The following is a 58,909-nucleotide window of genomic DNA, read 5'->3' as shown; positions in this document are numbered from 1 at the left end:
CAAAACTTCATTAAGAGGTTTGTAATTAATGACTAACCTAGGAGTTCCTCTTTCTAATTCCGCGTTCTTTTGGACATAGAAAGCAGCACAAGAGCATGGTGATTTGCTTTTCCTAATGATTCCTTTATTGAGAAGTTCTTGGATTTCCGTTTTGCAGAATTCCATAACTTCTTGACTCATTTGAATTGGTCTGGCTTTTGTTGGAATTTTCTTTTCATTAAATTTCTTATTGTAAGGAAGTTTAACAATGTGCTGTTTTCTGTGCCAAAAAGCATTGGGAATGTCAGAACAAATTTCATTAACAAATTTCTTTTGAAAGTTGTCAATGGTTTATAACAAAGATTTGTTTGTTAATTGTTCTTCAATTCTTTTGTAATTAATTTCTTCTTTTAATAAATTAATTTGTTGTGATTTTTTGGTGACCATATTGATGGTTTTAAAGATACTATCTTTTTGTAATTGTCTTAATTTTTTGAGATATGTTTTCGTGCAGAACTCAAATGTGATTTTTTGACCTATTTTTGTGGTTATGCGATTGTGGTGTACTTTGAAAGGATATAAAAGAGTTATGAAAGGGAGGCCTAAAATGACTGGGTTTAATCAAAACAAATGGAGTTTTAAAACAAACATTGTTTTGACAAACATGGGTTTTTGAGATTTCATTTTTTAACTGCATTGGTAACTGATTTGCTGCACTAAGAATTTTTGTTGATTTATGAAAATACTTAGTGGGAATTAAACCTTGTTGAATACAATTCAAGTCTGCACCTGAGTCAATTAAGGCAATTGTTTCTAACTTGAAGTCTTCAATTATTATTTTTATTTTAGAATACCATTTTTGGATCCTAATTTTTTGAAGTAATCATAAAAGTAGGCTTTTTGTTGGATTTTTCATGGACTTGGATTCTGATTCTTGGTCGGAGCAAGAACTACTGTGTTTTTCATCATTATTGCTAAGAAAAACTTGTGTTTGAATGCTACTGAGTTGTGAGTGGATTTCTATGTTTTCTGATTTTAAGGACTTAATTTCTTCCTTAATTTTATTGACTTTACTTTGTAGATCTTTGACCATAATTTCTTTCTTAGCCTTATTAAACATTTCTAAGGTTGTGCTAACACAGATTTTTGGGGCCACTTGGGGTTGACTAGTACTGACTTCTTCAAGGGAGACTACCTTCTTAAGTTTCTTTTCTTTAAATAAAATGACTTTAATTCAGGGTCATCTACTTTGTTGATTAACTCGATAAGAAGATCTTCTTGTTCTTCTTGTTTATTGAGGACTAAAATCTTTTTACAAAAAGTATATGTGCATCATATCTTAATGTTGAGGGATGAAAGACAACTTGAGAAATTACTGGAAGAAGATGAATTAGAACCTAAATCATCTTCGGACTGACTATGGTCTGTGTCTTTTAATTCTAAGACTTGGATTAATTGGGTTTTCTCTTCATCAGAGATTTTCAACTGATTGATTGTTTTCTTGACTCTACATTTGTTTTCATAATGATCAAATTTGCCACAGTTGTAGCAGTTTCCTTTTTGTTCTTGGTTTTTGGAGTGGAATTTTCCTGAGGGTTTCCTCTTCCCCTTGCTGGACTTGGGTTTCTCGTAAAATTTATTTGTTTCAAAATTCTTATTTTTGAATTTGTTATATTTGGGGTGTCTTCTACTGGAGTACCTATTTGAATACCTATTGTAGGATTCTGATTTTTTCTTTTTGTTGGATGGAACAATATGAGGTAATCCGTATTATTCACAAAATGTTCCTAATTCGTATTTGGCTATTGAATTGTCTTTGTTGACTTGTTTTGTAATTTTCATATCAATACATATTTTCAATCATTCTTTTTGGATAATATTAATAATATTTCTATAAGTAATGGTATGATATGGTATGATACATTCTTCATTAAGTAAAACGTTTCTAACTTTATGGGCAAATCGATTTGGTAATCCGTTAATGAATTTTTCTTTCCAAAATGGTTGATTACTATCTTCTCTAAGCATAACTTTGGACATGCAAACATCTTTGTACCACCTAAAATCACTTAGGGTTGGACATCTTAAGTTACTAAGTTGATCATGAATTCTGGAGGTGACATTACTGAGTGTCCTGATGAAATGTTCTATAATGGTGAAAAGTAATGTGTTGATTGCATCTGGGACTCCTCGTCCTATATGCACATCAAAGATGAGTGTTCCATCTTCGTCTCTTTTTGCATTTCTAATTTCATTTCTTGATTGTTCAATGAGATGTTTTTCCCACCAAGAATGAAGTATTCCTGTAAATCCAGTGACTAAAAGATCGACAACTTGTGTTTGACTGAGGTTATGATTGGTAATATAACTATTAGCAACCATGGAGATGTTTTGTAATTTGTTCGAAAGTTCTTGTTATGATAATTCATCTATATATATATATATATATATATATTGGCCCCTGTGGTCGGGATGAACTTCAGTTTGGTCTCATAGTTTCAATTGTCGCAATTAAAATTCTAGAATTTTGTGATCGTCACCAATTTAAAAATAATGACTTAAGTCTTGAGTTGATCTTCTCTTTTTCGCGAAATTAGGAATTGAGAAATATATACAGAGATCGATGGAGATTTAGCTCCATCCCTGTATTGGTGGATTTATCTTTGTAATGCATTAGAGATAAGAAATTGTTATATTAACAATTAAATATACCCTTTAAACTTTTTTGACATGTTTGACAAGAATGGAGATGGTAGGATAAATATTGAGGAACTTATGGAGGTGATGGAAGAGCTTGGTGCCCCAGGGGAAGATGCACGTGAGATGATGCAGCGTCTTGATGCAAATAGATGGTTCACTTGGCTCAGATGAGTTTGATTTGTTGCAGACCATCAGGTACAAACCTTTTCTTTTTCAACGTGTGGACCTTCAGTTTCTTGTTTCGCAAGAAACCACAGACAGGTTTCGGTGAATTTGATTGTTGTAGATGGTGCAATTTCCATACTTGAATGCATGTAATGACACACCATTTACTCTTTCTATAAATCCTAATGCTCCGCTTGGTTTCTCGAAAAATTTTGGAAATTGAAACTAAGAATTTGGAGAGGAGAGAAAGAGAGGCTTACGTACGTGATTGGCAACGAGTGATTGAGCCGGTTTATTGAAGAGAATTCGGAGGAGAATTTTGAAAGCCGACAACGTCGTTAAGGTAAAGCTGAGGAAGGTGAACCGCCGTGCAATTTTGTTTTTTCCTTTCTGGGTCATGCCTGCCAACAACGATGTTTTGGTGTCCCACAATGTGAGGGTTAACGTGTCAAAGTGCAAGAAAAATGCATGTCATGGCTTGTCTTGACACAGTAACCCTCGCATCGTGGCACGTCAAAACATCAATGTTGGCCACAACATGAGAAGCATTCAAATTGTCGGCACAATGCATGTCATGACACTCGCATGCATTTTGTTGACAATTTGCGAGGCTTGTTACGGCACACCACGGTGAAGGGTTAACGTGTCAAGACAAGTCATTACACGCCATGCATTTTTCTATCACTTTACCTACCATTTCATAAATCTAGGATATATACGAAGCGTTCTTACTGGTAAGAACCTTCGCAAATATTCAGCTTCAATTATGAATGTGTTCTTATGGGTAAGAAGCAGTATAAATATTCAGCTCAGATATTGAACTTGTTCTTATTGGTAAGAAGCTGTGTAAATATTCAGCTTAGATCCAATGAGGAATCTCGATTACCTTCTGCGGCCTCAAAAGAAATTGGTCTATAGGGAAGCCATGAAGATTTACGCGCCCTTAGTTCATGCTGTCGGGACCAAATTGTTGTCATTGTAGCTGGAGGATCTCTCGTTTCAACAATTGTCTCCACATTTCCCATGCACATTACTTGTTAAAGACATCAATTTTATGATCCAAATCTTTATTATTTTTTCTCAACAGATTGAATTTATGCGTAATTCGAAGAACAGAGACGAGCGGTACAAGACCGTGTGAATGAGAAGCTTCAAACTGCAGACAACAGCAGACAAATGCAGCAGCTTGATCCAGGTACACGTTGAAGATCTTGGCAGCAGCCTTGCAAGTTAGATTTTCTTGCATCTGGCTGAAGACTTGTAGTAACCCTATCATTCACCACAGAAATAGATTATTTCAACAGTACGTAGAGTTATCTTTTTATACCCAGGTTAAAGGGCTTGGAGCATATGAAACGAAGCTGCAAGTGCTAGAGTTAAGGGTGGCGAGTGACTAGTGAATTTCACACTCCCGTTTTCTCCTTCTGAACTCCTCCCCTTGTTTATGTCGCTTGATGTTCTTGATTCTTCAATCCAAATCATAGAAGAAGAAAGAATAAAAAAACTAGTGCGTGGGGTAAAAAAAAGGAGTGCGGAAATCACTTTGTGAGGCTTAAACTACATAGCTGGACAAGGATGTTTTGCTTGCAATCTGAATCATATTTCACGTTAATTTACTTGAGTCTTACAAAGTAACACTAAACATTACTTCTAAAAATGAAAATCTACATGAAAATGTAATATATGGATTCTATATCTACATATATACTAATATATATACACACACACATTTCTAATCACTCAGCTAGTCAGCAACTCTTGGCTTGGGGGAACACCTAAATCATTTGAAAGCTTTTTACACAACTGCACATACCCAAAAAACTGGATTTAATGCCTGAGATACAAGAGATCGAAGGGGCGTAATGTAAATTTATGCGAGAGAGAGAGAGAGAGAGAGAGAGTACATACCTGTCTATACGCAGAAGAATCACCACATGATTTTCTCAACTCTACTACAAACAAAGATGGGCTTATCTCAAACACCTGATACAATTATGGAGACAATTATCAGTTAATTTTCACGTAAAAATGTAAATTTTTGCGATTAGATATTAATTAAGAATTTCAAATGCATGCCGGGTAAAAATATTGTTTGAGGAAGAAGTTCCTCCAAAAGTTTGGAAATGAAATTTACCTCTACTGCAACTGATAGACTGCCCAGACTTCTCTCCCCTTTGTGTTCTTGCATCATTTTCAACTGAAATATCAGACAAAACATATAACGATATTTCAGTAGATATTTCACAATGAAACCAACAAAATTTGTAGCGGTTTATATAATTGAAACAAAAGTAGTTTCAGACTTGTGTAGAACATGAGGGTATACACAATACTAACCATTCCATTTTTCTTCTGGACACAATATCCCATCTCCAATACAATTTCTTCGATTTTCTCAAGCAAATCTTTAGCAGAGTGGTTCGACGTAAATCTAATCTTCCTCTCAGACGCATCCTAAATTAACTCATGCAGAATGCAGATATCGCAATCAGATATAATCTAGAACTTTCATCTTCAGTAGAAAATCGATACATTCAGTGCCAAACAAGAAGATAAAATCATTTTCTCCTCACCTCTTTCTCAAAGAAGCCGGAGAGGTCTAGACATGAGGACATTCCGATCAACTGAAAGGCATTGATATGCGTGCACGGGTGCTGGGCGTCTGGACTCGTCTCCCCCTCAGATGGCTATACCAAAAGAAATAACTCTCAGTTATAGCACAGAGAAAAACAGATAGTTGTACCAAGAAGAGTAGACAACGGACATGTATTGCGAATTCATACCACTTCATGTATTGAGAAAGCTTCATCGTCGATGTTTTTATCTTCTTCTTCTTCATCAGGATTTACAGGAGAGTAGTCCTGCTTGAACCATTCGTCTGACTTGATGCCGGTCATTGTTATTCTGGTGCCGGGGTTGGGATCGAGAATCCTCTTAATCAAGTTTTTTGCACCGGGTGATAACCATTTCGGTATCAAAGTTTCCCCCTTCAAGATCTGTAATCCCTCTAAAAATCTTAGGAACCAAGCGAAGGAGTGCGAATAATAAAAGCTCCTCACTCAACAGAAGAAAGATTCGAAGAGAGTTTGTCGATACCTTCTGATAGAGAACTGCAAGATTTCTATCATCGAAAGGGAGAAATCCGGTGAGAATGACGTATAAGATGACACCACATGACCATACATCGGAGGTGGCACCATCATAACCTTTGTTCGCAAGAATCTCGGGAGCAACATAGTTGGGGCTTCCACAGGTTGTATGAAGCAAACCATCTTCCTGATATTTCAGAAACAATCAAAGGGTTAAATTACTCATACTCGACTCGGAATTTAACAGTTCAAAGTTCGGTTTGGAAGAGTAATGTACCCGAAAATCCTGGGGCAAAGCGCTAAGGCCAAAGTCCGATATCTTTATGTTCCCCTTAGCATCGACAAGAACATTCTCCAGCTGCAACCAGAACATACAATGTTTGAAACGTGCGCGCAAACTGGAACACACAATGCAGTTTGTTCGAGCACCTTATCATAAAAATTAATGTTTGGAAAATGCAGGATGTACCTTAAGATCCCGATGGGAGACGCCTTTGTTGTGACAGTAACTCACACCGTCGATTAATTGTTGGAAAAGCTTCCGACCTTCGGTCTCTGTAAGTTTTCCGTTGTGTGCCTGCAGCACAGAGTGACATATTAGTATAATCACAACATACAGAGTAACTCATATGTTTTCCGTTAAGTGCACGTTTGATAACCATTTTGTCTTTGTTAAAGGCTGCTTAAAGTAAGAGATCCGTACAATTTTGTCAAACAATTCGCCGCCGATAACACATATTCGAGGACCATGTAAATCTTGGTTTTGCTTGCTACAACCTGCATGATAAACATGATTTCATGTGAGGAGTCATTCCTTTTTGCAGACAAATCACAGTGCGATATATGTGGACAAAAAAAATTATTTTAGTGATTTTAATGGGTTACTTTTGCATACATGACTGCATTTCCTCTTTTCCAAAAGGCAGAGCGAGTGGTTGTGTAATTGTATAAGAACCAATACTACATATAAACTATTAGTCTAGCGGCAGTGTTGTAAGAGGTTCAAGAGTTCGAATTATTCCTTCCCAATCATAAAGGAAAACGGAACAATTCTACTTTGTCAAATTACTCCTTTCATTTATGGTCGTGTGTGAGACACCTACGTTTTCTCCGAAGGCCAATTCTGCCCTCATACAGTCATCACCATCACGCTAAAAATTCTCACCTTCCATTCTTTTTCTTATTAAAAATCATTTATTTATTCTAATTTACTATATCATTTCCGTCTTGATTAGTCTTAAGCTAAACATGAAGACAGTTTTCCTAAACAATTGCATAAGATGATTATTACACATCCTAAGATTAATTTACAAAAACCCTAGCGGATACTGAAAATTATTTTTAAGGTACCTAATGAATATACCCAAGTTACTTGATCCAATCATTTTCGTTTGAGTTTTAAGAGAAAACTAATAAAAAGTCTTCCACAAAACATTTTTTCATCGAAAAACACTTTGTATTAAGTATACTTTTCGTGTTATAATGACAAAAAACAAGAAGTGACAGAAAATTTTGTAAAAATATCTTTCATAATAAAAAATGATAATAAAAAAAATTATACTGAATGATGAACAAAATTGTCTACTTTTGAATAAAAAATGTTTTGCGAGAAGTTTTTATTAATTTTGTATAATTAGAAGGGTGACAAATAATAAAAAGGTGTGGCGTACCATCGAGTGGGTTTACGGATGGACCTTATCCACCAAAATGCTTTCATGTGGGACCGCAATCTAAAACTCTGACAAAGGATTTGGACCCTAGCCGGATCCTCTATCTAGAGATCTTAAGGATCAACGAATACGAACTATTGATAAAAAATCGTACGATCATAACTTTTTTTTTTTTTATATCTTTCACGCAAAACGATTGTACTTTATTTTTAAAAATATAAAAAACATTTAATTAGAACTGCACAATTTTTTATCAAATGTCGTTGTTTATTGATCCTTACGATTCTCAAGAAAGGGATCTGGTGAGGATCCAAATCCCTCAGACAAGCTAACAATATAGACACGTGGCTTGAATGGAGGGGTTGGGGGTTTCAGGTCGGATTTGGATATCATCCAGATCATCGTGAAAATTTTTGAGATCTTTACATCTTAACAGTTTATTGTACTTTCATAAATTATTTTAAATTTATTTATTTAAAATTAAATACAAATAATATCTAACGAAAACTGACTATATGATATAAAATAAATAATCATAATATGAGAATCTCTAAAATGTCTACAATCACAATCCAAAGATGATCCTCATCCTTCCAGGTCAGTCCATGCAAAAACTGCCGCAGCGAAGTGGGGATGATATTTTGAAAAGAAAACAAAAAAGTGGGGATGATATCAGTGGACACGTGGCTTAAATGGACTGGTTGATGAAGACTTGTATGTGAGAAATATCCCAGCCGTCCAACTTTTCATTTCAGCCAAGAAAATGTTTCACGGCTGATGTGCACTCAGGTTTCAATACTCTCCTAATTAACATTAATTAATGTTTCTTACTACTACGATCTTGTGATATTTCTCTTCATTTATAAGTAAGAAGTCTTAAGTTTGATTTTCGCCAAAGACGAATTTGAACTATATTATTGCTAATCTATTGTGAGGCTAAATCCATCCCTCTTTCTTAATATAGATAATATCGTTTGTTCAAAAAACTAATTACTATTTGAATTCTAATAATTAACAAATTCTTTGATGACAATTATTGCAATTAGAACAAACAAAATACTAACACGATCATTCTGATATATGTTAGCAGAACATATAAACATGTACAATGTGTGATTTAAATTGTCAGTCCAAAAAAATAGCATACTAAAAACGATAATCTTAAAATGAATGATACATGTTATTTGGAATGCAGTCCATTCGGTTAGCTACTAATACTATTTTAAACGCGTATTAGCAGGGTCAGCTAAAGTAAAACCAATAATCCTACAGTACACATGGACTCATGATTTGGTGCGACTATTAAAGCATTAGTGCGCTGTAAATCCCAAATTATGGAGGATTAGAGATTATGTTAATAATGATTAAGGATCAATCATTGATCAGACAGTAATAATTCCAACAAGATGTGAGGATTCTAAGAATCTGTAAATCGTGTTCATTCATCGTATATCATGCGGTCAATTTTTATAAAGTACTATTTATGTTTAATTTGAAATAAAAATATTTAAAATAATTTCTGACCGTACGATGTAACGATGAACGGATAGAACTGACAGATCTTCAAGATCCTCACATAAAAAATCCTGCGAGCATCCGGATTCGTAATAATTGACATAGAACAGAAGAACATTGTCATACCTCATGTAATCTGACAACGTTTGGATGCTTCAGTAGTTTCAATGTTCCAATCTCATTCTTTATCTGCAAATTTTCAGTTGTGTTAAATTGTTAATGTGTTGTTCAAATTTGAAACAAACCAACCGCGGAAATAAAACGCAGTTCGATCTTTTCTATGTAGATCAGAGTAGTTTGAAATTTATGAGCACAACCCAGAAATCCCATAAACGAAAAGATTGAAACTTGGAACAAAAATTAAGATTAAAAGGAAAAAACAAGAACCTGGTCGGTGAATTTAAGGTCAATAATTTTGGTCTTCTCCAGAATCTTAACAGCAAAGGACTGACCGGACTCGACGTTCTTAGCAAATTTGACTTTCCCGAAATTACCCTCGCCAAGTGTCCTTCCAAGCTCGTATTTCCCCAGTCGCATTCCCTTGTTACCGTAATTTCCACTGTTGCTCGTGTTCTTGTCCTCCTCTCCTTTTCTCACGATCACCATGTAATCACACGCCTCCTCTGTTTTTTTTCTGCGCAGAGGAGTTGCAGAAAAATCTCCTCAGAAAACAAAAAACGAGTTTCCGAAAACTGTTTCGAGAAACGATCGATTCAAAAACGCAAGGCGGAGAGCAAAAGTCCGAAATCCCAGAAACAGACGCGTTTTTGGAAACGATCTCTCTCTGCGTTGGAGTTGTATGCTTGCTTTATATAAAATGGGGGATGAATTATGAGAAGGGAACTGGAGTTTCTAAATAATTGGAGGAGTCTTGTATTTATGCAGATTGGCAGTTTATACAACGCTTTATGTGTGGGATAAAAAGCCAGAGGGGTAGGGGAGTTGAACCGTAATTTTGGTGGAGCCCGTGGTAAAACTATGTAAAACTAGTTGTAATGTCCCATATAAAACACATTTTGACATTGAGAAATCTTCCAATTGTTCGGTAGCCAAGCGAGTATTTCGCGTGTTAAAAAATAAATTGAGGGACATGAAAAAAATATCATTTTTTCTACTTATATTATAACATGATATGGAATACCGCTTAAATATCCGTTACTTGAAAAAATCTCTCATTCACAAGAGAAAATATTATTTAAGAGTGACACATCAACAATATGCAGAAAACAAAGGTGGACAAGAGAGTTTTTTTACTCTAATATTTTTATCATTTATTTTATTGTATGAATCTAACACCAAAATCTTTATAGTAGTAGTATCATTTGGTGATATCTTTTTTATTTAAGTGTGGCGTTTTAAGTTTGAAACTTATAAATGACGACATTGATACCAAATTATTTATGTTAATCATCTTTCTCATAATTGCACGTTCCATCCATGAAAAATACTTTCATAGCATAAATACATCGTCAAAGTAATATCACGTGTCATTATTACAATCACATGTAATCATATTCACCCATACTGGGAAATGTATTTCTCTAGCCAAATCTAGAAATTGCCAATGTAAGTAAGCAATATAAAGCCATCAATTAATGCTTCATTTTAAGACTAAAATAATTTTGAGGTTGACGATTCAGTTTCGTGTCATAATCTTCACTTTATTAAAAAATATGCTCTATTCAAACTAACAAATCGTGAACGAGAGTTTGATATGTTACTGAATAACACAAAAATTAATTTCAATAATGTTTTCGTCCTTTCTACAAAGCGAATCGAAATTAAAATAAAAAAATCGTATACCTTTCATTTATGAGAACACAATGAAGAAATTATAAGATTCAGAAGTATATGATGAACATTTTGCAATTTCAATAACAATTTTTACTCTCTATCTTTTAATGATCTTTTATATGAAACTTTACCTAATCCTAGAACAGATAATCAAAATTATAAGATGTTTAATTGGTTTGGATTGCCACCAATAGGATCTGGAGATTCCTAAATCGTGTTCGTTTATCATACATCGTGCGGTCAGTTTTTGTCAGGTAATATTTATGTTTAATTTTAAATAAAAATATTTAAAATAATTTTCGATCGTACGATATACGATGAACAGACACAGTTCATAAATTATCGAGATCTTCGTAAAGAGGATCCAATGAAGATCCAAATTTGGATTACCACGGATAAAATATAAAGCGTGTTGTTGGTTGGATGACGGGGTTCACGGCAGCCTTGCGGGACTTGGACAACAACACGAAGACCAAGATTGTATTAAAGTATTAGCCACGTTTTTCTTCTGTTTTTTACTTGCCAATCACCATCTTCTCCTCACCCACAAAACCCCCCCAATGCACTCTCAACCCTACACCCCTCCAAATGCTTTAATTTTCGACCACAACTGTATATTATAATTATATTCCAACTTATCATGAGATAAAATGGTGTTAGCATACTTATTATTTCATTAAAGTAATTTTTTTGAAGAGTCTTAATAAAAATGGTGTTAGCATACTTATTATTTCATTAAAGTAATTTTTTTGAAGAGTCTTAATAAAAATGGTGTTAGCATACTTATTAGCTCTGCTTCTCTTTCTCTATCTTCTTTTACCTTATAATACATATTTGTTGTTTCTCCTTTGAAAATTTGAGGCTTCCAGTATGGCTGATGACTGAGTTTTATCTTACTGTAAATATGCATTTCTTCTTCTTCTACTACTACTAGTATCATATCATACCTAAAATCTTCAAACTCATCTAAGGCTAGCATTTGGATCCCTTGAAATCTTAGAATAGTTTTGTATGAAGGAGTCCACTTATGTTGGGAGATAGAGGATATTCTAAATGACTCTTCATTAATCATGGCTATATGCCTAGCTTTCTCCTTATACATAAGTTCATACCAATATGGAGGACTGTTAGTAAAACTTAAGCAAATTTGTTTTCGCTGTTCTATAATAATTTTCTACTACTTTTATAAGTTTTCCAGGAAATGATTCTAATTGGGAAATATGATTAATGAATATTTTATCAAGATAGCCAAAATCTAATAGTAAGGTTGGGGTAACTTCTACTACATTATGATTTTTCTGATACTCATAACTAAAATATCATAGTTTAAAATCTCTCATATTAATCCTGACCACAGTTATGCTAACCTCTGGTTTACAAATACAACTCTTTGTACTATTACAAAGACATGGTAGATACATCTTTGTAATAATATCCATCTCTGGTTTTGAATCAAAGATGGGCTGATACAAAGCACATTGTAACTCTTTCCTGGACTGTGATGCTCTGCTCAATATCTCATTTTGCATATCTAGTGGCATTATCCTTAATTTTGCTTTTGAAATTTCTTTTAATAGGATATCATTTATTATTAAGTCTAAATATATATTTCTAAAAAACTTTCATATCTTTCTTGTTTTTCTTTGTCACTCAGATGCTGATGCTACTCATTATTTTGATGTTGCTCCATTTCAATGTTTTCTTCTAAGAGCTCAATCTTAATCTCTTCTATGGGCTCATTAACCTTTTGTTCTATGGGTTCAATAACCTCTTTTTCTTTATTCTTATGTTGATCAGTTTCCAAACCTATTTTTAATTCTCTTTTTAAGGTGTCACTTGCCTTGTGTTGCATTCTAAGAGATTGGAGTTCTTGGCTCATTTTGGTAAACTTACTAAGTAATAACTTATGTTCTCTAGAAATGACTTGGAAGTTGTGCTCAAGAGAATGAATATGATATTGGCTTTGATGGAAATTAAAATTAAAACTATCAAACTCTTGTTCTAAGGCTCTAATTAGTTTTTCATGACCTAACCTCATGCTTGGCTATTTGATTTGGATATTCCAAAAATTATCTAAGAAAACCTGTTGCTTATTAGAGAGTTTTGATACCCTTGGTCTATACCTCAGAGTTGGATTTCTGATTCCTTCAACAAGAGTGCCATTAAAGGTGAAAGTGGGTATTGATGGTGGTGTTGGTCTGCTATGCTATTTTGGATTCCATTGAATGATGGAGGTTTGTGGTGCATCATTATGCTATTGAAAGGTGCTCTTGAATGATGGAGGTCCGTGATGCATCATTATGCTATTGAAATGTGCTCTTCTGCCTTGTGGTCTTGTGTTATTTGAGGATGATGGTCCACGATAATCCATTCTTATTCAACGAATTAATCTTAATAAGATATCAGTTAATGTATTATCGCTACATTTTATATGTTCAAAAATTAGTTTAAAACCATTTCCTATAATTGAATCAATAAAATTAACCCATCTTTGAGCTGCCTGTTTATTAGCATGCATCTTGTTATAATGAGAAACTATATTTTGACAATCTGTTCTAATCGTAAATACTTCATTATGTAAAAATAAAGAAAATGATTCAAATGAGTTAATTATTCCTAAAATTTCTAAATTTGTTGATGGTAATCTTAACTGTATATCATTAAATTTTCATGATGAATATCTACAAACTTGTTCGTCAGACTTTGGTGACTCCTTATGCTTTTTCTGGTATAATATATATGCCCATCCTAATGATGAAGCATCTGTTTCAACTATTTTGTAAGTATCATGTAATGGTAATGTTAATGGCTTAAATTAAGTAATTTTTTCCTTTATATTTTGAACTAATTTAATATCTTCACTATTAAAATATTTTTGTCCTGTTTTGCTAATTTTACTATGTAATACTGCTATTTTTCTTTCTAAATCAGGGATAAAATTTCTTGCATAATTTAACAATCCTAAAAATGCTTGTAATTATTTTTGGTCTTTTAATTTATCTGGAAATTCTAAGACTTTTTCAGCTATAAGATATTGTAATTGTATTGTACCTGATTTGATATACATTCCTAAAAATAAAAGAAAAATTAACAAAAATGTGCAAACTATAATATTCATGTTCTTTGAAAAGGTGCTAGGAATGTACTTAATGTTCTTAATATGTTGCCAAATCTTCAGGTCAAAAGATAAATTTCTACAAATCCTCGCTTAATTTTTTAGAAAATACTAATGCTCAAACTAGAAATGATATTGTGAATGTTTTACATATTCAACATAAAACTAACATCCGCAAATATTTGGGTATTCATAATATTTTGTTTTGGAAAGATCCAGTGAATGAATGTGAATTAATCAAAAGAGTTAAGCAAAAGCTAGCTTGGTGGAAGGCTAATACTCTCTCTAAGGCAGGAAGACTAACCCTTATTAAGTTCAACTTATCTAGTATGTTGAACCATATCATGTCTTGCTTTAAATGTCGTACTCGAGTAACTAAGAACTTAAACAATGAGTGTGGGGACTTCTTTTGGGGGAGAGATAGGAAGTTAAAACCTATGGCTTGGAAAAAAGTGTGTACTTCTAAGGATCAAGGGGGTTGAGTGTAAGAAGAGTGGATCATTTTAATAATGCATGTTTGGCTAAGTTTGGATGGAAAGTTTAAAGGATGAAAAGAATTGGTGGGTGCAAATTGTTAAAAGAAAGTATTTAAAGAAGGATGATTTTTTTTAGTTGCAAAATCAAGCATAACCACTCTTTGGCCTAGAAAGGGATTTTTAATAGTAGACATATTATTCACAGGGGAATTAGATGGGTTATGGGTAATGGTGAGTATATCCTTTTTTGAACCCATCATTGGATTTTTCCTTATCCATTGTTCCAACTAATTCCTAAAAATCAATGATAAAACATAAATTGGGACACTAAAGTGAGTGAGTTTATTGATAATAAAAGTTGGGATAGAGTTCATCTGTTCCAAGTGTTGGACCTGGATGTTGTGAGGAAAATTTGTATGGTGCCTATTTCCCTTCAAAATAAAAGTGACAATTTCGTGTGGGAACACTCCTCTACTGGTAAGTTCTCAATCAAGTCAGCGACTTGGATTCAAAGTAATAATAATCAAGAAGTTAAAAGGCAGAAGCTCCTTAAGAAGATATGGAAATTAATGATACCTCCGAAGGTAAAAAATTTCGCATGGCTTTTTACTTATGAAAAACTTCATAATAGGATGAGATTGAGCAAATTTATTTAAAATATTGACAAATTGTGCCCCATGTGTGGCAATGAGAATGAGACTCAAAATCACATTTTTCTTATTGTGAGTATGCTAAAGAAATGTGGAACCTTTATCCGGTAAGTCCTTGGAAGAATAGTTTGACTCAATTTAATAATGTGTTAGATTGGATGGAACTAATTGGCAATGTTAAATGCAAGGATTTGAGTGATCTTAGTAAAGCTATTTTGAATTGTTGGCAAATGTGGAATGATAGAAATAATAAAAATTTTAGAAGTATTATTCCTAATCCAGCTAAGAGTATCTCCATTGTCGCAAGTGTAGGCTTATCTTTTTTCAAGGTTAATTATAAGAAGATCTCTAGGGGTAATCCTTGCCACCAACACATCATTTGCTGGCGTCCTCCTCCCCATGGTTATGTGAAATTAAACTTTGATGGGTCGGATAGTTTGAATCGTTCTGCAATTGCTTTTGTTCTTAGAAATGAGGAGGGGCAACCTGTTGGTGCTAGGGCATTGAACCTTGATAGCGCCACCATTTAAATTGCGGAGGTCGTTGCTTTGAAGGAAGGGCTTTTGTTCGCTAGGCACAAAGGTGTGAAGCAGCTGATGGTGGAAGAGGTTGTCATCCAGGTGCTGCAAGATGTTTGGATGCCCCCCTGCCATCTTAAACCTATTATAAATGACATCAAATGGTTGGCTTCTGAATTTCAGCATATCAGTTGGAAACATATTTATAGGGAGACTAATTTCATGGCGAATGCATTAGCTCATGTGGGTCGCAATGTTGCCAACCCTCATTTTTGGAATTTTTGTCTTCCGATTTCGGCTATGGAGGCTTTTATTTTTGATTGGATGAGAAACGGTTGTATTAGAGGTTTTAAGCTTTAATAAATTTCTTCTTCATAAAAAAAATATATATATATATATATATATATTATTTCCCTGCAAAATCAATTATAATTCGTATTTAAACAATTATAATCAACGATTTAAAATTTAAACTTAAAGATATTTGAACCTTTTTGTTTTTTGTTAATTTTTCTTTTATCTAAATCTAAACCACGTATTAATAGAACTATTTTTATCAACAAAAATAGGGTGAAAAATTATTTAACAAAACAAAAGTTTAGTATTTTTTGTTTAAGTCTCACTTATAGGTAATTTTAACATCTAAATTTTTTTAAAAAAAATTTAAAATATACACTAAATATATATTTTAACATCTCTATATTGTTCACTTATTTTTTTTACTCTTCGGCTTAAATATTGACACACCTCGACCTGGGATGTCTACTCGTACTCTGAATCGAGCTGTGCTGGCCGACACCTGGAAGGTGACGAAGCTATAAAGTGTAGTGATGTGGAAATTGTGAATAAATTTAAACCTAAAAGTGCCTAAATACAAGAGTGCACAGTGAGCGAGAATGAACCCATTGCACACGTGATAACAGAGCATAAGTACGGTACAATAAAATAGGATGAGAATTATATCATCAATGTTAATTGTCTATCCCAAGATTTGCCAATAATCCTCGTTGGTACGAAAACTCTGCTACTAGAACCTGGAGGGGCGAAAAACAAGGGTGAGTGGCCCTGAAAATAAAATTTTAATAAAAACCTTTGGAAAACGTTATAACCTCTCGCTGTAAAACCTGTATAATTTCCAAAATATCATATTACGTATAAGTATAAAAACCAAATGCATAAAAGCACTGACAACAAAAGCATGTCATGTCATAATATCTCAACAAAAATAAATGTAAGGCAGGTGTGAATAAATCAACTAGCGTGCTAGTCGGAGTCACCTAATGTGACCTGTATGACAGGCTAGGTGTAATAATAAACGCTCTATTGCTACAATCACGTGAAACTGGTGTTATGCGCGGGTCATCTACGAGTCGTAACTGCCTAATGCAGTTTGTACAACAGGCTAGCACCCACTTGGATCCAAGGCGAGCGTGCGGTGCAGGAGGTGAACATATACGTGAAGGATGTGCCCTGGCCCTGGGTGGGTGCACTAACATTGGGGTGTAGCAATGATGAGCACTATATGAACATATGCATGCCTAATTGATTCAACCATTTCAATCCACCACATAACCTTACCTGGACTTACCTGTGCGCCCCACATTCACCTTAACATTTCAAATCATTCTAGAACGTCTTTGGGGATGTGTATTATGTAAGTTACATGTTCTATCGATAAGAATTTTAAGACATGATTTGATAATTGTTCTAGGTGCCGATCATTCGTGACGCCTCGATATTCATGCTAGAGAGTTATAGCGCGGACTCCAGGTGAGTGGATTGCTCGGGAGTTCTCAGAAACAAAACCGTGAGGGAATGGTAAGTCCAAAGCGGACAATATCGTGCTACGACAGAGTTGAGACTGGGATGTGACAAATATTCTATTGAATATACACTTGTTGCTCAATAAATCGTAAATACAATATAAAGATTTCTGTAATGCTCACCGAAAATGTTTTGAGAAAATAAAAATTTTGCCTATTTTTACAAAAAAAAACGTGTATTAACACTCACGGTTTTCAGTCAGTTTTGCAAATTCGTACATAAATCACTGTTCAATCTATTTATTTTCACCTTCGCCTCACTGTGAAGTTTTGAAAATTAAGGTGAGACTTTCCGTTGAGATTCTTGAGTGTAGAACCCTATTTGACAATGTTTTGGGCTTCACTGCTATGTTTTTTCACTTATTTTTTTAGTTTTCGGCTCGAATATTCTACTAAATATATACATTTGTTGCTCAATAAACAGTAAAACTGCTTCCAAATTCCTTAAAAAGTTTTACTTAATGCTCAGGAAAACTATTTTGCGAAAATAAAAAGTTTGTATTTTTGTCAAAAAAAAACATGGGTGTTGGTGGGCTCGATGCACATAAAACGAGACGGACTTAGCTCACGCAGAACAAAGCGAACCATGGTATGCAAAACAAGGTAGGCTCCGATCATAGAAAATAAGGCAGACTTCTGGCACAAAAAACAAGGCAAGCTTTGCACATAAAAACAAGGCGGGAGACGTCACGCAAAACAAGGCCAGCCCTGAGCACGGAAAACGAGGTTAGCTCTGTGCATACTAAAATAACGCGGGCTCCGCGGGCTTTTGACACGTAAAACGATGCAGACACCTCACATGCAGAATGAAGCGAACCCAGGCATGCAAGACGAGGTAGGCTCTGTGCACCCCCAGATGCTTAGAAAACGGGATGGACTCAGCTCATGCAAAACGAGGCAAACCATGGCAGGCAAAACAAGGCAGGCTTCGAACACAGAAAACGGGGCGAGCTTTTGGCACGTAAAATGAGGGTAGCTCCGCGCACCGAAACGAGGTGGGATACATCGCCCAAAACGTTGTCACCTATGCGCACAAAAAATGAGGTTGGCTTCGTGCACGCCAAAATTACGCGAGCTCCGTGGATGCAAAAAGGGGCAGACTTTTAGCACGCAAAATGATGCAGACATCTCACATGCAGAATGAAGCGAACCCAAGAACACAAGATGAGGTGAGCTCCCCACACGCAGAACAAGGCAAATTCTCGAGTGCTCAGAAAACGAGTTGGGCTCCACACACGAAAAAATATATTTTGAAGAACATGAATATTATAGTTTGTTGTATTGGGTACGGAGAAATAAAAGAAAAATTAACAAAAATGTGCAACAATGATTCAAATTGACTTTCTGGCACCCAAAGAATTTGAATCTTGAATCATTTTTGTTTTTTTATTTTTTTATTTTCTTACCACTACAACAAGCTATTATATTCATGTTCTTCAAAATATAATTTTCTGTGCAAAATCTATTATAATTCATAATTCCCTCTTTCAATTTGACCAATTATAATTTAGTCGTCGACATTCATAATAAGGCATGATGCTATCGTTTTACGTGAAAATATAGTATGTACCATAAATAACATACATCATATATAATCATCCGTTTGACATTGCACAATTTATGTGTACATCAAAGATTACTTCATAGCATTGGTACACATGCCTTTTCAGAGGCTTTCATTATTTTCTAATTGACTTTCGTCTTTTGTAAGAAATTCATAGATATGTCACTACTCAAGCGTACATCATAAAAATAATCTGATACTACTTTAACTTGTTTAACGGGGACATTAATTTTTATTGACATGTAATAATGATCATGTATTTTAATTTTTTCGAGTAATGTTAGGAAAATTAATTTTTTTTAAAACCAAATTGCAAATCAAATGATGTGTTACTAATAAGAAACAAGCACATTAATCGATACTTAATTAATAATCCAATCATCTATAACTACATCATTTGGTTTAAAAAATTTGATCTATCTAACATTACTCAGCTTTTTTCAGTAAACGTATATTGCCATTGAAATTGCGATTTTCTAGATTGCATTATAACGTATATTGCCATTGAAATTGCGATATTTTGGATTGCATTATCTTCCATATCTTATTTTGGCATCTTGACCAGACAATAGTAAACATTCCATAATTATTCACATCGTCCTTTAAGAACAGCCTCTCTCCCACAAACAGGGAAAACTGTTCTCACGAATCTAATACAATTCGATCAACACTTTTTCAAGTATTCATTTTCAAGGACTCAAATACGTTTGATAAAAAACATAACAGCAAAATAATAATGCAGAATCTTTATGCTCGCTTAATGAATGTCCATATGAGCTCGTATTTATATATAGCAATGGAAAAAAATACTGAAACAAAACGAAACTGTGCCAAAACCAAACAGAAAATACGGTAACAATCAGTATCTGAAACGAAACCGAACTAAAGTTGAAACATTCGGTCTGGGAAACGCTGTGTGTGTGTGCGTATTCTAAATTATTATAGCCATCGAATTGGTTGAGTTAAAATTAATTGTTTGAATTATATATACTAGCATATGGCCAACCACTTGTGTGTGGGTGGAAATTTTTTTATTTTTTGTTTTTAAAATGAGGAGGGAGTTTTTGTTTTTATTTTTATTTTTTTAAATTAGAGATTTGTTAGGATCACATGTAGGTAATGTTTAAAAAAAAAACTGTAAAATTTAGTTTGTACAACATTACTTTATTGTTCATAATTTTATTTTGTGATAAAAGACAAAAATGTGTTTTCACCCTCTTTTGGTTGACAAAAAAAGGTTTCATGTAGTTTAGATGTAATATATAATTTTAATTGTTATAGTAAATATCGAAGAAGTCAAAAATGAAAAATTAGAAGAAAAAAAAAATTAATCATTTCATTCCAAGCATATAAGAGCATCTACAAAGGAGATGTCAAATTGTCCAAATCATCAATAACAGTAACAAAAGACAACATTAATGTTTTCCAACCGAGGAGCCAAATCTGATATGGCATGACATGGATTGACATCTCTCCCTTTTGCTACCAAATTGGACAGCACCTTCAAATTTTTTTAATTAATTGTTAAATGCTTTTTATTAATTTTTTTATTGGTTTAAACCATTATCCTTTCGTTTATTTTCATTCTCAATGCAAAGAAAATACATATGAATTATTATTTTATGTTTAAAATTTGACATATCAGTTGAAGAGTAAAAGTTTAAAAGATGCCAAAGTGTCACATAAGCCTTCAAATTTTAATTTTAGGTTTAAAATTTAACATCTTTGAAGATGGTCTAAGCATGTCGTAACTATGAATCATCAACCAAGAGATGATGAGAGTGAGCATAGGAGCAAGTCAAAAGGTATAGCCCTGGATCAAAATTTATTAAAATAATGTGACAGGAAAGTCATTACCTTGTTCTCCAAGTAAATTAAGAAGAAAAAAAGGATCCTAAAACTCTACTTCAAAGCTTGGAAACAGAATCCTAAACTGCCAATAAAAGTTGTCAAAAATATACAGAGGTTGAAAGCCCAAACACCCTAATTTAACAACGTCCCTTGAACAATGCTAGAATCTTTACATGTCTTCTTATTGTGGCCGAGCCCCTTGCACTTGCTACATTGCAGCTGGCGTTTTATTATGTCGTCTGATTCCGTCTGCTTCATCTTTGGCCGCCCTGGCGGCCGCCTGGTGGGCGGAGGGGTAACAGTAACTACTACTTGGTTTGATTCATCTGTGTGTGGTCTGTCTACATTCGGAACAGGGTGAATTGATTCTGCATAAGTTAAACGGTAACTCTCCACCGTGAAGTATCTGGAGCAGTAATCATAAGGGTTCCTGCCAATAGTTATAAAGACAGCAATAGCATGGCAGCAAGGAAGACCAGTGAGTTGCCATCCCTTACAGGTGCAATCCCAATGGTCGATGTCAACACTGTCGACAGATTCTCCACGAACCTCAAAAGTGCTACCATGTGAGAGTAACACTTGAAGTGATCGAGCAATTTCCGTTTCCTTTTGAAGATTTTCCTCCTTTGATGGTGTTAATCTTGTCACCCACTGATTGGACTCCACCCCACGTGAATAGAAGGCTTGCATCGTATTGCCTCGTAATACGTCAATCATCTGCGTAATTGGCAACTCATGCGCCTCTGATACCCAACTGTAGAACTGCTGTCCGAAGTTTGAAGTCATGTGGTTGTACCTGCCTCCTCCGCAGAATGCATTAGCCCAGTGCACTGGCTCACTTTGTATGACCCAATTGTAAGCATCCGGTGAAATATTTTTTATGTTGTCAACACTGTGCTGGAAAGCCTCCCGAGTGGGTGCATAAGCAGCCGCATAAAAATCACTTATCATGAATCGTCTTGCCTCGTGAGAAAATTGCCCCTTCAAGTCCTTGTTAAGTTTTTCAGCAAGATGCCTCAAACAATAGCAGTGGTAACATTTATCAAATACCTCGGGCAATGAATTTTTCAATCCATTCTGAAAATCTGCTACAAATGTGATCGGCTGAGATGTTGCCACTGCCGATTTCAGTTCTAGTAAGAACCAATGCCAGTTCTCATCAGTCTCAGCATCCACAATAGAAAATGCTACTGGAAACACACCATCATCAGCATCTGCAGTTGTTGCAGCCAACAAAACTCCTTGATATTTTGAGTTCAGAGGAGCACTATCAAGAAAAATTAGAGGGCGGCAACCTTCTTTGAAACCCACAATTGATGCACGGAAAGATACAAAGAAACGATGGAAGCTTGAGTCTTCCTTAGTTGCAAATGAAGCAAAACTTCCTGGATTAGTTTCTTTTATCTTCTCGCAGAAATATGGCAACTGATTATAGGCCTCTTTATAGGAGCCTTGAAGCTGCTCCCTGGCAATCTCTTTGGCACGCCATGCCTGAGAATAATTCAATTGAATCCCGTACTCTCGCTTAATGTCCTCTGCTATAGCCTTTGGCTTGTAGTTTGGGGAAACTTTCAACTTCTCTTTTATGATACTTCCCACCCAACCTCTCGTTGCCCTATACCCAGCTTTCACAGCAGCTCCTTCACATGTATGATCCGTGTTCATTTTCTTAATACAAATCAACTGGGTAGTAGACAACCTTGATGCATATATCCTCCATGGGCAATTTTGACCTTTGCATTTGACAGTGACACGGTGACTGTCATTTTTCTTATACCTATAAGCAAATCCATGCGCAATTGAAAACTTATGCAATGCTTCTCGGAATTCGCTAAAACTATTAAACCTTTGGTCCACACCGGTGATGGTGTTTTCCCACTGTTGTGCAGCCTTATGATGCTTATCATCACTGGAACAGCCAGGAACAGAAAGTGAAGGGATTTCCTGGAGTTCCATATCAATCTGGCCATCGGCATTGTCAGTATTGTCGGTATCAATTCGCGTATCAACAGGGTCGACAATAGGAACCACTGCTTCCGATACGGTTGTCCTGCTTGACCTGCATGTCCAAGTGTCTGAATTAAATTTTTATGCAAAACACATGCAGGGAATTCTTGTAACAATCCGTGTAAACAAAAATTTGATAATAAACACACTTCCATGGCCCTTGTTCCACATTGAGATTGTTCCCAAACCGAACCATATAAGATTATGCATACAGGGCAAAACACACAGAAGCAGATACCGAAATAGCAAGAAATAAGATGAACTAAAAATAAAATGTACCTACTAGCAGGCATGTTGGACAAATTTCTAATAGCAGCTTCCTCTGTCATCACAAAAACATAGACAGTGTTTGTATCCCCGAGAAAATTGACCATACGTTGCAAGTCCTTGTCTTTAGAGATCGTAATGAGAGTCTTTGTATTGCCGGGAAGGAAGTACTTGATGGACATTGTATCAGCACTACAATTAAACACATCCACTATTTCGGACTTGAAATCACCAAGCAGTGTTTTCTCATCAATGCCAATGGCATGAGCATCACCCCCAGAGTACGATAAACTTCCATCATTATTCGTCACAAATTCTCCGCCCAATTGACATATTGCTATAACCTTCTTCGCAGCCATGGCCTACCCACCCAAAAAGACATTTTTTTTTATGTTCATGCACAATAAATCATAACGAAAACTACAAATTGCTCAAAGCAGTTTACACAAGAGGGTCAAATTTCGGAGTTCATAAGAAACTAATTACACAGATTGAAGCCAAGTTCACAGTTGATAAGAAACTAAGTTCCAGCCACATTCACAAAAATAACCCTAAATTTTAAAACTTTTGCACATATCCATACCCTAAATGTTGAAATTACACAACCCCAACCTCTTATTTTGCATATAAAAAACATCAAATTTTCCATCTGCAGAAGGAAAATGTTCAGAAAAATCCTAATCCTAAATAATAATAAAAAAAAAGTCAATAAAATCGAACGTATAATTAAATGCAAAGAAAAAAATCATTTATAAAGTAAACAAAAATTAAACAATTACGCGAGAGCGGGAAACAAGAACCCTAATACGAAGGAATTGTAAATATAAACAAATATAATCGAAACCCTAGAATTTGGGGGAATTAAAAATCAAACCTTGAAGCCAGACTGAGATGAATTTCTCAGGTGAAACTATGAGAGGCCTTCAGCTTCTGAAACAGAAGAAAGTCGAAGAAGCTCCGCAGACCGATACACAAGGCGTAGACAGAGGGGCGAACCGGGTAATGACCTTGCCCTTGTAATTGGCTGCATCCGCGTATAGATGACTTTTTGTTGACTTGGCGTCATATACCGTTGATTGTTAATACTACTTCGGATTTGACTTTTTGAATGGGTGTAGAATTTGTGGTGTAGATATATTATTCTGATTGTACGGTATCCGGTAAAACGACGCGGTGTGTGTGATCGTATCGGGAATGCTGCTTTAGGAAATTTACGTGTCCAATCAGAATGACGGGGCCCACATAAAATCGACGTGGGCCTCACGTAATTGGAGAAACGATGTTTCACTGTTTAGCAATCAGGTACACCGTGTGCACATTGTATCCTGATCTTCTAATCGTCTGATTACACATATCCCGCACTTTTCATCGAGTTATGTACAGTAGGATATTGGGTTAGGTAGGATACCTCGACCATCTTATTCATAGGACACCCGTACTGTTCCACATCAATCTTATTTAGTGTGTAAAATGTGTAATAAAAGTAGTCATACTTAAAATTTCTCTTGTTAAGTACATAAAAATACCAAAAGTATAGTGTTCATTTCAAATTGTTACATGATCATATAAACATGTACACAAACACAAGGAATACCTACATGTGGAGCCATTTGTTACTCAAATTGTGAGACTCCAGTTAAACTATGGACACAACATTTCTTAAAGGTTTTATAGTTAAAATGGTCCATAAGATTTGCATAACATATCACTTTGGTCATTGAGATTGAAAATCAATCGAAATGGTCCTTGAGATTGTCCATTATCCATTATTTGGGTTATTCCGTTAAAAACTCTATTAAGTGTCTTGAAGCTTGGCTGAAAGTTTGGGCAATTTTTAAAGCTTCGTAACTCAATCGTTTCTTAACCAAATTCAGCCCATAATATATCAAAATGAAGATAGGAAAGTGTAGAATAAGATTATACCTATTTGGAAGCCCAATGGTTACCAGAGATGGCCAGAAAATAGCCTGAAAGGTGACTGGCCCGCGGGAAAATTGGGTAAACTTTAAACGTTCATAACTTATTCAATACTCAACAAAATCGAGTTATTCAAAAAAAAAAATCATACTTCTCAACAACATGAAGAGAATGGTACCTTTCTCAAGGCTAATTTGTTGTGGTATGGCCGGAAAACGGCTCGAAAGTGGCTAACTTGAGACCAAGACAGCCACTTTCGAGCCGTTTTTCGGCCAAAACACGGTGAGTTAGCCATCGAGAAAGGTATCATTCTCTTCGTCTCGTCGAGAAGTATGATTTTAGTTTTTAAATCACTTGATTTCGTTGAGTATTGAAGAAGTTATGAACGTTTAAAGTTTACCCAGTTTCTGGTGAGTTTTCCAAGTTTCCCACGAAACAGTAAAATTTCAGGTTATTTTCTGGCTATCTCCGGAAATCATTGGGCTTCCAAATAGGTATAATCTTGTTCTGCACTTTTCTATCTTCATTTTGATATATTATGGGTTGAATTCGGTTAAGAAACGATTGAGTTACGAAGCTTTGAAAATTGCCCAAACTTTCTGCCAAGAGCTCTGGCACACTTAACAGAGTTTTTAACGGAATGACCAAAATAATAGATGGTGGACAATCTTAGGGATCAAAGTAATGTGTTATGCAAATTTCAAGGACCATTTTGGTTAAAAAGCCTTTCTTAAATGAATTTTTTAATACAACAATATATTCACACTAAGAGATGGAAAAATAAATTGATATAAACTCCAAGCAATTCAAACATAAAACGTCTCATTTACAAATAAAGAGGAATACAACTGATCTACAATGACACATTTGAGTATGGGTATAGTCACGAACTTACCTACACTCCTTAGGGTGACATAGTGCATCCCGAGCCAATAATGTGTTTGTTGGAAAGGTGCCTTAAAACCAATCATGAAATGATACTTTACAAACATTTCACATGTTAAAATAAACTAGTTCAATATAAGGATAATGATTATTGTTTAAAAGTCGTCTCATTAAATGTTATGCACTTAAACGATAAATCCAAAGAATATGCAGTGAAGAGAATGTGATCTAAATAAGTTAGAAACATGAGACCTTTCAATTTCACCCATATCCTAAACATTCATGATCATAGGATTGTCAATTGAAGATTGACAATCTAGATAGATCAGTACATACTATGTCTTCTCTTCACAAAGTGACTGGTCTTGAGTCATTGGTGGCTAAGACAAGTATGTAGGTGCTCAATAGAGGGTGAGTCCACTGATTACAATCAACCAAGAGTTCTCATACTCATATCATATGAGAACTCACCAGTTGGAATAATGTAAAGTAGTCCTTTAACCTAAGACACCACAATTGTTTTATAGTCAAGTCCTTAATCTTTAATAGCTCAGTTGGTAGAGCATTGGGCTTTTAACCTAATGGTCACCCGACAACAACAAGATGCTAAATTTCAAAGCTACTTCCAGTACATGGGTATCTTTCATTGAATAGGGCCAGGTGCTCCAGTAGGTGTAAGATTTACTGTTGCAGCGATTAGGGCACCAACGACTACAAAGGAGAGTTGCAAATGAAGTGAGGCTAGAAACCCCAATTAGAAACCTTTCACCGCGCCACACAATTCGGCAGTTCAACTAAGGATAAAAAAGACTCCAATGTGTCCATCACTATTTCCAAACAAAGATCCAAATCCATGAGCTTGACCTGTACACACTTGAACTTATGTGGTATGCCGCTTCACAAGCAAGGAGCATCCATCACATCTTCATCTTGAAAACATCCCATACTCTAGACCTTGTTAATTTTAAGGTAATTTACTTGTTGCAAAATGTAAGCAGGAAGAGGTGCAACATCAAGTGTTGAGGTTTGATCAATAGGAGGAAACGTTGCCTGTTATATGTTAAAGGCATTCTATTTAAGAGTGTCCACAACAATCGTTGGGGTTAAGCTACCTAGTCATTGAGGTAAATGAGTGTATAACAAAGGATCTCTAGCCTTCAAACTGTTGAAGAAGAATACTTTAGGGCATGTTTACGCACCCGTAATCGGAATGAAAACAAGGAATCCGATTCTGATTATGGATAATTCTTGTGTTTACTACGATTTGGAGGAATCAACAGCGTGTGGGATCCACACACAAAATGGAATTCAATTCCTAAAATTAGAGGAATTGGACTCCCTCCATGGGTGAGGTATTTGGATTCCTGGATGGTGAAGGAATCAAGAATGCATTTTTTTTCTTCCTATTATGCCCTTATTCACATGATGCACAACTTCATACTTATTCGCATTATGCACAAGTCCATGCATATGCCGAAGAGAATGAACTACAATTTTGAGCAAGAAAATTTAAAGGGTAAATTACACTTTACCACCTCAGGTTTGAGGTCTGTTGCAACCTCATACAACATCTTCAAAACATTTCACTTTCATACCTCAAGTACTATTGTATTTTAATATAATACATCTGTTACATTTTCTATCAATTGATCCGTTAAGAGCTGAAATGACTACCAAATTTGTGCTACGTGGCAAAAAAAATAATTTTTTAATTAATAATTAAAAAAAAACCCATTCCCCCCCCCCCCCCCCCCCGACCACCTCCCTTTCCTCCACTCCCTTCATCTCCTTGCCATCCAAAAACCCACCCCATCCCACCCCACCCCCACCTCCCTCGCAACCCTTCACCCCACTCCCACATTCCCCGAGCCCTTTCTCCTCTTCACCCCCACCTCCTTTCTCCCTTCTCTCATTTGCAACCCCTACCCCTACCTTCCCCGAGCCTTTACTGGTTCGATACTATCCTACCTCATTACACCACCAAGCAACCTCCTACCCCCTGCTTTCAACAAGGATCATCAATACTCCTGCTCTCTCTACACAGACACACACACACATACTTGTTGCAATTTTATTATATTTAATTTTTTTTGGAAAAATCTAATGCCATGGTGGGTGGGGTTGCAGATGAGAGAATTGAGAAAGGGGGTGGGGGTGAAGAAGAGAAATGGCTCGGGGAAGGTGGGGGTGGGGTGGGATGAAGTGGGTTTTTGGGTGGGAGGGGAGGTGAAGAGAGGGAGGTGGTCGGGGGGGGGGGGAATGGGTTTTTGGATTTTCAAGTTTTTTATTTTTTATATATTAGATTTTTTTTGCCACGTGGCACAAATGTGAAAGCCATGTCAGCTCTTAACGGATCAATGAATGAAAAATGTAACGGATGTATTATATTGAAATAAAATAGTACTTGAAGTATGAAAGTGAAATGTTTTGAAGATGTTGTGTGAGGCTACAATAGACCTTAAACCTAAGGTGATAAAGTGTAATTTACCCAAATTTAAATATTAAAGTACATACTTAAATTTAAAAAAAAAACAAAAAAACAAAACAAAAGAATTTTAATGTGTCTATGAAATAAAAAAGCAATTTAAATTTTTTTTCTCACTATTATATATTATATCAAATTTTATTAAATATATATATATATATATATATATATATATAATATTTGATTTGGGACAAGAGCATTTTAGTAATCATACTGGTTTATATTCCGATTCTGCTGAATTAGTAAATATCTTTATGGAATTAATGTCATTTCTATTCCAATTCCAGAACACTTAAGTAAACAGCTTCAACAAGAATCCGATTCTAACTCCTCCTCATTCCAATTCCTCATATTTTCATTACGGTTACGTGAACGCGCCATAGGAAGTACAATTTAGAAAGTACATCCCAAATCACATTCTCCCAAATCACATTCAAAGTAATAATATAAACCAGGGAATCACATTGGATAGTGAACATGGATAAACTATCAATCAAAACATGTGATCAATAATGTTGGTATAAAGAATAGCTATATTGTATTGTAGTCCCAAACTGAATAGGTTCTCCACCTCTTCTACTTAGTTTGGGTAACCATGACATATTGCAAAGTGCTACTCATGATTTGCGGAAGCTCTGAACACCAACAATAAAAAAATTTTACTAAAAGGAGAATTAAAAGTAAGTTTCAATTCACTAGTAAGATTTCTACTAGCGCATTGCCTAGCTAATTACAAGCTAATGAGCCCTAGTTTGGTACTGAGGTGCTTTTGAAAAAAGTGGGTATTAGAAAAAGCTGGGAGCTTTTTTGTGTTTGGTAAACATTTAACTTCAGCTTTTTTTCACAATTTTAGGTGAAAAAAAGCCAAAAACACAAAGTTGCAAAACCCAACTTTGAAAAACTGGCTTTTTTTCCTTGCCCAGATTCTACGCAAACCGATTTCACAAGAGGGAGAATGGCAATCTCTAAAGCTATCTCTCTTGTTGCCCCAGATCCTGAAACCCCCATCACCAAACACGCTCATTCCGACTAAGGGTTTGTGCCTTTTTCTCCCGATTTCGATCTCGCACCGTCTGATCTCGATCATGCGGTCCTCGACGAACTTTAGAAACTGGATTTGAAAGAAGAGGGGGAGGACGATGGAAAGCCTGATGAGGTGCAGAAGCTGGATTCAATAGAGAAGGTAGAAGAGGATGAAGCTGGTGAGTGGCAGAATGTGGATTTGAAGACAGAGGATGAAGCTGGTAAGTTGCAGAAGGTGGATTTGAAGGCGGAGGAGGATGGAGCTGGTGAGTTGCAGAAGGTGGATTTGAAGGCGGATGAGGGTGGAGAGGGAGTGGAGGAAGAAGAGAAGAGTTCCGGTGAGCAATATGGACAAGATAAAGAAGAAACACTCTTAGATAAAATAATAGAATAAAAAATTATAAATATCTTAATAAAAAGGGTAAAAGTACACTCTTCGTTTATTAATAGTTTATATAAATCTTACTAATATTTGCCTACACACTTTGTGTGCATTAACACATTTTTTTAGAAAATGAGAAATAGAGAGGGGGGAGAGAGAGAACATGGGGGAGAGTGAGAGGTTTTTTATTTTTTTTAATTTTTTTTAATATTAAAGGTATTTTAACATCATCTGTAGATGAGGTTTCAATAAAAAATAGTAAAATTTGGATGTGAAATTATATTATTGCCCATCATTTTTTTTGTGTGATAAAAGATTAATTTGTCCTTTCACCCTCTTTGGTTGACAAAGAATTTCATTAATTAGTAGAGATAAATGTCATAATAAAAGAAAAGATAAAAAAATTATTATATAATATTTAACATCATATATTTTTAGGAAAACTAATGAAAAAAATTTGAAAACTTTGAGTTTTAACGATAAGGACAAAATAAAGTGTAAAGTGAATAGTACCAGGATTGACTTTTTAGTGTAAAAATGTGGTTTTTCGTTAATATGAACAATACCACGGGCTTTTTATTAAAACTCCTATTATTTTTTAGTCATTTTACACAGTCAAAGCGGTTTTACATAAAAATTTACCAAACACTTTAACATTGTTTTTTTTTGCTAAAAGAACTTTTACAAAGAAGTTTACCAAACACTCTACTACTTTATTTCATAGCTGTCTATTCTCGTAGCACAGCAGAAACAATTTTTTTTTTTAAAGTACAACAATACCAAACCAGCCATGAATCATGTGGAGTACCTTGAACAGCCGAGGCTTGAGAAAATGTCTCGTACATCCGCGTCTTTAGACCGTTCATCTTGCTACTTCCTTGCCTTTGACTCTTTGAACGGCTGAAGATTTGATTTCCCGTCCCTTAAACCCTTTGGAATTGCAATGTAACGAGTAAAACATCGTGACGGACATTTGGGGGTTTGAGTGGAGAGATGAGAAGATGACTAGTGCTGCAGTTGTAGTAGCCCTTCCTTCTCCCCCTAATCTTAACGGGTCTCTCTCTTCTCCAACTCCCACTAATAGCAGCTCGGTAATCTCTCTCTCTCTCTCTCTCTCTCTCTCTCTAACTGATGATAACAGAAATTGGTAAATTTTGCAGAACAAAAAGGATGGAATTGGAGAGCAAATGGTAAAGAAGCAGACAGGGGATGGTGGGTACAAGTGGCGCTTGGTGATTGCTTACGACGGCACCCGTTATGCAGGTTATTTCTTTCTTCCATTAAAATTTAAAGCTTTGAGCTTTGCCCTCCTTCTGCTTCAATTTTGATGTGCTTTGCTTTATTAGTCAGCGCCCAGTCTTGGGTTTTGCTAAGTATTACGTTCATGAGGAACCCAATTGCTAATATGTGACCGAAAAGTGGTTTCTTTATTTTTCAATTTTAAGTTTTGATGAGAATAGCATTGGCTAGAGCGAATGTGCTCCGTACACTTGATTTCAAATCCTTTCTCACAATTTTGATTAGTTTAAGGTATAATATCGCCCATATATAAAAGAAAAAAAGTTTCTGCGGCCAATAAACTCTGCTTAGAAATGTGATTCTATGATTATTTGACATAATGCCGTTGAGAAGGATTTTACATTTTCCTCAACTTCCAACTTTGTAAATCGAGCACCTTATAGCGATGAAGGTCATTCTTTGCTGTCAATTTTTGTAGAAAATCTGTCGTATCACCAGTTATATATAACCACGTGTCTGCCACGGATCTCTCTCATCATTTCTGTCAGTTTTAATTTTTAGGAGAAAATTTATCGTATCAACAGTTATAAATAACCACGTGTCTGGCATGAGAGATAGGCTCATGGTTGTATAGCCGGTGACACCCAAGGACCTCTCCAATTTGAGATATTTAAGACGCCCATTTCAAAAGCTCTCAACTTGATGTTAAGCTTCAACTTTCTGCATCAATCATCTCCCAACACCTCAATGAATGTTACAGGATGGCAATATCAGAGTTCCCCACCCACCGTACAGTGCTTTGTGGAGAAAGCTCTAATGAGCGCTACGAAGCTGGAAAGGAACGATCTTCATTTCGTCGGTGCAAGTAGGACGGATAAAGGAGTACATGCCTGGGGTCAGGTCGGAATTTCTCACAACAAGCATTTTCACAATCAACCATATCACAGACTTACATTCAGTTGTGCTTTCAGGTTGCACACTTTGTCACACCCTTCGGCTATGACAGCATTGAAAGCATTCACGCTGCTCTCAATGGTCTTCTTCCTGATGATATCCGAGTTAGGGAGATCAACCCTGCAGTGCCTGAATTCCATGCTCGTTTTTCAGCGAAAAGCAAGATTTATCATTACAAAATATATAACGACACTTTCATGGATCCATTTCAGCGCCACTATGCTTACCATAGTGCTCATAAGCTAAACGCCGCTGTTATGCGAGAAGCTGCAAATTATTTTATTGGAAACCATGATTTCTCTGCTTTTGTCAATGCTTCCCAGAAGGAACGAGTGCGTGATCCAGTGAAGGATATATTCCGTTTTGATGTCATTGAATTGGTAACAATCAAACCCCGAAAGATTTCTTCAACAGTAGTTGAATTTGAGAGTTCTGTGCATTGCTGTTCATTGATTGATAACTGATTCTGCGGTCATATCCTTGTTTAGGGAGTTCTTTTACGGCTAGAAGTTGAAGGCTCCGGCTTCTTATACAGACAAGTCCGGAACATGGTGAAGCATTCGTTTTAACCATTTTCGTCAAAAGTTAATGTCTTTTTAGTTCCAAGCAGCAAAAGTATAAGCATCTGCATTTTTACACCTCTGCAGGTCGCTCTGCTGATTCAAATTGGAAGAGAAGCACTTCCTCCTGATATTGTTCCCAAGATATTGGCAACACGAGATCGGAGAGCGCTTGCCAAATATACCATGTTTGCTCCACCTCACGGGCTCTGTCTTGTGACGGTCAAGTACAACGAGGCGCATCTACGGCTTCCATCCGGTTCCTTCACAACCAGTTTTGGTAGGCATTATACTATTGGCTCATGTAAGCTTCCATTCTACTAAGAATTTCACTTGTACCAACCAAACAATATACAACAAGTAATTAACTTCAATTTGTTAGTTCCCCCTCCAACAACACAGCACTTAAGAAATGGTGAATGAAAATTTCCATTAATGGGGAAATCTCCCTCGAAGATTCAAAATGATCCAACAATACAAACCCTATCACTGCACAGTAGGACATGGTTTCATGTCTCGTAAAAACGAAGCTCTATCATGCATTCCTGGTGCTTTGGGGAATACCAAGCGACGGCTTTAGCTGAACCGAGGACTTGCAGCGCATATTCAAGCGCAAAGACGGGCTCATCCACGCGTATATTCCAATCTCGGTTCTTTAGTTCAACTATGACTCCTGAATCAACCCTGAAACTGACAGGTCCACAAATCTGCAACAAATTGCAGAAATTGTTACACGCAGTTCAGAGCTAACATTCATGTCAACACCGCTCAGGTTCAACATCCCAAAGAGAAGCAATCCTAGTTACTACGATGTGCAGCTCAAGTTCAACTCACGAAAATGTAACAGGAACAAGTTTCCAAACTTAAAAACTTGCATTCTGAAATCACAAATTGACGTCTTTTCTGCTAAAATGGAAGATAAAATTAATACAAGAGAAATACCTGCTGCTGAAGAGAAAGTGTGGCATTGGGGCAAATGTCCTGTATAGCTTCCAACTTTGGCTGCTGAGAATTGAAATAATCTTTTGCTAGATGTGCAGCACCTGAAAGAAACTTAGAGCCAGAACGAAAATCCAGGCAGGCGTGAAGGCGAGTAAGATCTAGGAATAGTCTTTGGAAGTTTCCATGCTGGGCTGTAAATGTTGCTGATGCAAATATATCTGCTAGAAAGGCAGACTTAACTCCAGGAGCCCGAAAACTAAAACCTCTAAAACCCTGAGGACCATCGTCAGCAATTTGTGACCTAACCGAACTATCACCAAACGAGGCAGTCATAGCAGCACCTATGTTTGAAATAATGAATTTGAAGTATCAATTAGCAAGAGTTGCATACATCAGTTTGGCATCATAAGCATCCGCAACAAAACTACTCGACCCAACTCACCTTAAACCTAATTGTCACAGGTTTGTTAATAATGAACATAAGCAAAATTATACTGCAATTTCTGCACACAACCATCCCCTACTCTGCACCGTAAGAGTACGTTCCTAGACAAATCTGACAAAAATTGTATTCAACGGCAAAGCGCACTGGACTACCTGATCCCAATTTACGAGCAAACAGTTTTACTATTAATGCTACAACTGATTGTTTCTTTTCTAGTAAGTTCCGGAAAAAGCGTTCCTCCTTTATATAAGCAAAAGGGTGTTAACTAGTTCTTATAGAAAACCTCATCATCTTCTCCCTTCCCTAGTCCTTCCTTATCAACTAGCTGTATAATTCTGCAAATGCAGTGCCTTACCAATAATCCCTGAAGCTGAAACATGAGGATTCGAAAGGAATATATCAAATGGTTGGACCATTCTCAACTTCTGAGCATGACTCCTCCAAAGCTCAAAGTTCTTCTTAAAGGAAAATGCACTTGTGACAGACAAACCAGGAAGCAGAGTAGCAGGAACTCCATCGCTCTGACCACCGTCAAACCGCTCAGGAGTACCCGAATTATGACGTGCACATACATGATAACTGGCACCGGAGTCAGAAGCAACCGAAGCCAGATCAAGTGACATTGAGAATGGCACATCCCAATAGTTTCCGGGTTTGTCAACGAAAAGTCCCGGCCAAACTGCCTCCACTGTCAAATTATGATGAGGAAACTGCAATGTACATGATTTTTCACAGCATTACTACAAACTCAGCAACAAGGGCAAAAAACTGAGAATTTTCCATGAAAAAAAGGCACCTTGTGCTGAAAAAGTGCTTTCTTTCGAGGTTTCTTGTCATCGCCATAACCGTCCACACTCAAAACCAATGTGTCATCGGGTGTCAGCCAAAACTCAGAGCAGAAAGAAAGGGCGTACAACGACTTCTCACGCAGGTGAGTTCCAATGCTTTGCATCCACGAAGATACAGAGTCCGGCGGCGCCTCCTTCCCGCTCTTTTTCACAGCGGAGATGAACCGCTGCACATTGAACTGACCTAGAAACGTCCCGAACCTATAGAGCTTTTCAATTCGAGAATTAGTGATTCAACTTGAAAAATGCAAAAGGGAAAGTGAAGTGGATTTTGGCGGCGGCTACCAATTGTCGCCAATGGGTAGGGTGAAGACTCGCTGGAGAGTGAAGCCGTTGGCGGGGGCGTAGGAAGGGACCAAGGGGGAGGGCATGAACCGCTGCATGAAGTCGATTTGCTTGGGCCTGGAGAGCTTGGCGCCACGGGTGAGGCCCAGAGGAAGTGGGTCGCCGGGAACCGGCCGGACCAGTCCATCGAGGGTCCTCGGTGTCGACATGTCGAGGTCCCAGAAGCTGCCGTCCATTGCCCATCTCAGCTTCTTCATCTCCATTCCCAAATTGCTTCTTGTTTCAGCTTCTTCTGCTGCTTCTGCAACTTCTTCAAACCCATTTGATCTTTGACAAATTTATGAACGACAAGTCGTCTAACTTTGGAAACGACAGTGCTTCGAGTGGGATAGGTCCCATTTTGTGATTCTTTTGTGTTATTTTTTGAGAAATTTAACGAAAAGTTTCCGATACTGTTTATCTTAACGAAAAACCACATTTTTACACTAAAAAGTCAATCATGGTACTATTCACTTTACCCTTTATTTTGTTCTTTTTGTTAAAACTCAAAAATTTTCAAATCATTTTCATTAGTTTTCCTTATTTTTAATTCTTCGTTTTTATGGACCCTAACAAGCATCGACACATTACATAGAGATGCTTTACATTGGGATGGTATTGGTCCGGAGTTTTTATTTAATATTTTAGCTGAAGATGTAATTGTTACTATTAAAATTTAATAAAGTTTACTCTTTGACAAAAAAAAAAAAAAAAAAAAAAACCAAGCATCTACACATTATATTATTGAAGCGAGACGCGGTGTGGTGATACACACGTTTCGTATAAAATTCTCTCAAACAAGGCCACATAGGTGTGAGAGATTGAATTTTAACGTATAATTTTCGTCATTCGTTTGAGCCTTGGCATAGATGAAATGATAAAGGTGATGAACACCTTGGTGTCGTAAATCCGTCACAAGCCATGACCATTGGAGAAGCACTGATTACTAATTAGTAATCACACATTATTGTTATTAGTTTGAAACCTTGAAGTTGTAACGTGCCGGATCATCATACAGATCAATACTCGAGTTAGGATATTCAAATAAAAATCAATATGGTAAACTTGGCCGCCATGATCAATATTTACAACAAAAATGCAGTTCTACGACATACAGTTCACCTCGTCGTCCATGGCAGATCCATTAAACCTCGAACAGTAGTATGAATACGAATCATGAGCAAGCGTCTGCAGAAACAAAAGGCACGGCGTATAAGCGTTAGTTCTAAGGCCGTTGCCATGAAGACTATAGGATTGTGTGCGAGTGTAATACATTGCTTATTTGCATTTTCTTTACTTTGTATCACGTCTGCATAGAAATCCTGAGTTTGAATGCAGAGCGGAGCTACACCGATATGTTTTTCTATGTCAGCATTTATCGTGCAGGGTTGCACTTGAAGAAGACAGTTTCGCTTATTCTCTAACAATTTAAGCTTTGGTGTTTAGTGGTTGTCAAACACATAAAGCATGATAAAGAAAGCCGTGATAGTTGAGTTACCTGTTCCTGTGAGCGGAAATACATGAACGGTGTATAATGTAGGAAGTTGGACACCCTAGAGGTATATATATCAGCATACCTGTAAGATGAAAAGCAATTGAGAGGATCAATGTCAACGAGGACATTCATAATTTCAATTTTGACATCAGTCACAGCCATGATCAGAGTTCACATTAACGAAAGTGAACATGTCAGAAGAAAGAACATACTTCTCAATTTGCCTCATCAAATGGCTTTTATCCCAGAACCCTGCACGTGAAAGAAATCCCCACCTGATGCAAGGTGGGTTCAAGAGGTCAACTGTATGTTCATATGACAAACTTTTTCTACAAATAAAACACTAGTAGTGAATAAACAATTCCGTATTCTTTGTAAGCATCTTACCTTTTGTTGAAGAGCTCTCCATCTGCTTCTAGCATCGGAGCAATTTTCTGGTCTAGTCGTTGCATAACAATAAGTAGCTTTTGCATGCTTTCTGAGAGTTCTTGATCATCCAAGTTTGTTGCAGCAAGGGTCTGAAAGTACAGAAAAATCCAGATAAGGTTAAGAAGCACTACATCACATAAGTCTTAGATTAGGCATTCAAGGCATTCACATTGCTTATTCAATGCTGATGATTCAAAACGAAACCAATTTAGACTAATAGCTAACTAAAAACATAAGCAATGAGATCATAAGATAACTTACTTGAGCAGGACGCCCTTTGGTTTGCCTTTGTGAGGCGAGCCGAAGTTGGTTGAAAAGATCCCCTACGACCTCCTTTTGATTTATAAGATCTACTAGTGCTGCTCTATGACCCCGGCTATGAATCAAAGCACTATACTGCAGTTCAAAATTTTCATGAAACAAATTGAGGCCCTTATTAGCATTCAACAGCTCAAGTATATTAACATCTCAATTTCTAGGACACCAAATTATAAATTTAGTTCACAGTGTTTGGTCTGTGGAATAACGGAATACTTATATAAATGCGGGTTCAGTTTGTAGTCTCAATGTTTTTTTTTTCTAGGTAAACCATATTACGAGTAACGCCAAATTGTTAGTTGCATTTCCCTTTCTGAACTCTAGCATGCAAAGCGAAATCAACTGCACAAACCTCTTCTTCTAATTCTCGACAAATCAATGCTGTTCGCCATCGCAGATGAACTTTGGATTGACTTACATCGGTGTAGATATGATCACCAACGTATAATATCTCATCTCCATGGATATTTAGGGAATTCTCAACCATCTGAGCACTTCCTCCTGAATACAATCCCCCTGCAGAAAGAAGACATTTGAATGAGAATGAGATTCATAAATAGATGTCAACAAAGTATAGATGAATCGAATAATCAGATCAACGCAAAGCACAGATGAATATTCAGGCAATCCTGGCAAGCAGTGCCCCTTATTACATGCACCTAAATTCATCTACTATAGCCATGAAGACGGGTATCCTCAGGTATTATCCCTGCTCATTCACTGTATTTCTTCCGTGCATATAAAGTTCACTACAAATTATGAGTCATGACGACTAAGTCACTATCCATTGCTCAAGACTAAGAGAAGACATTATTGTCCACAGAATCACACGCAATTTTATTACAAAATTGTTTATCCTAGACACCTTAAAAGCATGTTCAACCACATACAAGATATTCAGTGCTAAACAGGCAAAAGTACCAAACTATAGCCACACTATCACCTGTTTTCGCCTAAACCCTGAAGTATAGCCATTATCACCTGTTTTAGCCTTGAAGCATGGACGCATGAGGCCCTCACCCGTCACTACCTCGTACATTGGGTGTGACATTTGGAAGAACTCTGGCTTCCTTGCAGAGACTATTACCTGCATATAAGAGTAATAAACAAAAAATCGACTCACTGCTGTTGACGCCTGGTTACAATTCTAAAGATCATAACTATTTATCAGACTTCTGTAGAGCAGAGGCCCAAAAGGAGAATTGTTATTCAATGTAGCACGAAGTTAAAACTAGACGGATGACATTTACTTACAATGTCAAATAGATCCCTCCAACCCATCTCATTGGGAAGAAATCTGTTGAAGGAATGCTGCATCATTTTGTTTGTGTAATGATAATCTGAGTTGGTAATGAGCAGAAGCTTTTTACCAGCCTAATGCACAAATAAGTCCAAGTAAATTAGGAGTTAAATAATAGCCACAGGCTATGCAAAGATGAGATGCTATAAGACATACCTCTTTTTGATCCAAAAGCGCTAGTGGCAATTCTGGATCAGGTGCCACAAACAGTTCGGGCTTAGACATTATCTCGCTCTGCATATATGCCAAAATCAGTTCATGTTCACAAACCCATATCTGATTCTTATTCAATAAACAAATACTAAACATACAAATATATTAACCTTTAGTTGACCCTCGACATGTGCCCAGAAGAGGGCTGTTCCAACAGCCTGAAATCATGTCAAGAGTTAAAAAGGAGCAAGAAAAAACCAATGCCAGAGCTCTATAAAATTGAGGCAGAGCATATTGCCTTATAGAGCCCTTTATAATCAAGTGGACCAAGTTCTGCGGCTATGGTTCCATCATCCAATCTGTCAACCATCTGAAAAAATGAAGAGTCAATATCTACATAAGTAAAATCTGCAAAATGATAGCAACAAAATGAGTCAGTTGTGTAAAAAAGTGATCTAGCTAAAACAACACCAATACCTGCATATAAGCCACAGCTTCTGAGACAGAGAACAGTGTATTAAGGAATTCCCACCGAGTTTCCTTCCGGAGGTCCACCAGTTCCCTCCCGTACATCTCACTTCAATGGAAAGAAAGTTAGGCCACACTATAGAATATACTACTCCAGCTTTTTCCCAAAATGATATTCTAAGGAGCTACATGCTTGACGAACCTAGCCGCATACGCAAAGTTACAATACAAGGGCAGACCAAGTATACATATGATATATAGTTACATTCATTTGGAAAATCTTATTGTTAGTTATAACAGAAAAGAAAACTGAATTTGCATTTGCAGTGCGAGACTAAACATAAATCCATGGGCTGACACTATACGTGAGTCACATTCTCCATTGTTTCTCTATAATCAGAATAAAAGGTTCCAAGGGTACCTTATAGCTCGATTAGACAGCATGGATGTGCCATGCATAGCCCTCTTAACATAACCAAATCGATCAGCCTTCACCAAGTTTCCGTTCTCTTTGTCTATGACGAGGCCTCTAATAACCTATATGAAAAGATAGAACAAAGGTGGGGAAGAAAATAGTAAATTGAAGATCTGCTGGCTTGCATAAATGTAAATACTCGTTAAATTTTCACCAAGTTTATAGATGGTACCAAGTCAGGGTCAAATGCAAGACCGTCAACAGGGAAGCCCACTTTCTTCAAATTTTCCATACAGTAATCATAAGCTCTCCCTTCCCAAGCCTGCAAGATACAAATCCATGTCAGACAATCCACAATTCCACCTCCTCCAGCACCAGCAGTAACCAGAATAGTAATGGTTACTAATGCACTCTGGCTCCAACACTGCCAATGCAAAATTATACAAAAACAGAAACTGATGAAACTTACAATCACGTTATAATGCATCAAGGTGTAGTCCATATCATATCCGATGGCACTGATTGATCGGAGATTCAACGTGCGGCTACAGAAAATGCCACGAGGTGATTGCCTGGACGAAAAAGGGCTCTGCACATAAAAGTTCTGGTAAGTTCGATGCACAAGTACCACCATAAGCAAATGATCAGTGCGACATTCACTGGAACAAGACCGGTGAATTAAACACTCATTCAAACATTGTAAGCTATTCAATTTGGGGTGCAGATGGCTAAAACTATAGTGCGAAGATCGAAAATTGTCACTTGAAAACAAATGTATGCAACAAAAAGATTAAATAACAGCACCCGAATACCCAAGTCTCTGAGCAAGTCTCCAGCTTCTTCAGCCTCCACTCTGGCAACTTCCTCAATCGGCCCTTTCAAAGTTACATCACCATCAATTCCTACGCGGGTTTTCGAAAAAGATCAAAACTTTACACATTGCAGGCTAATGCAGTTGCAGTTTCACAAGTGGGAAAATTGAAAGAGTGAACTGGAATTTGGATAGGGGAATAATAAAAAGTTACCAAAAGCTTGGAGATGCTCCATCTTCACATTCAAATCCCCTTTGGTTTTCTCTCCCAAGTAATCCACTTCGTACTTGCTCGACGAAGTCAACGAAAACGCTGACTTCTCGTCAACGCCGCCACCGCCGCTGCTGCAGTTGCACGTCATTCCATGATTCCGGAGCAAATTCTTGCTGCTGATGAAGTTCTGGGACATGGGTCGGATTCGAAACGGGGTTCTGAGAGAGCTGGAAGCCGCCATTGAAACAGGGGTCTCTCTGAAAACTGAGAATTTCCCCAACGCCTCGGACGCGTACATCTCTAAAGCTGAAAGCTGGGTCCTTGCAGTTGCAGTTGCAGTTGCAGTTGCGGAGCGCGAGAGGAGTAGAAGAAGAGTGGAATCTGAAAATATCTGATAATTTTAAGTCTCGTACAACGACAGGAAAAGCACTGGTGCAAGTGAAGGTTTGCTTTTTAAGTGTTTTGTGGAAGAGATTGATTGGTTTGTCGCTCAGCTGCTGCGACCGCTGTCGGGTCTATCGAGGCACCACCGCCAGAGAATTTTTATTTTTAGCTTTGGCTTGCTTAACCTTACTAAAATTATATAAACATGTCTAAATTTTCGAAGATATTCAATGTCCATTTCACAACGTGTCAAAAACATGTTGTATTATCTTATGACGTTTTATATAAAACTTCTTTTTCATCAAAGCAAATAAGTGAAATTTAAAATCGTGATTTCTTCTAACAAAGTACTTACATAATATTCATAAGAATAGAAATTACATTCACACGAATTTAAAATCAAACTACTCACATTCCAAGAGCAGAGAATTAATAATCATCATCCTAGTAGAACGAGGATACCTTAAAACAAAACATAATTAATCACTTGAATATGAAGTTCATATGCAACGTAAATTATTTATGCATAATCATTTTTTTTCTTCTTTTGGATTTTTTCAATCATGAGGCCCATCACATATTTTTCTCAGGTTGGTCAACTGCTATGAGTGATAATCTGTTTTAAGTTCCAAAACCTTTTCATAATCATCCTAGGTCTGTTTTTTGTTTAGGATACAAGCAACACTTCGAATACAAGACATTGTGTGCAGGAGTGAATGTTTTTAATCTTTTTTTTTTTTTTTTTTTTGTTCGATTGTTAATCACCTATTTGAACTGCACATCACTCTATCGGAGTTACTAATCAAATTGTTTGCAGCTGCAACACAATTATGCTTAACAATCCACCATAATTAAATGTATAAGCAAATGATTATTCAACAATTTTGCCAATTCACTGTCCCAAGAATGAGTATTAAACTCGCTTTAGTTCATCGTGTTCGCCATCACACTGGCTGGCTGGTGCATTGACCTCCATGAAATTTTCAGAATCTACAAAAACATTACAGGGAGCAATCTGGTGAATATCCTATTCCGCACTACTTGGGGATTTCCTGAGGGTCTAAAACCCCAGTCCTTTTTGGAGGCCAAATACCTTACTTTCTCTACCATTTCAATGTATGTCGTTCCAATTAAGAGCCAAATTTTGAACAGACAACCTTTGGTCAAGTTGGACAGTTCTCCAAGTAATGTTTGGTTCAGGGATGTCGCTCACAAAAAGCATGATATTCTTATGTATTTTGATCATACTCAACCCTCATGGTTTAATAAAAGTGAGAGCTGCCTTAGTAATACAATCTTCCGAAGTATTGTTTAGAAAACCTCTCACAAAGGCGTGAAACTCTCTCGTTTCTTCAAGGTAGACATGACATCTTCATCCGATTTCTATTGAGTCTCATTAACAGAATCGATTCTTGACCTTGATTCTGTGCAAACAAACAATGCCAATGAGAACATGACGATGATTTCCTTCCAATGTGACATGGATGCAACTCAATGTTCGACCACAACCAACTTTGACTCCCAATTATCATCCCTTGAAAATCTAGAGGTTTTGAATTTTCAACAAAATACTTGATTTCCTACTAGGTTTCTATTGGTTACGACTGCTTAATTAGTACACGTGCAAATAGATTTGTCATCGAATGAGCTGGCCAGATAGTCCTTTCATTAATTTTACTAACTTGGCCACTAAGCAATGCTTAATTCAACAGATCAGAGAATCTCTTTGGCTCTATATTGTGAGCAACTTGAGAAAAGATTTATGACATATCTTTTGATTAAAGTTTTATAAACATGTTGTTATTATTACGATCTAATGATAATTGTCATTTCGAAATTCAGAATTTCAAATTAACTAGTTGGATACTTAATTATTACGGATCTGCCAAGCGGTTTAGCCAAAACCCTTTCTTCTACATCAACATCATTGTGTAAAAAGAATATATTTATAAACATGCGTGTACAAATAGTCTCCCTAAAATGGTAGTGACCCAAGAAAAAGTCTCCCTAGAAAGTCATACTGAAATTGTTCTTCTTTAGCATAAGCTCGAGCATTTTTTATTTTCATGAGTGCAATAATATTCCATACAAGCCATATTTGATGCCATCATTTGTGTTTTGTTGCAGCCTTGTGGTGTTTCTTTTTAAGATGCAACTTAATTATCCAATTTATGAACATAATTCTAACACCAGCTTCTTGTTTTACTCAATTCGTTGTGTAGACAATAAACACTGATGAGTTTATAGACAGAAAAAAAACTTGCATATAACAGAATAAATTCATTTATGTTTATTATTTTTGTGTGAGAGGTGTAAGAGAAATTGATATCGCTCTATCATATAGAGAGAAAACTTATAAATAACAAGATAAATTCATTTCTCTCTACTACTAGAATAACAAAGTAAATTCATTTCTTTGTGATTGAAAAAAGAGCAAGAGAAACAAAGAAAAATAGGCATTATTCTGGAGAAAAAGAATTTGCAAGTACATAACATAGTGTAAATCTCTTTTTCTTTGTTTTTCTCCATGCTTAGACTTGTCACGCTATAAGGGCGATACAGGAAAACAAGCTTGAACCTCATTCCGTTCACATCATGACCTAATAAGATGTTGTCTCTTGTTTTGTTTAACAGTAATTAACAACACATTCCTTGTTTTCTAAAACAAAAGGACATACTCGTTGCATTATTATTTGCTCGTGTAAAAATATAACAATATTGCATGGTCCCTTCGGAGACATTCGATAAAATGATAATGTGTTGCATGCATATCGCCCCATATTATTGGCCAAGAATATGGTCAAGATTTTAGGTATGATTCAATCTTGGTCCTTTGGATTTTGGAAAAAAACTCATTAGACCTATTCAAACTCTTGAAGTAAAACTCAAATTTTAGGTTCTAAATCCACTTCAACTTGTTCCAACCTTTGGGCCAAATATGAGTTTTAACCCAAAACTCATATTTGAGGCAAATTTAGGTCAAACCCCTAGGTTAGTGGGCTTACCGACTATATATGTGTATTTTTTTTCAATTTTATATTTCTAAATTCATTGAATCCAACGGCTAAGACCTACCGTGATTAAATCAACGGTAAATAAAAGATCCAACAGTCTAAATTAATTTTTTTTTTTTATGTATTTCATATTCTTTCATTATGTTTCACCAGTTTCATAGTGTCAGTTTAGTGATTTTTTAATATTTATTGAAATCTAAAAATTTTTAGATTAAAATGTTCATAAAATTAAATTAAGATAGTTTATATATATATATATATATACTTTTTAAATTACTTTAAGAAAAGAAAATATTCTAAATCCATCAAATCACTTTCATTAGTTTTAAAGGGAGAAGTGCATGTTGGTTGGACTTGGACTGCCACGAAGATTTTTTTTGGATAAAGTGGTACAAAACTGGAAAGGCAAACACGGACCCAATGACATTACAAGAAGAAACTCGTCGTCCATGTAAAAATTAAAAGCCAACAGGACAGTGGGGTAGGCTGGTCGGAGCACAGTTGACCTCCGTACATCAGGACGCGACGGCTACATCGTAAATCGCAACCCACAAGCAGCACAGCAGACCCAGGAGCTCAAATGGTATATCGAAGTTGGACTACGACCGCCAGATATCATAGCAACGCAAGTTTCCCAGATACTTCATTACTTGAAGAAGAAGAAGAAGAAAACCATAAAAATAAAAAATAAAAAATAAAATAAAAAAAGAAAGAAGAAAATTTTAACGAAAAGCTCGCGGTACTGTTTACTTTATCGAAAAATCATATTTTTATACTAAAAAAATCAATTATATTACTATTCACTTTCTCAAACATTTCCAATTAGTTTCCTAAAAACTAAGAAAATTGATCAAGGGTCAGAGCTTGAATTGTATTTCATTCCACTAAGTTTAAAAGTATCTACTTTCCTTAATCTTCTCCATAATGTGAACGTTTGACTGATCTGTAGGGTTGCGATGTATAAAAAGCAATGGTTGGCGGGGAATATTCCAAAAAACTTTATCAACCCATTTCCCAAAAAACTTTCGCAGTTACAATGTTTCCTGCACCACTCTTAAGGTTGCACCTCTGATGTTTGTTAAACTGTCTCTTCCTTAAAGTTTCAGTCCTTTAGCAATTAGCATGCGTTAGCAGCTGCCCACTTGTTTCCTTCCTTCGTTTGATTCCTTGTTTCATCAAGCTAGTAGTTTTTAAGGTGGTTATTCTTTTTTTTCATATGAAAATCTGAGAAGAATTAACTTCCCTATATTGCATGCTTTGTGAAGAATTTTAATGATTAGTTTAGTTCTGTTGTAATAATCTTTCACTGCAAAATAACAACCACCCTTCTTCGTTATTTATTGAGTTACTACTTCTTGTGTTGTTTCAATGGGGCCAAATTTTTTGTTTTCAATGCCGGAATCGTAGATGGGTTTGTATTCTGTACTGCTTACCAAAACTGCAGAACTTTGGTTGCAAGAGGTCCTGTATAGTCAATTTAATGCTCATGAACTAATGCGGTTTTTTTAAGTACAATTTACTCGAACCATAAATTGTTTCTCCTGCAGCTCTGATCTCACCATCCAAGTTGTCCGAGTTGCTTGTGTTGTAAAACAAAGCAACTAAGCTTTCTGAAGTGTTGAATTTCCAAGAAAACAAAAGGGAAAAAAGAAGAACAGTTCGGAAGTGCTGCTGCTTGTCAATTATAGCAAGTTAAAACTATTACTGTTAAAGACATGGCTGAGGAAAATCCTGTTAATGGAGATGTAATCAAGGAGGAGGGCACGACAGCATCAAACGGAAACTCAGCAGTGGTGGATTCTGAAAACAACGCACAAGATACAAGCAAGAGCAAGGAGGATGGCACCAAAACGGTTCCATTTCACAAGCTTTTCTACTTTGCTGATTCCTTGGATTACCTGTTAATGTCTGTTGGTACAATCAGCGCCATTGGAAATGGGATCTGTATGCCTCTCATGACCATAATCCTTGGAGAAGTGATTAATTCTTTTGGAGGAGCGGGGAATACCAAAGGCGTGGTTGATGCAGTTTCCGAGGTAAATATTCTGTGACTAAAACCTGATAAATACTTCTCTCTGGTAGTGCAACATCTCTAGAAATTAAGTCAACCGAGCAATATCATAAAAGGAAAGCAAAAAACAACGTATGCAGTACATTGTTCGATACAGTTCCATCCGAATTTTTATGTCAACTGAGCTCTCCACTTCCTTATTGGAACTTTTTTTTTGTGTTTTTTTTGTTCCGATTATCTGGTGCCTGCAGTTTTGTTGCTAAATAGGATCATTGCCCCTCCACCAAATTTCTGCATTAAGAAATTCTCATATTTGTAAATTGTGCTATATGCAACTATTATTACTAGGTTTAGTGGGAAATAATTTAGGCCAACCTAATATCCTTTTCAGGTGGCTCTAAAGTTCGTTTATTTGGCTGTGGCAGCTGCTGCTCTTTCATTTCTACGTAAGTTTTACTGAACTCCCTGCAGGTATTAAGGAAATAACTTGGCTTATTGGAAAATGAGTTAATTAGCTTTTTCTATATGCCAGAAATGTCTTGCTGGATGGTCACTGGAGAGAGACAAGCTTCACGAATAAGAAGTTTATACTTGAAAACAATTATAAGGCAAGATGTTGGCTTTTTTGATAAAGAAACGAACACTGGGGAAATTGTTGGGAGGATGTCAGGTGATACCGTGCTCATTCAAGCGGCAATGGGCGAAAAGGTATTTACTTGCCACACAATAGCCTTCAGTTATTGTCATTATCTCTAGTTAACATTTTGATTCCGTTTCATTTTCTTATGGCAGGTAGGAAGTTTTATCCAATTAATTGCAACATTCATCGGAGGCTTTGTTATAGCATTTGTGAAGGGATGGCTTCTCACCCTTGTCATGCTATCATCTCTTCCCCTTCTCGTCCTCTCTGGTGCCGTCATAGGCATAATTATATCGAAGTTGGCATCCCAGGGGCAAACTGCTTATTCACAGGCAGCAATTGTAGTAGAGCAGACAATTGGTTCAATAAGAACTGTACGCCTACTTGTCTTTAAAATAAAATTTTCATAATAATATTGTCTTTTTATAGAACTAAATCTTACAGGCGTTCCCAATGCAGGTTGCATCCTTTACAGGAGAAAAACAAGCTATAGCTAATTACAACAACTCCTTAATTAAGGCATACAATTCTGGTGTGCAAGAGGGCTTGACATCTGGATTTGGAATTGGAACGGTAATGCTTGTTATGATGTGTAGTTATGCTTTGGCTACATGGTTTGGCGGAAAGATGATTCTTGAAAGAGGATATACAGGAGGAGAAGTAATAAATGTAATTTTCGCTGTGCTGACTGGTTCCATGTAAGTGCATTTCCATAAATTTGGCATCATCTTTGCGTTGCAAGAATGCGATATTAAAAAACTTATAGACTATTCCTCCTCTCCTCCTCCTCCTTTCTCACTCCAAAAATTGGATAATGTGATGCTTCAGAATATCAAGATATGAAAGTTAATGCTATAAATTTTCAGGTCTCTTGGGCAAGCATCTCCATCCATGAATGCATTTGCTGCTGGACAAGCTGCAGCTTATAAGATGTTTGAGACGATTAACAGAAAGCCGGAGATAGATGCTTATGATACTAATGGGAAGCAGTTGCACGATATACACGGAGACATAGAACTGAGGGATGTTCATTTTAGTTATCCTGCGAGACCAGATGAACAAGTATTCCATGGATTTTCACTCTCAATACCTAGTGGTGTAACTGCTGCTTTGGTTGGAGAGAGCGGAAGTGGTAAATCAACTGTAATCAGTTTGATTGAGAGATTTTATGACCTCCAAGCTGGTGAAGTTCTTATTGATGGTATTAATCTGAAAGAGTTCCAGCTGAAATGGATCAGACAGAAAATAGGCCTTGTCAGCCAGGAACCCGTTTTGTTTACCTCTAGCATTAAAGATAACATTGCCTACGGGAAGGATGGTGCCACTGATGAAGAAATAGTGGCTGCTTCTGAGCTTGCTAATGCTGCTAAATTCATAGACAAACTGCCTCAGGTTAATTCTGTTTATAGTTGCTCTAAGTTTGGGTGTTTCTTCGCTGAATATTTGCTGTCAATTTTTAACTCCACTTGGTGGAATTTTACCATTTTGCTTGTTCAATTCTTTTATCAGGGACTCGACACAATGGTTGGTGAACATGGAGCTCAGCTGTCTGGGGGCCAAAAGCAGAGAGTTGCCATAGCTAGAGCAATTCTGAAAGACCCAAGGATTCTACTATTAGATGAAGCCACAAGTGCTCTTGATGCAGAATCTGAGAGAGTTGTGCAGGAGGCACTGGACAGAATTATGGTAAACCGCACCACAGTCATTGTAGCCCACCGTTTGAGCACAGTAAGGGATGCTGACACCATTGCTGTTATACACAGGGGAACAATTGTCGAAAAAGGTATCCTATTATACCATATGGGTCTGCAATCTCACTGCCAATAGTTCCACGTTTTCTTACAATTTATCATACTGCACATACTGATCTTTTTCATCTGAGCAGGTCCACATTCTGAGCTAATCAAGGACCCTGATGGAGCATATAGCCAGCTTATAAGGTTGCAAGAAATGAGCAGTGTGTCAGAGCAAACTTCTGTGAATGATCATGAAGGGCCAGAAATTATAAGTATGGATTATCGGAAACATTCAAGACAAAGACTTTCAAACTTACGATCCATAAGCAAGGGATCATCTGGAAGAGGAAGTAGCAGTCATCATTCCTTCTCAGTCTCGTATGATGTGCCCTCTGCAGTAGGTGTCCCTGAAACAGCGCATACAGGATCTGATATTCCTGAGTCAGCATCATCAAGCGCGCCTCCAGAAGTTTCACTTCGTCGCCTGGCTTACTTGAACAAGCCAGAGATCCCTGTTTTATTACTTGGTACCATAGCCGCAGGAGCCAATGGGGCAATCTTACCTACTTTTGGGGTACTGATATCCAGTGTAATCAAGTCCTTCTTTGAGCCACCTCATGAACTCCGAAAGGACTCTGAGTTTTGGGTCTTAATCTTCATTGTTCTAGGAGTGGCATCTTTCATAGTACTTCCCGCAAGACACTACCTTTTTGCTGTGGCTGGTTGTAAATTAATAAAACGAGTCCGATCTCTGTGCTTTGAGAAGGTAGTTTACATGGAAGCAAGTTGGTTTGACGATCCTGAGCACTCGAGTGGTGCAATTGGTGCAAGGCTTTCTGCAGATGCAGCTTCTCTGCGAGGGCTGGTTGGAGATGCTCTAGCTTTGGTTGTTGGGAATCTAGCAATGGCAATTGCTGGTTTGGTGATTGCTTTTGTGGCAAATTGGCAACTCGCTCTTATAATCCTCGTTCTGCTTCCGCTGTTAGGAGTAACTGGTTACGTTCAAGTCAAGTTCATGACAGGATTCAGTGCAGATGCAAAGGTATTTCTCCAATCTCAAACTATAAAAAATATGTACTTTACAACTGCTATCTGGTGCACCTCAAAACATCAACCATTTTTTCGGATGGAAAGAGACAACACCAACAGCAGAACTCAAACAGAAACAAGATGGAGTCTGATTAAACCAACCCTGTCGTCGCCAAGAGTATCAATTATGAAAATAGGAGGAACAAGCAACTCCTGATACACAGTTGCGCAAGAAAGTCCCATCTTCACTAGGTGATCAGGAGCAAAACATCATCCATTTTTTCATTCAATATACGTGGAACATAATCAGTTATCCAATCCAATCCTTGATACCAAACAAGATCTTACAACTAGTGGCTGGTGAGCGTACATAACATGTATAAGACTAATCCTTTTCTAACAATACTGAAAATTCTAAATGGTTGCAGAAAATGTACGAGGAGGCAAGTCAAGTAGCGACTGATGCTGTAGGGAGTATTAGAACAATTGCTTCCTTCTGTGCTGAAGAGAAGGTGATGGAGTTATACCAGAGAAAATGTGAAGGCCCAATTAAGACAGGGATAAGACGAGGGTTAATCAGTGGGATAGGATTTGGGCTATCATTCTTTTTTCTTTTTTCTGTGTACGCGTGTAGTTTTTATGCTGGTGCCCGACTAGTTGCAGCAGGCAAGACGACATTCTCTGATGTTTTCCGGGTAAGTTCTTCTACATTATGCTACAAGTCTTCAGGTTACTACCTAGCTCAGGAAACATAACTGCAGGATGCGCACTTTGCTAAATAAATACTTGTTATTTGAGATATAAATCTTCATTATTCGATTCAGTCCATTAACATTTGTTGTCCTGGTTTACAGGTTTTCTTTGCTCTCACTATAACAGCTGTTGGAGTGTCTCAGTCTGGATCCCTAGCCCCTGATGTAAGTAAAGTAAAATGCTCTGCTGCTTCCATATTTGCAATTCTCGACCGGAAATCAAAGATAGACTCCAGTGATGACTCAGGAAAAACTATAGAAAATGTTAAGGGAGAAATTGAATTTCGACATGTGAGTTTCAAGTATCCAACCAGACCTGACGTTCAAATTTTTGAGGATCTTTGCTTGACCATCCATCCTGGCAAGGTAACTTACTACCATGCTTTGTACATTTGCTCCTCCTTTTCAATCAATATAAAGATTTGGAGTTCTTAGTCTGATTTATGTTACCGGAACTTACATTTTGATTTACATTATGCAGACAGTTGCTCTGGTGGGAGAAAGCGGAAGTGGGAAATCAACAGTCGTCTCCTTGTTGCAGAGATTTTATGATCCTGATTCAGGTTACATTACACTAGATGGAATGGAAATCCAAAAGCTACAGTTAAAGTGGTTGAGACAGCAAATGGGGCTGGTGAGCCAGGAGCCTGTATTGTTTAATGACACAATCCGAGCCAACATTGCATATGGAAAGGAAGGGGATGCAACAGAAGCTGAAATTATAGCTGCAGCAGAATTGGCAAACGCTCACAAATTCATCAGTAGTTTGCAACAGGTGGGCACTAACTTAAACACATTTGTCCATCTATGCACAAATAGGACCGGTCACAAAATTTTAATAAAAAATAGAACTGAAGGGACACTGAAGTGTCAATAAACGCACACTATACAACTTATTGTCTATTTTGTTTCCCCCCAGTTCTGTCTTTGATTAAGTATATAACCGGTTGTATATGTACGTATTTCACTTTTGCCATGATGTTGCATAAATGAGGACTAGTTGACGAAATATTACGAAAATATCTTGAGAATGATGGAGATTAATGCATAGAGTTTGGAAAACAATGCAGGGTTATGATACAACCGTAGGAGAGCGGGGTGTTCGGTTGTCCGGTGGACAGAAGCAAAGGGTGGCAATTGCAAGAGCCATAATGAAGGCCCCAAAGATTTTACTACTAGATGAAGCCACAAGTGCGCTTGATGCTGAATCCGAACGCGTTGTTCAAGATGCATTGGATCGTGTCATGGTGGATCGAACCACGGTGGTGATTGCTCATCGGTTATCCACGATCAGGAGTGCAGATTTAATAGCCGTGGTGAAAAATGGAGTGATTGCAGAGAAAGGAAAGCATGAAACTTTGCTCAATGTCGAGGATGGCATTTATGCTTCTTTGGTAGCACTCCATGCAGTGCCTCATCGTAGAGAGCTTTGCAAAGAGGTAAATTAGCAAGAAGCATGTTTCCATTTTTTTCTTCTTTCCTGAAAGCTTCACTTGGAATCTGAAGTGTAATACAACACTTATGAATACAGCCCTTAATAATGTTGGATTTGTTTACATTAGTTTTGCCCCTTCAATTTTTTTTATATAATTTACTAAGGGTATTCGGGAAAGAAAAATCGAACACAGGACTTGATGTGAATTGTTAAATGCACTAAACCGCTTAAAGTAAGATCCACTACCAATTTTCTACTCTAATTAAACTCATTAGATAAAGGTTCATCCAATTTCACGTGGAGCAAGAGAGATTCGACAACATTATTAGATCCTTTTTCCCGTTCCACAAAGTCTTCGGCACTTTTGAGTCTTTCGCTAAACTGGATACCAGGCCTTACGATCGGCTCAAATTTGACGAGTGGTTGCATGATTGCATCAACTTTAACGTCCAACTGGGTGGTTGCATGCATGATTGCATCCATGGACGAAGCGAATTCACTGGGGTAGATACCGTACTCAAGTAATTTATTTGTTTAGTTACAAATTACAGTTATATAATATACACGCGTTATTCTTTAAGAACGTATATGTATCATACTACTTATACTCAATATCAAATATTATATGAGCAAAAGTACTTTTGTTCTGTCGTTCAAACCGAAAAACCCCTCTTCTCCCTATCCTGTATTAATATTTTTCCAATCACTTTGCCACTTTCTACTACTATATTGAAATTTTTTAACATTAGAATTGTGATACATCATCATTTGAAATCATACCTATTATCATAAACCATACTATAATAAGATTTTCTTAGTTGTTTTTAGAACTGCCCCCACTAAAAAAAATTTCTGACTCCATCCTTAATTGCATCAATTTTAACGTCCAAATGGTTTCAAGTTTCAACACACAACATCCACCAATTGAACGAAATATTCTCGACTGTTTGGCAACAAGAGGTGCACGCGAATTGCCTCGAAATAATACTGATTGCTTGCCTCTTATCGGAATACCCACAAACGCCCACATGCTACAAAAGAAACTCGGACCAACTTTAACTCTGTCACTTTCATGTCGAATGTCGAATATCAATTCACGAGTAATGTTACACTTATTATATTTTTCATATCATGTTGTAATTATTTATCAAGGAGATTGAAAATAGAAGTAATAATTTTGGAAATTAAATTTAACGGCTAATACGCTTTTAGTTGTTGAAAGCAGGAGAAACATTGATGAATTTGCCGGCAAGATGAGAGGGACGAAATCACGAGAGGGCTTAGGTTTTTTTGTTGGGAAAACAAATAGAGAGTGTCAGAGGAGATGATGAAAACATGAAATCCAACCAAAAGAGGGTAAAAAACAATTTAGTCTTCTATCACAAATAAAATCATAGGGAGTAAAGTAGTCTTCTATCATACAACAATAATAATAATAAATAACAATTACATAATCTAAAACTACATTAATGAAACCCTTTTTATCAACCAAAAGAGAGTGTAAAGACGTATTTATCTTCTATCACAACAAAAAAAGTTAAGGACAGTAATGTAATTTCACAAAACAAAATTTTGCTATTTCACCTACATGTAAATTTATCATCTCTAATTTAAAAAAAAAAAAAACAACCTCTCACCCACTCTCCTCACTCCCACATTCTCTCTCACTCTCTTCCTCTCTCCTTCAATTTTTTTTTTTAACACATCGATATTTTTGCACTAAGGTCATCTCCAACCAAAGGAGGGCCAGATGACTCCCTTTAGCCCTATAGCTCTCAAAGAAATTATATTTTAATGAGCAGTGTCATGTCATATTTCATACTATCTTCAAATGAAGAGGTCAAAGGGCCATAGGCCAAACATAGTTCTGTGACAAAAAATCATCTACAACCAAGGGACCAAAGGGCCATAGGCTAAACTAGGGGTGGTTCGGTATGGGATCCCATACCGAAACCCTTGTCCCGATTCCCAAACCGAAATTTTTGGGAATCCCAAATTCAATACCAATCCCAAACCAAATTTTCGGGAATCCCAATTTTCGGGAATCCCGAAATAATTTCGGGATTTCGGGACAAATCGGGAATCCCGAAATGTTTTTGGGCTTTTGGACTAAAATTTGACATATTATGTTTTTGGGCTAAAATTAAGTTTCAATCTACCCACTACCCATTTGTGCACAAAGTTTTTGGGCTAATGCCATCTCACCCCACATTCCAACTTTGATTCCTCCTCCACATAGTTGTAATTAAATGAAAATTTTGGCGGCGCCCATGTCTGAAAGAACAACTATATTGTGTACTCGAAAACAAAAGAAAAAAAATTTGAGCTCAACTAATTGCATGCCCTGTACCCACCTTGTCCGTGTATATATATACAATATATGTATACTGATATGTTCATGCATGCATAATGGTCTTTGCTCCTTTGTTTCCTTGATTTGCCTAGGTATGCAGGAAACTAATATCCACATATTAATCACACTAGTGGCTAGGTATGCAGGAAACTAATATCCAAAGATTAATCACATTAGTTGAGACAACTGGAATATAGAAACAAACAAATTGAAAAAACAAACATTAGTTATTTAGTTGAGACAAAGATTAATCACACTAGTGGCTACCAATACCATTAATTAAAAAATAATTCTCTTATAATTAAAAAATAATATATATATATATATATATAATATTTATTTCTATTCGGTATGGGAATACCGAAAAAATGGAGATGTAATCCCGAATCCCATACCGAAAATTTCGGTTTGGTTCGGGATGACATACCGAAATTTTCGGGAATTTTGGTTTGGGATTTTTTTGGTTTGGGATCGGGATTTTTTCGGTTTGGTTTGGGATTTTTTTCCAGCCCTAGGCTAAACCTAATTTATTATTTTAATTGAATTAATATGGTTACTTAAATTAAACTACCTTATTAAAACAAGGTTTTCAAACATATTAAAAACTACAACTTCAATTTAAAGATTCAACTACTTCATTTTAAAAACTACAACTTCAATTTAAAGGCTACAACAACTTTAATTTAAAAATTACAACTTAAATTTAAAAACTACAACTTAAATATTAAGACTACAACAACTTCAATTTAAAGACTATAATCATCATCTTCATGCGCCATTGTAGGAGTATAGTCGAATGTAAATAACTCCCGTCTGGCCATAATTTCCCTCTTTTTCCTATCAAAATATGTCTTACTCATTGGAGTGTAATCCAAAGTGTTTCTTTGCATGTTCCTATCGTCCATCTCTTCTTGTATTTGTTTTGCCCGTTCTTCATGCCTACGGTTTCTTTCTTCTGCGGCAAAGATATTTTGTTCCGCCATTAATCGCAATGAGGACACCATTTCCTATTGAAAGGCGTAATCATCCTTTACCTTACCCTTTTCTTCAATTTTCAGGCCTTGTTTCATCCCGTAGCCCTAGGTATGGAAGCTTCACCCGGAGACAGATTTTCTACCCTTATTTCTTGAATGGTAGGAGATCCATGTTCATCCCCAACTACATTTGAGGAAACATTTCCGAACACCAGCGTAGGACCAATTCTTTCTTGAGGTGGATAACACCCACCCTTTACAAATTTCCCAACAACCGTGATGACTAAAGGGTTTCGGGTTGTCCTCCATATAAAATTCCTCTGCTTGGCGTACCTATAAAATATAATTACAACTATTAAAGAAAATTAATTTATAAAATTAAATGTAATATAATTAAATAATTAAAATAACTTGTGAAAACACTTACTTCGTCGTAATAATTGGCTCCGCTTTCATGTCTGCTTCTGGCCTTTAACACTGCTTAATGCCATTTATTCAAATTTGGATGAAGATGTGGCCATTTGATAAGAGGTTCATCTTCTTTTTGGGTCTAAGCCCTACCCTTCATTGCAGATGTGGCCATTTGAAAATTATTGAAAAAATTGAAGGAAAGATTATTGGAAGAGGTAAGAGAATGCGAAGAATTGAAATAAAATGAGGTAAGATAGTATGAAATAGTGAAAATTATGTGAGAAATGATATAGGAATAACTTAGGTATTTATAGAAAAAAAAAGCAAAATTAGAATTAAAAAAAAAAAAGAAAAACAATTTGTTCGGAAAAAAAAAAAAAAAATCAAACGCAATGCTAACCTGTCGTCATGCTGACTCTAGGTAGCCATTGCTTTTGAATTTTGGGTTGGCCCGGGGCTGGCTGGCTGCTTTGGGCCAGCCGGTTGGCATGTTTTCCAATTTTTGGCCTGGTGGGGCCCACGAGCCTTTTGACCTAGCCCTTGGTTAGAGAAAGTTTTCGTGTCATTTCAAGATATTTTTAGCCCTATAGTCATATGGACGGGTTGGTTAGAGATGGCCTAAGGAGAGGGGGAGTTAGGCTAAGCCACACAATAGGTAACCTAATTTGGTATCGAATTCACAATCCACGGGATTATAACCAAGACCTCTCACTTCTAAATGAATATGAATACCATCAAACCGTAGTACTAAGTGACATCTCTCCTTCAACTTTAACAACAAAAGTAAAAAAATTCACACTTTGTGTGTGGACATATACTAGTATATAATTACATATATAAATTATATAATACTAATCATACCAATTCGGTACTGTATACCACCAGTAATGGTTTTGAATATCAATACCGTACCGTAAATGTATGATTCGATACAAATACTGTACCATTACCAAATTTTTGGGACAAACTTTTTGGTGATTGAATCTCTTTTTACTGCTCCTAACAAAACCTAAAGACGGCCTAAAGTGCATGATTGACAGCGTGCAAAAACGGGTACAAACGCCATGTTTATGCTTTGGTCTCAGTTCCAATTTTTTTTATCAATAACTAGCATATAGGCATACACAAAGTGTGTGAAAAAAAAATTATTTTTGTTTTTAAAATAGAAGGAGAGAGGAAGAGAGTGATAGAGAATGTAGAAGTGGGAAGTGTTTTTTTTTTTTTTTTTTTTTTTTTTTTTTAACTAAAGATATGTTAGGATTACATGTAGGTGAGACTTTGAAAAAAAAAACAGCAAAATTGGTTGTGTGAAATTACATTTCTAACCTATATTTTTTATTTATGTTCTGTTTTAATTAAATGGTTAAAATGGTAATTTTATAGGATTTTGGTTGATAATAAGTATTTTATTAATTAGTAGAAATTTTAATGTGCTTTATTAATTAGTTTATGGAATCATGATTCTTGCATGGGATGCATGTTCTTAGGCTTCAAAGATATTAACAAACCAAGTTACAACGATGGTTAAATCTACAAACTTACATATTTTCGGCACAGAAGAAATTACCCAACCAAAGAAAAACCTCTTTGGCTGCATATTCTGAGCAAACATCTCTCTTTTAATTAAAGTTTTAAAAACATGTCATTAGTAATATAGTGTAATGATATAATTTTTTAAAAAATATGATTTTAGTCCTTGAAATTTAATTTTCTTCTTATAAAACCCATTATAAGTTTTTTAATCAAATAAAACTTATTGACTAGATTTCACATCAGCAAATTTATTAATTATATTCAACTCTACACATTTACAATTTTCCGATGCCCAAAACACCCCTATTTGAATGTTTGATGTACACAATTAGTTCCATAGAAATTGTAAGGGAGAATTAATGATTTTACAAAAATAATAAATAATTATATCCTAGGTCTGTTTTTTGTTTAGGATACAAGCAACACATCGAATACAAGACATTGTGTGCAGGACTGAATGTTTTTAATTTTTTTTTTTTTTTTTTTTTTTGTTCAATTGTTAATCACCCATTTGAACTGCACATCACTCTATCGGAGTCACTAATCAAATTGTTTGCAGCTGCAACACAATTATGCTTAACAATCCACCATAATTAAACGTCTAAGCAAATGATTATTCAACAATTTTGCCAATTCACTGTCCCAAGAATGAGTATTAAACTCGCTTTAGTTCATCGGGTTCGCCATCACACTGGCTGGCTGGTGCATTGACCTCCATGAAATTTTCAGAATCTACAAAAACATTATAGGGAGCAATCTGGTGATTATCCTATTCCGCACTACTTGGGGATTTCCTGAGGGTCTAAAACCCCAGTCGTTTTTGGAGGCCGAATACCTTACTTTCTCTATCATTTCTATGTATGTCGTTCCAATTAAGAGCCAAATTTTGAACAAACAACCTTTGGTCAAGTTGGACAGTTCTCCAAGTAATGTTTGGTTCAGGGATATCGCTCATAGAAAGCATGATATTCTTATGTATTTTGATCATACTCGACCCTCATGGTTTAATAAAAGTGAAAGTTGCCTTAGTGATACAACCTTCCGAAGTATTGTTTAGAAAACCTCTCACAAAGACGTGAAACTCTCTCGTTTCTTCAAGGTAGTCACGACATCTTCATCCGATTTCTATTGAGTCTCATTAACAGAATCGATTCTTGACCTTGATTCTGTGCAAACAAACAATGCCAATGAGAACATGATGATGATTTCCTTCCAATATGACATGGATGCAACTCAATGTTCGACCGCAACCAACTCTGACTCCCAATAATCTATAGATTCCAGTTTTACTTTTGGCTGCATGACATAAGGAATTTTCATCCCCTTGAAAATCTAGAGGTTTTGAATTTTCAACAAAATACTTGATTTCCTACTAGGTTTTCTATTGGTTACAACTGCTTAATTAGTACACATGCACATAGATTTGTCATCCAATGAGCTGGCCAGATGGTCCCTTCATTAATTTTACTAACTTGGCCACTAAGCAAAGCTTAATTCAACAGATCAGAGAATCTCTTTGGCTTTATATTGTGAGCAACTTGAGAAAAGATTTATGACATATCTTTTGATTAAAGTTTTATAAACATGTCGTTATTATTACGATCTAATGATAATTGTCATTTTGAAATTCAGAATTTCAAATTGACTAGTTGGATACTTAATTATTACTGATCTGCCAAGCGGTTTAGCCAGAACCCTTTCTTCTACATCAATATCATTGTATAAAAAGAATAGTCTCCCTAAAATGGTAGTGACCCAAGAAAAAGTCTCCCTAGAAAGTCATATTGAAATTGTTCTTCTTTAGCATAAGCTTGAGCATTTTTTATTTTCATGAGTGCAATAATATT

The 58,909-nt window shown here is 36.4% G+C and overlaps 6 protein-coding genes and 1 pseudogene across 9 annotated transcripts; 3 read left to right on the top strand and 4 right to left on the bottom strand.

Moving 5' to 3' along the window:
• Positions 1-4,410: 4,410 nt before the first annotated feature.
• LOC137731122 (CBL-interacting serine/threonine-protein kinase 1-like) lies at positions 4,411-9,978 on the bottom strand (annotated as a pseudogene).
• A 10,888-nt stretch (positions 9,979-20,866) lies between these two features.
• On the bottom strand, positions 20,867-24,174 carry LOC137731655 (uncharacterized). Of its 2 annotated transcripts, XM_068470832.1 has the most exons (3): positions 24,058-24,174; positions 23,196-23,545; positions 20,867-22,968 (listed from the first exon to the last, which is right to left on the bottom strand). In XM_068470832.1, the coding sequence occupies exons 2-3, from the start codon at positions 23,540-23,542 to the stop codon at positions 21,042-21,044; spliced, it is 2,274 nt and encodes a 757-aa protein (XP_068326933.1). In that variant the 5' UTR covers positions 23,543-23,545; positions 24,058-24,174; the 3' UTR covers positions 20,867-21,041. The 2 variants fall into 2 exon arrangements, with proteins under 2 accessions (XP_068326933.1, XP_068326934.1); XM_068470833.1 differs by lacking the exon at positions 24,058-24,174 and having other exon boundaries at positions 23,200-23,304.
• On the top strand, positions 24,075-29,887 carry LOC137732621 (uncharacterized). Its single transcript, XM_068471928.1, has 2 exons — positions 24,075-24,182; positions 29,579-29,887. The coding sequence occupies exons 1-2, from the start codon at positions 24,075-24,077 to the stop codon at positions 29,885-29,887; spliced, it is 417 nt and encodes a 138-aa protein (XP_068328029.1).
• A 750-nt stretch (positions 29,888-30,637) lies between these two features.
• LOC137731581 (uncharacterized) lies at positions 30,638-33,068 on the top strand. Of its 2 annotated transcripts, none has more exons than XM_068470727.1 (6): positions 30,638-30,966; positions 31,036-31,138; positions 31,875-32,014; positions 32,086-32,448; positions 32,557-32,619; positions 32,716-33,068. In XM_068470727.1, the coding sequence occupies exons 1-6, from the start codon at positions 30,877-30,879 to the stop codon at positions 32,950-32,952; spliced, it is 996 nt and encodes a 331-aa protein (XP_068326828.1). In that variant the 5' UTR covers positions 30,638-30,876; the 3' UTR covers positions 32,953-33,068. The 2 variants fall into 2 exon arrangements, with proteins under 2 accessions (XP_068326828.1, XP_068326829.1); XM_068470728.1 differs by having other exon boundaries at positions 30,819-30,929.
• On the bottom strand, positions 33,034-35,428 carry LOC137731580 (protein TRIGALACTOSYLDIACYLGLYCEROL 4, chloroplastic-like). The gene is made up of 5 exons (XM_068470726.1): positions 35,149-35,428; positions 34,812-35,064; positions 34,371-34,725; positions 33,571-33,911; positions 33,034-33,335 (listed from the first exon to the last, which is right to left on the bottom strand). The coding sequence occupies exons 1-5, from the start codon at positions 35,409-35,411 to the stop codon at positions 33,138-33,140; spliced, it is 1,410 nt and encodes a 469-aa protein (XP_068326827.1). The 5' UTR covers positions 35,412-35,428; the 3' UTR covers positions 33,034-33,137.
• Positions 35,429-36,134: 706 nt separating this feature from the next.
• Positions 36,135-41,218, bottom strand: LOC137731846 (uncharacterized). Of its 2 annotated transcripts, none has more exons than XM_068471086.1 (17): positions 40,791-41,218; positions 40,570-40,667; positions 40,235-40,354; positions 39,998-40,087; positions 39,772-39,887; positions 39,360-39,459; positions 39,181-39,252; positions 39,053-39,100; positions 38,886-38,963; positions 38,684-38,803; positions 38,411-38,516; positions 37,848-37,945; positions 37,373-37,507; positions 37,070-37,200; positions 36,895-36,957; positions 36,686-36,764; positions 36,135-36,375 (listed from the first exon to the last, which is right to left on the bottom strand). In XM_068471086.1, the coding sequence occupies exons 1-17, from the start codon at positions 41,086-41,088 to the stop codon at positions 36,292-36,294; spliced, it is 1,836 nt and encodes a 611-aa protein (XP_068327187.1). In that variant the 5' UTR covers positions 41,089-41,218; the 3' UTR covers positions 36,135-36,291. The 2 variants fall into 2 exon arrangements, with proteins under 2 accessions (XP_068327187.1, XP_068327186.1); XM_068471085.1 differs by having other exon boundaries at positions 37,782-37,945; positions 40,791-41,217.
• Positions 41,219-45,247: 4,029 nt separating this feature from the next.
• LOC137731992 (ABC transporter B family member 11-like) lies at positions 45,248-51,921 on the top strand. The gene is made up of 13 exons (XM_068471265.1): positions 45,248-45,383; positions 45,736-46,224; positions 46,591-46,645; positions 46,732-46,907; positions 46,992-47,213; positions 47,299-47,537; positions 47,706-48,231; positions 48,349-48,622; positions 48,725-49,617; positions 50,033-50,299; positions 50,459-50,722; positions 50,838-51,131; positions 51,427-51,921. Exons 2-13 carry the CDS (start codon positions 45,904-45,906, stop codon positions 51,802-51,804), a joined length of 3,909 nt encoding a protein of 1,302 aa, XP_068327366.1. The 5' UTR covers positions 45,248-45,383; positions 45,736-45,903; the 3' UTR covers positions 51,805-51,921.
• Positions 51,922-58,909: the final 6,988 nt, after the last annotated feature.

This window comes from Pyrus communis, chromosome 4, assembly GCF_963583255.1.
Source record: "Pyrus communis chromosome 4, drPyrComm1.1, whole genome shotgun sequence".
Taxonomy (NCBI): Eukaryota; Viridiplantae; Streptophyta; class Magnoliopsida; order Rosales; family Rosaceae; genus Pyrus; species Pyrus communis.
Note: the sequence above shows the minus strand (reverse complement) of the source record. Positions and strands in the feature narration are given on the sequence as shown.

What these genes read in the sequence shown, in the direction of transcription:
- LOC137731580 (XM_068470726.1), bottom strand. Translation starts at nt 35,411, where the DNA reads ATGGAGATGAAGAAGCTGAGATGGGCAATGGACGGCAGCTTCTGGGAC. An exon ending in TTCAGCTTCAGGGATTATTG is followed by an intron (nt 33,912 to 34,370) that starts GTAAGGCACTGC and finishes TTTCAAACATAG; the next exon opens with GTGCTGCTATGACTGCCTCG. An exon ending in CACTTTCTCTTCAGCAGCAG is followed by an intron (nt 33,336 to 33,570) that starts GTATTTCTCTTG and finishes AATTTGTTGCAG; the next exon opens with ATTTGTGGACCTGTCAGTTT.
- LOC137731992 (XM_068471265.1), top strand. Translation starts at nt 45,904, where the DNA reads ATGGCTGAGGAAAATCCTGTTAATGGAGATGTAATCAAGGAGGAGGGC. An exon ending in GCTGTGCTGACTGGTTCCAT is followed by an intron (nt 47,538 to 47,705) that starts GTAAGTGCATTT and finishes ATAAATTTTCAG; the next exon opens with GTCTCTTGGGCAAGCATCTC. An exon ending in CATTCTCTGATGTTTTCCGG is followed by an intron (nt 50,300 to 50,458) that starts GTAAGTTCTTCT and finishes CCTGGTTTACAG; the next exon opens with GTTTTCTTTGCTCTCACTAT.
- LOC137731581 (XM_068470727.1), top strand. Translation starts at nt 30,877, where the DNA reads ATGACTAGTGCTGCAGTTGTAGTAGCCCTTCCTTCTCCCCCTAATCTT. An exon ending in CTCCCACTAATAGCAGCTCG is followed by an intron (nt 30,967 to 31,035) that starts GTAATCTCTCTC and finishes TAAATTTTGCAG; the next exon opens with AACAAAAAGGATGGAATTGG. An exon ending in GTTTTGATGTCATTGAATTG is followed by an intron (nt 32,449 to 32,556) that starts GTAACAATCAAA and finishes ATCCTTGTTTAG; the next exon opens with GGAGTTCTTTTACGGCTAGA.
- LOC137731846 (XM_068471085.1), bottom strand. Translation starts at nt 41,088, where the DNA reads ATGTACGCGTCCGAGGCGTTGGGGAAATTCTCAGTTTTCAGAGAGACC. An exon ending in TTGCATTTGACCCTGACTTG is followed by an intron (nt 39,888 to 39,997) that starts GTACCATCTATA and finishes CTTTTCATATAG; the next exon opens with GTTATTAGAGGCCTCGTCAT. An exon ending in GTCGAGAATTAGAAGAAGAG is followed by an intron (nt 37,508 to 37,781) that starts GTTTGTGCAGTT and finishes TTTGAACTGCAG; the next exon opens with TATAGTGCTTTGATTCATAG.
- LOC137731655 (XM_068470832.1), bottom strand. Translation starts at nt 23,542, where the DNA reads ATGGCTGCGAAGAAGGTTATAGCAATATGTCAATTGGGCGGAGAATTT. An exon ending in TCCAACATGCCTGCTAGTAG is followed by an intron (nt 22,969 to 23,195) that starts GTACATTTTATT and finishes TTGGACATGCAG; the next exon opens with GTCAAGCAGGACAACCGTAT.
- LOC137732621 (XM_068471928.1), top strand. Translation starts at nt 24,075, where the DNA reads ATGAATTTCTCAGGTGAAACTATGAGAGGCCTTCAGCTTCTGAAACAG. An exon ending in TAGACAGAGGGGCGAACCGG is followed by an intron (nt 24,183 to 29,578) that starts GTAATGACCTTG and finishes GACGAACTTTAG; the next exon opens with AAACTGGATTTGAAAGAAGA.